Source organism: Cherax quadricarinatus, chromosome 7 (assembly GCF_038502225.1).
Source record: "Cherax quadricarinatus isolate ZL_2023a chromosome 7, ASM3850222v1, whole genome shotgun sequence".
In the NCBI taxonomy this organism is placed as follows: Eukaryota; Metazoa; Arthropoda; class Malacostraca; order Decapoda; family Parastacidae; genus Cherax; species Cherax quadricarinatus.
The window spans coordinates 52,133,591-52,205,679 of record NC_091298.1 but is presented as its reverse complement, the minus strand read 5'-3'; the positions used below and the strand labels follow the sequence as shown (position 1 = coordinate 52,205,679).

Sequence of the window (72,089 nt, the reverse complement as noted above, 5' to 3'; positions counted from 1 at the left end):
CGTAACAGGCGCCCACTGTGATACCTCTTCACGTACCATGACTTGTTGCTGCCTCCCTGTCAGGTATTCCCTTATCCATTGCAGTGCCCTCCCTTTTACATGTGCCTGATCCTCCAGCTTCTGCACTAATCTCTTGTGGGGAACTGTGTCAAAAGCCTTCCTGCAGTCTAGGAAAACGCAATCTACCCACCCCTCTCGTGTCTTACTTCTGTTACCTTGTCATAAAACTCCAGGAGGTTTGTGATACAAGATTTGCCTTCCATGAACCCATGCTGGTTTTCATTTATAATCTTGTTCCTTTCCAGGTGTTCGACCACTCTCCTCCTGATAATCTCCATGACTTTGCACACAATACATGTCAGAGACACAGGTCTGTAGTTTAGTGCCTCGTTTCTGTTTCCTTTCTTAAATATGGGGACTACATTAGCTGTCTTCCATTTCTCAGGTAGTTGCCCAGTTTCAAGGGATGTGTTGAAGATTGTGGTTAGAGGCACACACAGCATCTCTGCTCCTTCTCTAAGGACCCATGGGGAGATGTTGTCTGGTTCCATCGCCTTTGAGGTGTCAAGGTCACTTAAGAGCTTCTTCACCTCCTCACTTGTTCATATGTCATCCAACACTTGTTGGTATATTCCCTCTTGATGTTCCCTTCTGTGCTGTCTTCTCACAGCCCTTCCTGTCTCTACTGTAAAAATTTCCTTAAATCTCCTGTTCAGCTCCGCACCTTTCAAGGCAGGTGAAATTGCCGACCTAGAAAATGTACAGAGAACTTTCACGGCGCGCATAACGGAGATAAAACACCTCAATTATTGGGAGCGCTTGAGGTTCCTAAACCTGTATTCCCTGGAACGCAGGAGGGAGAGATACATGATTATGTACACCTGGAAAATCCTAGAGGGACTAGTACCGAACTTGCACACGAAAATCACTCACTACGAAAGCAAAAGACTTGGCAGACGATGCACCATCCCCCCAATGAAAAGCAGGGGTGTCACTAGCACGTTAAGAGACCATACAGTAAGTGTCAGGGGCCCGAGACTGTTCAACTGCCTCCCAGCACACATAAGGGGGATTACCAACAGACCCCTGGCAGTCTTCAAGCTGGCACTGGACAAGCACCTAAAGTCAGTTCCGGATCAGCCGGGCTGTGGCTCGTACGTTGGTTTGCGTGCAGCCAGCAGCAACAGCCTGGTTGATCAGGCTCTGATCCACCAGGAGGCCTGGTCACAGACCGGGCCGCGGGGGCGTTGATCCCCGGAACTCTCTCCAGGTAAACTCCAGGTAAACATACCTCCTGATCATTTCTTGTGAGTTCTCCACCTTCTGTCCTTAATCTGATCACCTGGTCTTTGACTGTTGTCTTCCTCCTGATGTGGCTATACAACAGTTTTGGGTCAGTCTTGATTCTCGATGCTATGTCATTTTCATACTGTCGCTGGGCCTCCCTCCTTACCTGTGCATACTCATTCCTGGCTCTGCGACTGATCTCCCTATTTTCGTGTGTTCTGTGCCTTCTGTACTTTTTCCATTCTCTATTGCACTTTGTTTTTGCCTCCTTACACCGTCGGGTAAACCAGGGGCTCGTTCTGGTCTTCCCGTTGTTACTCTTGCCCTTGGGAATAAACCTTTCCACTGCCTCCTTGCATTTTGTTGTTACATATTCCATCATTTCATTTACTGGCTTTCCTGCCAGTTCTCTGTCCCACTGGACCTCCCGCAGGAAGTTCTTCAACCCTATGTAGTCCCCTCTTTTATAGTCAGGCTTTTCCCATTCAACTCCTGTTACTCTCTCCACTTGCAGCTCTACTATGTATTCAAAGCACAGAACCACGTGGTCGCTAGCTCCTAGGGGACTCTCATACTTGATGTCCTCAATGTCTGAGCTGCCCAGGGTGAACACAAAGTCCAATCTTGCTGGTTCATCCTCCCCTCTCACTCTGGTAGTGTCCTTAACATGTTGGTGCATGAGGTTTTCCAGCACATCCAACATCTTGGCTCTCCATGTTTCGGGACCCCCATGTGGCTCCAAGTTTTCCCAGTCTATCTCCCTGTGGTTGAAATCCCCCATAACCAGCAACTTTGCTCTGCTGGAGTGAGCTCTTCTTGCCACCTCAGCAAGTGTGTCCACCATTGCTCTGTTGCTCTTCATATTCTTCTCTTGGCCTCCTGCAGTTCTGTGGTGGATTATACATCACTGCAATGACCACCTTGTGCTCCCCAGACTGAAGTGTACCTACTATGTAGTCTCTTTCTCCTGTCTCGTCTATGCCTCCCATTATCTCGAATTTCCATCAGTTTTTTACGAGCAGAGCAACCCCACCATCTCCCCTGCCCCTTCTATCATTCCTCATGATCTGGTATCCTGGTGGGAAGATTGCATCTGTTATTGTCTCTTTGAGTTTTGTTTCTGTAACTGATATGATGTCTGGGGACTTCTCATTGATTCTTTCTTGGCATTCCTCATATTTATTCGTTAATCCATCCGCATTTGTGTACCAAACCTTCAACTTCTGTTCTAATACTGTAACTGTGGTCCTGGGGATATACTGGGGTTGGGAGAGCAGGAGCCCTGGTGGGGGCCTGTGGGGGGTTGCAGTGGAGGTGGAGGAAGAGCTCCCATTAGGGGGTTGCTGTAGGGGTAGGGTTTGTGGTGCAGGGGGTGGGAACAGAGGGATCGGTGTGTGATGGTTGGTTTGGATTGTTCAGTTGCCTTGGGGGTGTCGTGGCTGGAGTCCTTCTGCAGGTGTTTCTGGTGGGTGTGCTTGTCCTTCCACCGGTTCCTGGGTTACTCTGCTCTCCTTTTTCATTTCCTTCCATTCCTCCTTTCGTTTTTGCACTCTCTCTTTCAGTATCATCCTTTCCTCCTGTGTTCTGTCTCGATCGAGGTACACACTCATGAACTCCTGTTTGCCTCTCAGCCTTGCTTTCTCCTGCAGGATCATGGTTCGAGTGTGTGTGTGTACTCGCCTAATTGTAGTTGCAGGGGTCGAGATTCTGCTCCTGGCCCCGCCTCTTCACTGATCGCTACTAGGTCCTCTCTCTCTCTCTCGTGTGTGTGTACTCACCTAGTTGAGGTTGCGGGGGTCGAGTCCAAGCTCCTGGCCCCGCCTCTTCACTGATCGCTACTAGGTCACTCTCCCTGAGCCGTGAGCTTTATCATACCTCTGCTTAAAGCTATGTATGGATCCTGCCTCCACTACATCGCTTCCCAAACTATTCCACTTACTGACTACTCTGTGGCTGAAGAAATACTTCCTAACATCCCTGTGATTCATCTGTGTCTTCAGCTTCCAACTGTGTCCCCTTGTTACTGTGTCCAATCTCTGGAACATCCTGTCTTTGTCCACCTTGTCAATTCCTCTCAGTATTTTGTATGTCGTTATCATGTCCTCCCTATCTCTCCTGTCCTCCAGTGTCGTCAGGTTGATTTCCCTTAACCTCTCCTCGTAGGACATACCTCTTAGCTCTGGGACTAGTCTTGTTGCAAACCTTTGCACTTTCTCTAGTTTCTTCACGTGCTTGGCTAGGTGTGGGTTCCAAACTGGTGCCGCATTATCCAATATGGGCCTAACGTACATGGTGTACAGGGTCCTGAATGATTCCTTATTAAGATGTCGGAATGCTGTTCTGAGGTTTGCTAGGCGCCCATATGCTGCAGCAGTTATTTGGTTGATGTGCGCTTCAGGAGATGTGCCTGGTGTTATACTCACCCCAAGATCTTTTTCCTTGAGTGAGGTTTGTAGTCTCTGACCCCCTAGACTGTACTCCGTCTGCGGCCTTCTTTGCCCTTCCCCAATCTTCATGACTTTGCACTTGGTGGGATTGAACTCCAGGAGCCAATTGCTGGACCAGGTCTGCAACCTGTCCAGATCCCTTTGTAGTTCTGCCTGGTCTTCGATCGAGTGAATTCTTCTCATCAACTTCACGTCATCTGCAAACAGGGACACCTCAGAGTCTATTCCTTCCGTCATGTCGTTCACAAATACCAGAAACAGCACTGGTCCTAGGACTGACCCCTGCGGGACCCCGCTGGTCACAGGTGCCCACTCTGACACCTCGCCACATACCGTGACTCGCTGCTGTCTTCCTGACAAGTATTCCCTGATCCATTGTAGTGCCTTCCCTGTTATCCCTGCTTGGTCCTCCAGTTTTTGCACCAATCTCTTGTGTGGAACTGTGTCAAACGCCTTCTTGCAGTCCAAGAAAATGCAATCCACCCACCCCTCTCTCTCGTCTTACTGCTGTCACCATGTCATAGAACTCCAGTAGGTTTGTGACACAGGATTTCCTGTCCCTGAAACCATGTTGGCTGCTGTTGATGAGATCATTCCTTTCTAGGTGTTCCACCACTCTTCTCCTGATAATCTTCTCCATGATTTTGCATACTATACATGTCAGTGACACTGGTCTGTAGTTTAATGCTTCATGTCTGTCTCCTTTTTTAAAGATTGGGACTACATTTGCTGTCTTCCATGCCTCAGGCAATCTCCCTGTTTCGATAGATGTATTGAATATTGTTGTTAGGGGTACACATAGTGCCTCTGCTCCCTCTCTCAATACCCATGGGGAGATGTTATCTGGCCCCATTGCCTTTGAGGTATCTAGCTCACTCAGAAGCCTCTTCACTTCTTCCTCGGTTGTGTGCACTGTGTCCAGCACTTGGTGGTGTGCCCCACCTCTCCGTCTTTCTGGAGTCCCTTCTGTCTCCTCTGTGAACACTTCTTTGAATCTCGTTGAGTTCTTCACATACTTCACGGTCATTTCTTGTTGTCTCTCCTCCTTCCTTCCTTAGCCTGATTACCTGGTCCTTGACTGTTGTTTTCCTCCTGATGTGGCTGTACAACAGTTTCGGGTCAGATTTGGCTTTCGCTGCTATGTCATTTTTATATTTCTTTGGGCCTCCCTTCTTATCTGTGCATATTCGTTTCTGGCTCTACGACTGTTCTCCTTATTCTCCTGGGTCCTTTGCCTTCTATATTTCTTCCATTCCCTAGCACACTTGGTTTTTGCCTCCCTGCACCTTTGGGTAAACCATGGGCTCATCCTGGCTTTTTCATTAATCCTGTTACCCTTGGGTACAAACCTCTCCTCAGCCTCCTTGCATTTTGTTGCTACATATTCCATCATCTCATTAACTGGCTTCCCTGCCAGTTCTCTGTCCCACTGAACCCCGTTCAGGTAGTTCTTTCCTGTGTAGTCCCCTTTCTTGTAGTTTGGCTTCATTCATCCTGGCCTTCCTGCTTCTCCCTCCACTTGTAGCTCTACTGTGTATTCGAAGCTTAAAACCACATGGTCACTGGCCCCAAGGGGTCTTTCATATGTGATGTCCTCGATATCTGCACTACTCAAGGTGAATACTAAGTCCAGCCTTGCTGGTTCATCCTCTCCTCTCTCTCTTGTAGTGTCCCTTACGTGTTGGCACATGAAGTTTTCCAGTACCACCTCCATCATCTTAGCCCTCCATGTATCTTGGCCCCCATGTGGGTCCAAGTTCTCCCAATCGATCTCCTTGTGGTTAAAGTCACCCATGATCAGGAGCTTTGCCCTGCATGCATGAGCTCTTCTGGCCACTCTAGCCAGTGTGTCAACCATCGCTCTATTGCTTTCGTCGTACTCTTGCCTTGGCCTCCTGCTGTTCTGTGGTGGGTTATACATCACTGCTATTACCACCTTGGGACCTCCAGAGTGAAGTGTTCCCACTATGTAATCACTTTCTTCTCCGCTGTCTCCTCTCTCCAGCTCATCAAAATTCCAGCGATTTTTGATCAGCAACGCCACTCCTCCACCCCCCCCTGTTCCCTCTGTCTTTCCTCAGGATTTGGTATCCCGTTGGAAAGATGGCATCTGTTATCATACCTGTAAGTTTGGTTTCTGTGAGAGCTATGATGTCTGGTGATGCTTCTTTGACTCTTTCATGCCACTCCTCCCACTTATTTGTTATTCCATCAGCGTTTGTGTACCATACCTTCAGTTTCCTTTCCAACACTGTGGTTTGGGGGGCCTGTGAGGGTGGGAGACCTGGTGGCATACTGTGGGATTCTATAGCTCGGTGTTGGGTGGAGGCTGTGGGTATGGATTGTAGTGTGTGTTGGGATGGTGTGATAGGTTGTATGGTTCTGAGAACAGTTGTGTGTGTGCTTGCCCTTGCTGTTCTGTTCTGCTCTGACTGACCTCTGCTGGTTCCCTCCTTGTCTCTTTTCCTAGCTCCTTTCGCTTTTTTGTCCTCTCCCTCAGCTGCTGTTGTTCTGATTTTGTTCTGTCTCTGTCTAGGAACACCCTCTTGTACTCTTCCGAGTATTTCAATCGTGGTTTCTCTTGGAGGATCCTGTTCCGCACTGTTTCCGTCCTGAGAATCAGCTTGATTGGTCGGTTTCTCCCCTTCGAGTACCCCCTATTCTCTGAAAATTTACAATCTCGTCCATCTCTTCACCTATTTCCGTGATGATTTTCTCAATCTCCTTTCTTTCTTCCTGCTGCCTTTCAGTGTGTGTCCTTTCCTCTCTCTCCTGAAGCCCATGGATAAACACTGATTTTGCCCTTTCTTCCTCCCATTGCCTCACCCTCTGTGACTCTGGATCCTGCCTGTATGTGGTCAGTTTCTCCCTTGATTTTTCCAGTGGCTCTTGATAGCCTGGTTGTGCCTCAGCATTCGACCTATCACCCTCTCCATCTGCAACCAGCTGATCTTCCCTTTCACTCCTTGGTCCTCCTTGGCAGACTGATATGACCTTAGCATAATTCATAATTCCTTCCTTCCTGTTCGACCTCGCAGCTTCATATGCTGTGTCTTCTCTGGTCACTGCCCCTGTAACTCGCTTCAGCCTATTTATCTCAACTTCTAGGACCCTTATCTTGGCTACTGCAGTTTCGACTTGTGCCTCCCAATTCTTTGTCTCCTTCTCCAACCTCTTTTCCAATTTCACAGAGAGCTCTTTCTCCATTTTTTCAGAAAGCTCTCCTAATTTTCTCTCCCACTCTTGTTCCATCCTTTTCCACTGCTCCTCCATCCACTCCTCCCTACCAGAACCATTCTCATCTGATCCTTGGTTCCTGCAAGTCCCCACCATTTTTTTTTTTTTGTGAGAGAAGAGAGAAGGGAAAGGTAGAGGGGGAGAGAGAGTGAAGGGAAGAGTAGGAGAGGGGAGAGTTAGAAGGGAAAATGGGGACGAGAGAGCAAGAGAGAGAGAGCAAGAGAGAGAGAGAGAGAGAGAGAGAGAGAGAGAGAGAGAGAGAGAGAGAGAGAGAGAGAGAGAGAGAGAGAGAGAGAGGGAGAGGGAGAGAGGGAGAGAGAGAGAAGGCAAAGAGGGGGAGAGAGAGGGGGCAGAGAGGGGGAGAAGGGGGAAAGAGGGGGGAGATGGAAGAGCAAGAGGGGAGAGAGGCTAGAGGGAGAGGGAGGGGAGGATGGGAGAGAGATGAGGAAAGGGAGAGGGGAGAGATAATGGGAGGGGACAGATGTTAGAGGGGGAGAGATGGGAGAGGGAAGAGAGAGAGAGAGATAGGTAGAGAGTGATAGGTAGAGAGAGAGATATAGGTAAAGAGTGAGAAAGGTAGAGATAGGTCTACTTAGGGTAGAAAGAGGGGGGGGAGAGGAGAAAGGTTCAGATGGTCAGTTCACAGGACGGTGTGTGTGTGTGTGTATATATATACATATATATATATATAGGATAAATATATAGGATAAATATGTAGGATAAATAAATATACAAGGTATGATGTAGCATGTAATGAAAGTAGTTTATTAGATTATGTATTGGTGGATAAAAGGTTGATGGGTAGGCTCCAGGATGTACATGTTTATTGAGGGGCAACTGATATATCGGATCATTATTTAGTTGTAGCTACAGTTAGAGTAAGAGGTAGATGGGAAAAGAGGAAGGTGGCAACAACAAGTAAGAGGGAGGTGAAAGTGTATAAGCTAAGGGAGGAGGAAGTTCGGGTGAGATATAAGCGACTATTGGCAGAAAGGTGGGCTAGTGCAAAGATGAGTAGTGGGGGGGTTGAAGAGGGTTGGAATAGTTTTAAAAATGCAGTATTAGAATGTGGGGCAGAAGTTTGTGGTTATAGGAGGGTGGGGGCAGGAGGACAGAGGAGTGATTGGTGGAATGATGAAGTAAAGGGTGTGATAAAAGAGAAAAAGGTAGCTTATGAGAGGTTTTTACAAAGCAGAAGTGTTATAAGAAGAGCAGAGTATATGGAGAGTAAAAGAAAGGTAAAGAGAGTGGTGAGAGAGTGCAAAAGGAGAGCAGATGATAGAGTGGGAGAGGCACTGTCAAGAAATTTTAATGAAAATAAGAAAAAATTTTGGAGTGAGTTAAACAAGTTAAGAAAGCCTAGGGAAAGTATGGATTTGTCAGTTAAAAACAGAGTAGGGGAGTTAGTAGATGGGGAGATGGAGGTATTAGGTAGATGGCGAGAATATTTTGAGGAACTTTTAAATGTTAAGGAAGAAAGAGAGGCAGTAATTTCATGCACTGGTCAGGGAGGTATACCATCTTTTAGGAGTGAAGAAGAGCAGAATGTAAGTGTGGGGGAGGTACGTGAGGCATTACGTAAAATGAAAGGGGGTAAAGCAGCTGGAACTGATGGGATCATGACAGAAATGTTAAAAGCAGGGGGGGATATAGTGTTGGAGTGGTTGGTACTTTTGTTTAATAAATGTATGAAAGAGGGGAAGGTACCTAGGGATTGGCGGAGAGCATGTATAGTCCCTTTATATAAAGGGAAAGGGGACAAAAGAGACTGTAAAAATTATAGAGGAATAAGTTTACTGAGTATACCAGGAAAAGTGTACGGTAGGGTTATAATTGAAAGAATTAGAGGTAAGACAGAATGTAGGATTGCGGATGAGCAAGGAGGTTTCAGAGTGGGTAGCGGATGTGTAGATCAAGTGTTTACATTGAAGCATATATGTGAACAGTATTTAGATAAAGGTAGAGAAGTTTTTATTGCATTTATGGATTTAGAAAAGGCATATGATAGAGTGGATAGAGGAGCAATGTGGCAGATGTTGCAAGTATATGGAATAGGTGGTAAGTTATTAAATGCTGTAAAGAGTTTTTATGAGGATAGTGAGGCTCAGGTTAGGGTGTGTAGAAGAGAGGGAGACTACTTCCCGGTAAAAGTAGGTCTTAGACAGGGATGTGTAATGTCACCATGGTTGTTTAATATATTTATAGATGGGGTTATAAAGGAAGTAAATGCTAGGGTGTTCGGGAGAGGGGTGGATTAAATTTTGGGGAATCAAATTCAAAATGGGAATTGACAGTTACTTTTTGCTGATGATACTGTGCTTATGGGAGATTCTAAAGAAAAATTGCAAAGGTTAGTGGATGAGTTTGGGAATGTGTGTAAAGGTAGAAAGTTGAAAGTGAACATAGAAAAGAGTAAGGTGATGAGGGTGTCAAATGACTTAGATAAAGAAAAATTGGATATCAAATTGGGGAGGAGGAGTATGGAAGAAGTGAATGTTTTCAGATACTTGGGAGTTGACGTGTCGGCAGATGGATTTATGAAGGATGAGGTTAATCATAGAATTGATGAGGGAAAAAAGGTGAGTGGTGCGTTGAGGTATATGTGGAGTCAAAAAACGTTATCTATGGAGGCAAAGAAGGGAATGTATGAAAGTATAGTAGTACCAACACTCTTATATGGGTGTGAAGCTTGGGTGGTAAATGCAGCAGCAAGGAGAAGGCTGGAGGCAGTGGAGATGTCATGTCTGAGGGCAATGTGTGGTGTGAATATAATGCAGAGAATTCGTAGTTTGGAAGTTAGGAGGAGGTGCGGGATTACCAAAACTGTTGTCCAGAGGGCTGAGGAAGGGTTGTTGAGGTGGTTCGGATATGTAGAGAGAATGGAGCGAAACAGAAGGACTTCAAGAGTGTATCAGTCTGTAGTGGATGGAAGGTGGGGTAGGGGTCGGCCTAGGAAAGGTTGGAGGGAGGAGGTAAAGGAGGTTTTGTGTGCGAGGGGCTTGGACTTCCAGCTGGCATGCGTGAGCGTGTTTGATAGGAGTGAATGGAGACAAATGGTTTTTAATACTTGACGTGCTGTTGGAGTGTGAGCAAAGTAACATTTATGAAGGGATTCAGGGAAACCGGCAGGCCGGACTTGAGTCCTGAAGATGGGAAGTACGTACAGTGCCTGCACTCTGAAGGAGGGGGGTGTTAATGTTGCAGTTTAACTGTAGTGTATAGCACCCTTCTGGCAAGACAGTGATGGAGTGAATGATGGTTAAAGTTTTTCTTTTTTGGGCCACCCTGCCTTGGTGGGAATCGGCCCGTGTGTTAATAATAATAATTTATGGGGAAAATTAATTCGGCTAACGATAATTTCGTCTAACGATGAGCTCTCAGGAACGAATTAATATTGTTATGCGAGTGTCCACTGTAATTTCAATGAGGAAAATTGATCTGATATATGTACAAGCAAATTGAGTTATGAGTTGGGTCACGGAACGAATTAAACTCGTAAGTCAAGGTACCACTGTAATCACAACTAATTATGAATCCATACATGTGAAAATAAGACTGTTTTAATGCCCACATGCATGTATACATTCTGACATGTTGTATAACTGCACCATTTCTGTTTTAACACTTAGTAGAAGTATAAAAAAAAATCAGGATGGGAAAGCAAGCCTTAAATTCACAATTTGCATTTATTGTGCTGTTAGGTTTTCCAGTCATCAAAGCCTCATTTGGATTCATTAGTCTATGGTTATTTGAGTTCCTTTGACATTTTTTAAGGTTTATGAACAGATTTTTGTTAACTAGCCCCACAATATATTTAATAATAATAATAGAAAAAGGTAGCTTATGAGAGGTTTTTACAAAGCAGAAGTGTTATAAGAAGAGCAGAGTATATGGAGAGTAAAAGAAAGGTAAAGAGAGTGGTGAGAGTGCAAAAGGAGAGCAGATGAAAGAGTGGGAGAGGCACTGTCAAGAAATTTTAATGAAAATAAGAAAAAATTTTGGAGTGAGTTAAACAAGTTAAAAAAGCCTAGGGAAAGTATGGATTTGTCAGTTAAAAACAGAGTAGGGGAGTTAGTAGATGGGGAGATGGAGGTATTAGGTAGATGGCAAGAATATTTTGAGGACCTTTTAAATGTTAAGGAAGAAAGAGAGGCAGTAATTTCATGCACTGGTCAGGGAGGTATACCATCTTTTAGGAGTGAAGAAGAGCAGAATGTATGTGTGGGGGAGGTACGTGAGGCATTACGTAAAATGAAAGGGGGTAAAGCAGCTGGAACTGATGGGATCATGACAGAAATGTTAAAAGCAGGGGGGGATATAGTGTTGGAGTGGTTGGTACTTTTGTTTAATAAATGTATGAAAGAGGGGAAGGTACCTAGGGATTGGCGGAGAGCATGTATAGTCCCTTTATATAAAGGGAAAGGGGACAAAAGAGACTGTAAAATTTTTTTTTTTTTTTTTTTTTAAACAAGTCGGCCGTCTCCCACCGAGGCAGGGTGACCCAAAAAAGAAAGAAAATCCCCAAAAAGAAAATATTTTCATCATTCAACACTTTCACCACACTCGCACATTATCACTGTTTTTGCAGAGGTGCTCAGAATACAACAGTCTAGAAGCATACACATATAAAGATACACAACATATCCCTCCAAACTGCCAATATCCCAAACCCCTCCTTTAAAGTGCAGGCATTGTACTTCCCATTTCCAGGACTCAAGTCCGACTATATGAAAATAACCGGTTTCCCTGAATCCCTTCACTAAATATTACCCTGCTCACACTCCAACAGATCATCAGGTCCCAAGTACCATTCGTCTCCATTCACTCCTATCTAACACGCTCACGCACGCTTGCTGGAAGTCCAAGCCCCTTACCCACAAAACCTCCTTTACCCCTCTCTCCAACCCTTTCGAGGACGACCCCTACCCCGCCTTCCTTCCCCTATAGATTTATATGCTTTCCATGTCATTCTACTTTGATCCATTCTCTCTAAATGACCAAACCACCTCAACAACCCCTCTTCTGCCCTCTGACTAATACTTTTATTAACTCCACACCTTCTCCTAATTTCCACACTCCGAATTTTCTGCATAATATTTACACCACACATTGCCCTTAAACAGGACATCTCCACTGCCTCCAACTGTCTCCTCGCTGCTGCATTTACCACCCAAGCTTCACACCCATATAAGAGTGTTGGTACTACTATACTTCCATACATTCCCTTCTTTGCCTCCATAGATAACGTTTTTTGACTCCACATATACCTCAACGCACCACTCACCTTTTTTCCCTCATCAATTCTATGATTAACCTCATCCTTCATAAATCCATCCGCCGACACGTCAACTCCCAAGTATCTGAAAACATTCACTTCTTCCATACTCCTCCCCAATTTGATATCCAATTTTTCTTTATCTAAATCATTTGACACCCTCATCACCTTACTCTTTTCTATGTTCACTTTCAACTTTCTACCTTTACACACATTCCCAAACTCATCCACTAACCTTTGCAATTTTTCTTTAGAATCTCCCATAAGCACAGTATCATCAGCAAAAAGTAACTGTGTCAATTCCCATTTTGAATTTGATTCCCCATAATTTAATCCCACCCCTCTCCCAAACACCCTAGCATTTACTTCCTTTACAACCCCATCCATAAATATATTAAACAACCATGGTGACATTACACATCCCTGTCTAAGACCTACTTTTACCGGGAAGTACGGTAGGGTTATAATTGAAAGAATTAGAGGAAAGACAGAATGTAGGATTGCAGATGAGCAAGGTTTCAGAGTGGGTAGGGGATGTGTAGATCAAGTGTTTACATTGAAGCATATATGTGAACAGTATTTAGATAAAGGTAGGGAAGTTTTTATTGCATTTATGGATTTAGAAAAGGCATATGACAGAGTGGATAGAGGAGCAATGTGGCAGATGTTGCAAGTATATGGAATAGGTGGTAAGTTATTAAATGCTGTAAAGAGTTTTTATGAGGATAGTGAGGCTCAGGTTAGGGTGTGTAGAAGAGAGGGAGACTACTTCCCGGTAAAAGTAGGTCTTAGACAGGGATGTGTAATGTCACCATGGTTGTTTAATATATTTATAGATGGGGTTGTAAAGGAAGTAAATGCTAGGGTGTTTGGGAGAGGGGTGGGATTAAATTATGGGGAATCAAATTCAAAATGGGAATTGACACAGTTACTTTTTGCTGATGATACTGTGCTTATGGGAGATTCTAAAGAAAAATTGCAAAGGTTAGTGGATGAGTTTGGGAATGTGTGTAAAGGTAGAAAGTTGAAAGTGAACATAGAAAAGAGTAAGGTGATGAGGGTGTCAAATGACTTAGATAAAGAAAAATTGGATATCAAATTGGGGAGGAGGAGTATGGAAGAAGTGAATGTTTTCAGATACTTGGGAGTTGACGTGTCGGCGGATGGATTTATGAAGGATGAGGTTAATCATAGAATTGATGAGGGAAAAAAGGTGAGTGGTGCGTTGAGGTATATGTGGAGTCAAAAAACGTTATCTATGGAGGCAAAGAAGGGAATGTATGAAAGTATAGTAGTACCAACACTCTTATATGGGTGTGAAGCTTGGGTGGTAAATGCAGCAGCGAGGAGACGGTTGGAGGCAGTGGAGATGTCCTGTTTAAGGGCAATGTGTGGTGTAAATATTATGCAGAAAATTCGGAGTGTGGAAATTAGGAAAAGGTGTGGAGTTAATAAAAGTATTAGTCAGAGGGCAGAAGAGGGGTTGTTGAGGTGGTTTGGTCATTTAGAGAAAATGAATCAAAGTAGAATGACATGGAAAGCATATAAATCTATAGGGGAAGGAAGGTGGGGTAGGGGTCGTCCTCAAAAGGGTTGGAGAGAGGGGGTAAAGGAGGTTTTGTGGGCAAGGGGCTTGGACTTCCAGCAAGCGTGCATGAGCGTGTTAGATAGGAGTGAATGGAGACGAATGGTACTTGGGACCTGACGATCTGTTGGAATGTGAGCAGCGTAATATTTAGTGAAGGGATTCAGGGAAACCGGTTATTTTCATATAGTCGGACTTGAGTCCTGGAAATGGGAAGTACAATGCCTGCGCTTTAAAGGAGGGGTTTGGTATATTGGCAGTTTGGAGGGATATGTTGTGTATCTTTATATGTGTATGCTTCTAAACTGTTGTATTCTGAGCACCTCTGCAAAAACAGTGATAATGTGCGAGTGTGGTGAAAGTGTTGAATGATGATGAAAGTATTTTCTTTTTGGGGATTTTCTTTGTTTTTTGGGTCACCCTGCCTCGGTGGGAGACGGCCGACTTGTTGAAAAAAAAAAAAAAAAAAAAAATATATATATATATATACTCACCCAGTTGTGGTTGCAGGGTAATGCCACAGCTCCTGGCCCCACCTCTTCATTAGATGCTACTAGGTCACTCTTCCTGCTCCATGAGCTTTATATCATACCTCTTCTTAAAGTTATGTATGGATCCTGCCTCCACTACATCACTTTCCAGACTATTCCACTTCCTGATAACTTGTGACTGAAGAAATACTTCCTAACATCCCTGTGATTCATTTAACCCTTAAACTGTCCAAACGTAGATCTATGTTTTTCAACATTTGAAAGTATGTAAAAAAAGTAGATTTTTTTTTTTTTTTTACATTTGAAAACGTGAAAAAAAAACTTTGATCTATGTTTCTTTTTTTGTTATATTTGAAAATATGTAAAAAAAAGTAGATCTACTTTTGGAGCACTACGCATGTGAACATATATCTGCTTGGACAGTTTAAGGGTTAAGTCTTCAACTTCCAACCCTGCCTCCCTACTACACTCCCTCCCTCCATATTATAGGAAAATGTTTGAATGAATGAGCAGAAGCTTCCTCACTCGCCCAGAGACAAAGCCAGACTGATGCACGAGCAGCTGGCGGCAGGGGGTTGATGCATCTCATACGGCCGATTAGCAAAATAACGGCAGATAACCGAGATGGCCGATAAGTGGAACAGCCGATAACCGAGGGTCCACTGTATGTATTTTTTTAAGCGTCAGCCATCTCCCATCAAGGCAGTGTGACCCCAAAAAGAAATACTCTCACTATCATTTACACACAATCACAGTCTTTGCAGAGGTGCTCAGATACGACAGTTTAGATGTCATTCTAAGCAGCCAATTTCCCAAACCTCTCCTTTAAAGTGCAGGCATTGTACTTCCCACCTCCAGGACTCAAGTCCATCTAACTGGTTTCCCTGAATCTCTTCACAAAATATTACCCTGCTCACACTCCAACAGCTCGTCAGGTCCCAAAAACCATTTGTCTCCATTCACTCCTACCTAACACACTCACACATGCCTGCTGTACATCCAAGCCCCTTGAACACAAAACCTCTTTTACCCCCTCCCTCCATCCTTTCCCAGGATGGAGGGAGGGGGATAACATTTAACACACACACCTATTTGGGACATAAGTACAATACAGTGTACAAATTATTACAATTATGAGGAGCACTAAACCTGTGTCATGCATTGCATAGATTAAAGAAAGGCATTCGGGTATGACCCACAGAAGGGAAATATATGTATGTCCAGTTCCTTAGATAAAGAACCCTTCATTGGCATCAAAGAACCTCTTTTGAGGGGACAATTTGTACTTTATAACTCAGTCCCCATGAAAACCAGTGCACCCAAACTTGATCACAGGCTTCCTTATACCCTGGAGTAGGTATTAGGCTACAAGGCATTCCAAAATTATCATTTGGGTGGAGGCATTCTTTGTTGTTGCATTGTTGAACGGCACATTGTTTTAACTTTTTAAAAATACTTTCAAAAACATGTATTGTACAATACTCCAAAATTTTAAATGGAGACACTTTTTGGTTGGACTATTTTGAACAGTAATTTTTTTAATACTGATTTTAACATGAATACATATTCCCAACCTAACCTAATCAAACTTTGATAAAAAATGAGCTCAAGCTCAACTGAAATAGAGACAATTTTGTCTTAGACCCAAATGTTAAAATGCATACAACCACCTCCTGACCTGTTGGGTGGTGGGGGAGGAGGTCTGAGTTCTCACCAGGTCTTTGGGAGGGGTCTGAGTTCTCCATAGGTGTGAGGGCGAGTCCTCCACACCCATGCCCTGACAAGGCAAATGTGGGAGCAGGAGTCCTCCACACCCACCCACTGACAAGGCTAGTGTGTAGAAGACATTAGAAACCCTTGAAAGAACTACCAAAGAAAATTTCTCATTAAGTTTTACAGTTACTTATCTTGCAAGAAATGAAGCATGTCTGGATAACACAAGGTTATTTTGCTAGTAATGTATACAGCAGACAGAAGTCAGGTGAATTAGGCAAGGTAAGGTCAGATACCAGTGTGCAAGTCACTTGTTCTTGTAGCATATAAGTAGATTTAGTTTTAGCAAAGACACTTGCACTAAAATTTCTGGAGTTCTGGGCAGCCTTGTTGGATATTGCTATTAGGGCTGCCTCGAGCCTGTCACATGCACAAATTAATTTCCTTTAAAACCAATCAGGCTCCTCATTCCATTTCATTTTGTGTCTTGTGTATTATAGTGTATCACTCATGTGTTATTAAAGTTGTCTCTACTGTGCGTATTCTCGTGCTCCTGCTCATCAAAACTTCTAAGCATCTTGCCCACATACACCGTATTGTACTCCCTGCACAAGATGATATACATTTGTGCTGGTTAACATCATCTTGGCTGATCTTTTCTTTACTGGGTCCTTGATGGTGGATGACAAGCTGGTGGCCAAAAATCATTTTGTGATCTGCAAGTGCCTTCATGACAGTGGCCACCTTCCCAACTGGAAGCAATAACATACCTGGTTGGTAACCATTCTTGAGGAACCCTATTAAGAGCACACTTAAAGTGTGGATGAAACAAGTTGTGTGAATATTGGTAGAATTACCGGCATTAGTCACATTAGTTGCACTTATGTCCTAATGTGACATTTTACTGTGGCAACGTTTCGCTCTCCAGGAGCTCTGTTAAGCTGTTACAAACAATACATGGACACAGAGGGTATATATAGGCTTTGAGTGAGGTGTAGTACTAGTGGAGGTAGTAGTAATAGTGATGCATGTGGTGGTTGTAAAAACTATGGCTTGGGCAGCATAAAAATAGGTTAGGCAAATGTACAGTGGAACCTCAAATTTCGAACTTAATCCGTTCCAGGAGCTAGTTCTAAATTCGAAAAATCTGAAATTCGAAGCAATATTTCCCATAAGAAATAATGGAAATACAATTAATCTGTTCCAGAAACCCAAAAATATTCACACAAAAAAATACATTTTATAGAGATTAATTACAGTTTTACATACACACAACAAATGCTATAGTCTTTAATTATGTATAGTAATATAAAATAACATTTTTACTTACCTATATTGAAGATTGGTGATGGCATCTGGAAGATAGGGAGCAGGAGTTATTGTTTGGAAGGAGAATCCCCCTCCGTGAGGACTTCTGGTATCAAAGCCCTCTCTGGGGTTGCTTCCCTTCTCTATTTTAATGCCACTAGGACCAGCTTGAGAGTCATTGGACCCCAGTATCACAAAATAACTGTCTACAGTCCTCTGTTTCTGTCTCACAAAATAACTATCCACAGTCGTCTGTTTCTGTCTCACAAAATAACTGTCCACAATCGTCTGTCTCACAAAATAACTCCACAGTCGTCTGTTTCTGTCTCACAAAATAACTGTCCACAGTCGTCTGTTTCTGTCTCACAAAATAACTGTCCACAATCGTCTGTCTCGCAAAATAACTCCACAGTTGTCTGTTTCAGTCTCACAAAATAACTCCACAGTCGTCTGTTTCTGTCTCACAAAATAACTGTTCATAATCGTCTGTGTCTCACAAAATAACTCCACAGTCGTCTGTTTCTGTCTCACAAAATAACTGTCCACAGTTGTCTGTCTCACAAAATAACTCCACAGTCGTCTGTTTCTGTCTCACAAAATAACTGTCCACAATTGTCTGTCTCACAAAATAACTCCACAGTCATCTGTTTCTGTCTCACAAAATAACTGTCCACAGTCATCTGTTTCTGTCTCACAAAATAACTGTCCACAGTCCTCTGTACATCCTGGCAAGCTCAACAAGCCTCACACCACTCTCATACTTCTGTATTATTTCCTTCTTCACATCTATGGTGTTTCTCACTTTCTTTACCACAGGGGTACCACTAGCAAGTTTCTTTGGGCCCATGGCAGCTTATTTCACAGCCCCACAAGCACTAAACACAATTAAATAATCGTAAAATGTGTGAATGAGATCGCAGGTTAGTGTTCACTCAAGCATAAACAAAGCTAGACTGCTCACGGCGCCTACACGGGGATGCGGACAGAGCGGGCCAGCGGACAGGTCCCGTACCCGGCAGTCCGAAAATAGGGGCGCGTTTGATAATAGGGACACAGTTTGTCCGAAAAAATTGTCTTATTTTCGAAACGTTCGATATGTGATACGTTTGATTTTTGAGGTTCCACTGTATATGGGTTTGAGAAGGTCTGTTTCAGTGTCCCTCTGTTACATAAGAACATAAAAAAGGAGGAACACTGCAGCAGACCTGTTGACCCAAACTGGGCATGTCCTTGTATGCAGTATCAGCAGCAACTATGTGATTGCAGGATTTACTGTTTTGAGTAGGACTCTTGCTAAGACTTCAGAGATGAAGAAGCAGCCTTTGTTTTGTTTGTGTTAGAAACAGCGATTAATGATGATTCAAGGCATTTACATCTGTGGGAATTAGGTTCCTGAATTTCATGAGATTGGCAGAATTCCGGTATTGTAAGCAGGCGTTGTTCAAGTTATCGTTCCTACATACATTAACGTGTTCAATGAGGCGTGTTAAAACTGGAAAATGTCTACTGTGAGTTTTGTTGTCAAAATAAGAAATAATTTCTATTCAAAACCAAGTCTCTATAATGAACTTGTCAGGACTGAGGGCAGTCTGCAATAACTAAACTTTAAATATTTCCCTGATACATAGCCCTGATACATTTCCCCGATACATAGCCTTCTATTTTACAGTTCACTCTATAAATTTAAAAGGATAAAAATAACAGTGGTAACCCATTTCCAACTTTATTAAATAATTGTTCAACAAAGAAAATTATATTTTCTATCAACCACCCTCCTTGAAAAAAAAGCAAATTAAAATAATTATTCTGTAATGTACAATCCTTTTCAAAGTTGTAAAAAGTGGCTATGTTCAACCATCTGTCCATCATTCATTCATAATTTTTTATGGTTATTTACTGTATAAATTGTTTAGACTTTTGTTAAACCAGTTATTCAGAAAATATTAGGTACATATACCATCCTTAACTTGAAGACCAATAAGTCAAATAGAAATAATCATAACCTCTCTCCAGGGCCTTTACATTCCTGTATATTTATACAGTACATTATGGTTTTCTAAGAAAAAACGGGATAACCAAGCTCTGCATGGGTTCCTTTCTAGCAATTACATGTTTAAGCCCTAGAATATAAGAAAACTGATCTGTAAAATCCTTAATCGTGCAACTGGCTAACCTGGTTGTAGATGCCGAAAACTAACTGCCAGGACTTAGATGAACAAGCAATTTGTTCACAATTCACAACTAACTTAAAAATCAGAGATAAATCTTTAAAGGACATTTCAGTCCATCTTGGACCAAAACATCAAGAACTATTTCTAATTTGTGGGTTAGTCGAGAATTCGTATAGCCACATTATAGCAGCTTTTATGCTGTAAGGAATTTATTTATGCAAGCTATGTTGTTAAATATGGCTCAAAAGCATGCTGTAATATGACCCAGGGCCTCTGTTTATCACATTTGGACAATATTAACCCAACTCACGCATCTAAATCTGACACAAAGAGCATACTCCGGGGTGGCAGACGAAACTCTTCGAATGTTGGCGGCAGAGGATTTGATGTTGTTGGTTCACATGGCACAACTTGTCTTGGGAAGTTTGTTGTCACCTGGAATCTATAACAATATATCTCTAATACTGGACAGACTTTAATAAAAGAATTTAAAATTTTGTATTAAAACTAAACCCCTTCATAAATGTTACCTTGATTACACTAACAGCATATCCATTTAAAACTACTACTCCATTCATCTGGATCTAACATAAGCCTACTGGATACTCAAGCCCTTAAAGCTCAAGGCCTCTTATTACCCCCCACTTCCCTCCAACCTTCCACTCCAGATTTACACACCCCTCATCATCATCCTATCCCTCCCTCTCTATCCTCTCTACATACCCAAACCATCTCTACCACCCCTCCTCAAACCTCTGAATAATAGATACCCTTGGTGACCCCACATTGCCTTTTAATTTCTACACATGATATTCAAATCACACATTACTTTTTAACATGACATCTCCACTACCTCTAACAGTGGAGACATCTTGTTTAAGCATTCAAAATCCATGCTTCACACCCATATAAAAATGTGGTTATCACTATACTCTGGTACATTTCCCCTCCCCCTTTTCACAGACCCATCTGCTGACATGTACACTCCCAATATCTAAATACATCCACTTCATCCATACTCCCTCCCTCCAACCTGATATTCAATCTAGCACCACCTAATTTCTTTGTTTCCCTTATCACCTTGCTCTTTTCTATGTTCACCTAACTTCCTTTCATATATCTTCCTAAATTTGTCCACCAATTTGTCTTCACAATTCCTCAAAAGAACTGTGTCAAGGGCAAAGAGCAACTGTGGAAACTCCCACTTGTACAGTGGACCCCCGAGTTTCGTGATTAATCCGTTCCAGAGAGTCTGCCGAAGGATGAAATTGCTGAATGGCAAAATCATTTTCCCCATAAGAAATAATGGAAATAAAATTAATCCATTCCAGACACCCAAAAATATTAAAAAAAAATTTTTTTTCTTCAAATTAAATAAAGATTTACATATAGAAAACAATGAGAAATCAAGTACATACATATATAAAATAATAACAACTTTACACTTACTTTTCCTCAAGACTTTTGGGTGGATGGAAGACAGGAGAGGAGACGATGAAGGTGCACTAGTGTTTGGAAGGGGAATCCCCTTCCATAAAGACTTCAGGTACCAAGTCCTTATCTGGGGTTACTTCCCTTCTTTGTTTTTTAATGCCACTGGAAACAACTTGAGAGTCACTGGACCCCTGTCGCACAAAATATCTGTCCAGAGAGCTCTGTTTCTGGCGTTTCTTTAAGATTTGTCTGAAGTGGGACACAACACTGTCATTGTACATGTTGCCAACACGGCCTAAACAGCTTTGTCTGGGTGAAGTTTACTCATAAATGTTTGCACTTCAGTCCACTTTGCACAAATGTCCTTAATCTTTGAAGAACGCCCCTTCCTCCATCTCTCTTCCTCCTCCTCTGAAGCAATTTCCTGAACTGTGGTCTGTTACTGTTGCAGGTGAAGGTCTTGCAGCTCTGTAGTGGTTAGCTCTTCATCATGGTACTCCAACTCTTCTACATCCTCCAAACACATATCCAACCCCATGGAATTCCCCAGTGACAATACTTTCCACAACTGGCATAGGCTCCTCAGGGTCAGCCCCAAACCCTAAGAGGCCCTCTCTTGTACACATTCTGGCCACAATTTTCTCCAAGCAGAGTTCAAAGTCCTGCAAGTCACTCCCTTCCAAGTCTTACCTATAAGGTTTATGCAATGGAGGATACTGAAGTGATCTTTCCAGAACTCTCTTAGGGTTAATTCAGTGTCTGAGGTCACTTCAAAGCACTTTTGAAACACTGCTTCGGTGTACAGTTTTTTGAAGTTTGAAATCACCTGCTGGTCCATGGGCTGGAGGAGAGGAGTTATATTAGGGGGCAAGAAGTTCACTGTGATGAAACAAAACTCCTCCACCATTAGCTCTTCCAAGTGTGGAGGATGAGCAGGAGCACTGTCCATTACCAGGAGGCACTCGAGTTCCAATTTATTATCCAGGAGGTATTTCTTCACACTGAGGCCAAACACTTCATTAAACCAATCAAGGAAAATTTCCCTTGTGACCCATGCCTTACTATTTACCTTCCACATCACACACAATTTACTCTTGGTGACACTGTTTTTCTTGAACACTCTGGGATTTTCAGTGTGATAGACCAGTAAAGGCTTCACTTTGCAATCCCCACTAGCATTACTACAAAACATGAGAGTTAGCCTGTCTTTCATAGGCTTGTATCCTGGGAGTGCCGTTTCCTCCTGCGTGATGTAGGTCCTGTTTGGCATTTTCTTCCAAAACAGGCCTGTTTCGTCACAAATGAACACTCGTTGGGGTTTGAATTTTTCGGTGTCTACATACCCCTTACACTCCTGTACAAACTTCTCAGCCGCCCTTTTGTCCGAACTAGCAGCCTCGCCATGCCTTACCACACTGTCTATGCCACTACGCTTCTTAAATCTCTCAAACCAGCCTTTGCTGGCCTAAAAAATCACAATCACCACCACTCGTTGCAGGCATTTTCTTTACGAGGTCATCATGCAACTGCCTTGCCTTTTCACATGATATTGACTGCATAAAACAGTGGACTCTTGACTAATGATATTAACTGGTACCTGAGAACGAATATCGTTAGTCGAATTTTTTTTTAGTGTTAGCCGAGGCAAAATGTTAGCTTTAAAATGCATCGCTAGTCGGATTTAACGTTATATGATGCCATCGTTGGTCAAGGGTCCACTGTACTATCTCTTGCTAACTGTTTTTGGGTAATCCACACCAAAAATAACCTCTCCACTCCTTCGAGGGTTTGCAATCTCTTTTTTGTCAGCATATCTACCCCTTTTGCACCAACAGCACACTTTATTTCCTTTCCCTTCACCACGATCAAAGTGATGGCTGAATGGGGTTTGCCATACATCCTGGCAAGCTCTGTAACAGGCACTCCACTCTCACTTTTTTCAATGATTTATTTCTTGAATTCGATCATGTTCCTCACTTTCTTTACCATAGGGCTGGCACTAGCTTTCTTCGGGCCCATGGAGACTTATTAAGCAGTTGCAAGCACAAAAAAACTGTGGATTATTATGAAATGTATGAACCCGTGGGTTGATGGTCACTCGCTGGTAAACAATGGCACACCAAGTGTGAATGGTGCTGGAGACTGGCTTTGTGAGCGCGCTGACGGTGGACGCATACTGGACGGTTGCCGAATCACGAGGCCAATCACGAACCACAAGGCTATATTTTGGCGAAAAAAATTGCCGAGTCGGATTTCACGAAGGTTGCGGCAGCCGAACGGTGGGGTTTCACTGTAACAGATACACCATCTTTTAATCCCACACCCCTTTCCAACACCCTACCTTACCTATGATGTACCTTTAAACAGTTTCGAGTTTCGCTACTCTCAAAGCCTGGCTCGTCTGGTGCTTGCCTGGTCAACCAGGCTGTTTCTGCCTGAGGCCTGCTACCCCACATATCCATTACAGCCTGGTTGATCTGGCACCTGGTGAAAATACTTGTCTGGTTTCCTCTTGAAGGCTTCTACACTTGTTCCAGCCATATTTCTGACACCTTCTGGTAAGATGTTGAATAGTCTGTGACCCCAGATGTTGATACAGTGTTCCTCACTGCACCCCTGCTCCTCACTGGATTTATTTTGCACTTCCTCCCATATCTCTCACTCCAATCTGTTATTATGGCAGTGTGCAGATTTGGGACCCTAGCATTCACTTATACAAACCCATCTATAAATATGTTAAAAGTAGGAAAGGGCTATATAAAATACACTAGTCAGGATCATTGAAGCTCACCTGTCTGGAGAGTCCGGGTGACAGAAAATGTAGTAGTACAAACATGAGAGACTTTCGGTTTTGAGGAATCGTCTCTCTAAGCGAGTTCCCTGAGGCAGTTTCACCACAATGTGTACCACTCCGTCCACACCCTCCTCTGGCTCCTGAAGGGGTACGAAAGTCAATGCATAAATTAAGTGATTTATCTAAATCTTTAGCAAGAAAACTGTTGAAAGTTTACACACTTTTTTTAACACATTGACCGTCTCCCACTGAGGTAGGGGTGACACGAAAAAGAAGAAAGAATTTCACCATCATTCACTATTATTGTCTTTCAGAGGCACACCAATACTACAATTCAGATGTCCCTCCAAACTGCAAATATCTCCACCCCTCCTTCAGGGTGTAGGCAGTACTTTTCACCTCCAGGACTAGAGTCCTGGAGGTGAGAATCCCTTCATAAATGTTACCTTGCTTACACTTACAGCTTATCAAGTAAAAAAAAAAAGCCTACTCGTGCCTATCGAATACACACACACACATGCCTGCTAGATGTCCAAGCCCCTTGCACACAAAACCTCCTTTAACCTCTCCCTCAAACCTTTCCCAAGGGAACCCCTACCCTGCTTGCCTTCCACTACAGATTTATATATATCCTGCAAGTCATCATATATTGCTCCAGCCTCTCTAAATGTCCAAACCACCTCAACAACCCTTCCTTAATCCTCTGGATAATACTTTTAGCAACCCTGCACCTTCTCCTAATCTCCAAGCTGCAAATTTTCTGCATAATATTTGCACCACACACTGCTCTTAGACATGACATCTCCACTGCCTTCAGCTTCCTCCTTGATGTAACATTCAAAAACCATGCTTCACACCATGTAAGTGTTGGTACCACAATACTCGCATACATCCTCCTTTTTGCCACCATGGATAACCTTCTTTGTCTCTACAGATGCCTCAATGCACCACAGACTTTTTTACCCTCATCAGTTTTACTAAATATCTTAACACGTCCACTTCCTCCATACTCCCTCATTCCAATCTGATATTCGGTCTTTCATTATCTAAATCATTCTTTACCTTCATCATCTTGCTTTTTCTTATATTCGCTTTTAATATCCTTCTATTACATACCCTCCCAAATTCATCCACCAACCTTTGCAACTTCTCTTCAGCATTTCCCAAAAGCATCTCTGACAACTCCCATTTTGTATTAGCTTCTGCACATTTTAATTCCATACCTGTCCCAAACACTCTTAGCATTCACTTCTTTTACAAGGCCCTCTATAAATATGTTAACCCTTTCAGTGTCGAGACCCCTGATCCTTAGATATAGAATCTTTTCCCGACGGTAATGACAAAAAAGTACAAAATTTGATGGAAAACTTACAAAATTATGCTCTGGCAGAGTTAGCGACCTCGATGGTATTTAACCCTTAACCCTTTGACTGTTTTGGTCGTATATATATGTCTTACGAGCCAGTGTTTCAGACGTATATATACTCAATAATTCTAGCGGCTTCAAATCAAGCGGAAGAAAGCTGGTAGGCCCACATGTGAGAGAATGGGTCTGTGTGGTCAGTGTGCACCACATAAAAAAATCCTGCAGCACACAGTGCGTAATGAGAAAAAAAAAATGATCGTTTTTTTGGATTAAAACACCGACTTTGAGGTGTATTTTCGTATAGTATTTCTCGAAGTATTTGCGTTTTCATGGTCTTAGGTGATAAAATGGAAAACATATTACAGAAATAGAGATGATTTTCATTACTTTGACGATGAAAACGACCTTGAAACTGAGCTCAAAGTAGCGGAAATGTTCGATTTTTACCAATGTTCAGGAGTAAACAAATCACACCACACGTCCAATACACGTCAACTGGGGAGTTTAATATTCTTTCACTAGTGCACTCATATTATTTATACCATTTTTACAATAATGCAGTAGTCTGCATAACAGTAAATTTTGTATTTTTTGTATGAATAAAAAATCAAAATAGAAAGCAATAATAATATAAGAGGGGCCTAGAGATGTGACTAATGAACAGAGGATATGTTATTTTAGTGCCAAGAATGTCTACCTTGTTTATTCTGGACCCTATTTTGAAATTGGCATCTTTTTTAGTTTGCGTGAAATTGGCCAAATTGCCATTTTCTGACCACAATATTGGGTAGTCCAAATTGGTAAATGGGAGGTTTCTTGTACTCAGCTGATAGATAAAATGGAGTTCTAAAGAAATAGCTATGAGTTTGGTCAACTGGAACAACGGAATTGGCTGAAAATAGGGCTCAAAGTCGGCGAAATCGCCGATACGCATATGTCGCCGAGACCGCTAACTTCTTTTTTTTCAAAAATTTAGCGACATAGAATGACAGTTTCAGAAAGGGGCCTGAAACAGTCAAAGGGTTAAACTGTCCAAACAGATCTACGCTCACATGCGTAGTGCTCCAAAAGCAGATCTGCGTTTTTTACATATTTTTAACCCTTTCAGGGTCCATCCCGTAGATCTACGGCTTTACGTTCAGGGTCCAAACCGTAGATCTACGCCATGAGCTCAGCTCACTCTGATAAACTGTGAGTGGTACATTTGGGCCTAGATATGAGAGAATACATCTATGTGGTATATGTGCACCACATAAAACAGATCCTGCAGCACACTGTGTATAATGAGAGAGAAAAAATGAAATCATGATTTTTCGATTAAAACAGCAACTTTGCAGTGTTTTTTCGTATGTTTTTTATAGTTGTATTTGCGATTTCTTGGTCTCATTTGATAGAATGGAAGACATATTACAGAAATAGAGATGATTTTGATTGGTTTTAGCATTGGAAATGGCTTGAAACTGAGCTCAAAGTAGCGGAAATGTTAAATTTTTGCCGATATTCAAGAGTAAACAAGCGACCTCACACATCTAATACACGTCAGCTGGTGGGTCTAATATACATTCACAAATATGGTGATGATATTTATACAATTATTACAGTATTGCATAACAGTAAATCTTCTATTTTTTGGTGTGAATAAAAATTCATTATGTGAATAAAAAATCAAAATGGAATTTGTTTGTAAAGCCTCAAAACATAACTAATGAACAGAGGAAATGTTAGTTTAGTGCCAGGAATGCCTACATTGTTCATTCTGGACCCTATTTTGAAATTGGAATATTTTGAACTTTGTGTTAAATTGGCCAAATTAACAATTTCCGATCAGTTTATTTTGTAGTTGAAACAGTTGAATTGGCGATTTCTTGTGCTCAATCGATAGAATAGAAGTAATACTAGTGAAATAGCTATGAATTTGGTTGATTGGAATAATGTAATTGGCCTAAAATGGGAATCAAAGTCGGCAAAATCGCCGATTCGTAAATATCGCTGACACATCAAAATTCGCGAGAGCATAATTTCGTCAATTTTCCACCAAATTTCGTACTTTTTGTTTTATTACCTTCACAAAAATATTCTCTACGATTTCATAAGAAAAAATAACAATTTTTTTTTGGGAAAATTCTTGGACACTGGTGTGTGACTCCAGATTTGGGCCTTGGACCCTGAAAGGGTTAAATATAACAAAAAAAAAAAAATGTAGATCAAAGTTTTTTTTACACATTTTCAAATGCAAAAAAAGAAAAAGAAGCTCTATGTTTTTTTACATACTTTCAAATGTTGAAAAAACGTAGATCTACGTTTGGACAGTTTAAGGGTTAAGCATCAGAGATTTTGCCCACTTTGAGCCCTATTTTTGGCCAATTCCATTGTTCAAGTCAACTACTTTCAACGACCCAATAGTGGTCAGAAATTGGCAATTTGGCAAATTTCACACAAATTTCAAAAGATACCAATTTCAAAACAGGGTCCAGAATAAACAAGGCAGACATTCCTTGCTCTAAAATAACATTTTCTCTGTTCATTAGTCACGTCTCCAGTCCCCTCTTACATTACTCTTGCTTTCCATTTTGAATTTTTATTCTCACAAAAAATAGATTTACTGTTATGCAGACTACTGCATTATTATAATAATTGTATAAATAATGTCAACACATTTGTGACTGTGTATTAGACTGGCCAGTTGGACACATACTGGACAGTGACGTTATTTGTTTACTTTTGAACATTGGCAAAAACTTAACATTTCCGCTACTTTAAGCTCAATTTCAAGGTACTTTTCATCATGAAACCAATCAAAATCATCTCTATTTCTGTAATATATCTTCCATTCTATCAACCGAGGCCAAGAAAATGAGAATACAACCATAAATACCATATGAAAATACATTGCAAAGTCGCTGTTTCAAACCAAAAACATGATCGGAGCTTTTTTTTTCTCATTATGCACTGCGTGCTGCAGGATTTTTTTTTATACTGCGCACACTGACCATGCAGACCCATTCTTTCATATGTAGGCCTACCAGCTTTCTTCCACCAGATTTGAAGGAACTAGAATTTTGGTGTATTATTAAGGGACCAGCACTGGCTCTCAAGCCGTAATATTACGGGACCGACCCTGAAAGGGTTAAACAACTATGATGACATCATGCATCCCTGTCTAAGGCATACTTTTACTGGAAAATAATTTCTCTCTCTCTTACATACCCTAACCTGAACCTCACTATCCTCATACAAACTCTCAGCTGCCTTCCATAACCTACCACAAATTCCATACATTTGCAACAACTGCCATATTACTCCCCTATCCACCCTACCACATGTCCTTTCTAAAGCCATGAATGCAACAAAAATGTCCCTGCCTTTATCTAAATATTGTTCAGTTATATGTTGCAGTTTTATAACTGTAGTGTAAGCATGCCTCTGGCAAGACAGTGATGGAGTGAATGATGATGAAAGTTTTTCTTTTTTGGGCCACCCTGCCTTGGTGGGAAACGGCCGATGTGTTAATAAAAAAAAAAATAATTATGTACTTCAATGTAAACACTTGGTCTATATATCCCCTATCCTTCCTAAAAAAAACTCCTTGTTCATCTGTGATCCTGCTCTTCATCATCCCATTAATTCTTTCAATGATAACTACCAAACACTTTACCTGGTATGCTCGACAGGCTTATTCCCCTATAATTTTTACACTCTTTTGTCCCCCTTTCTTTTATACAAAGGAACTATGCACATACTGCCACTCCCTAGGTACCTTCCCCTCTTTCGTACATACATACACACTGAACAAAAGTACCAACCACTCCAAAACTATTCCCCACCTGCTTTTAACATTTCTGTCATGGTCCCATCAATCCTAGCTGCTTTACCCCTTTCATTTTACCCACTGACTCACACACCTCCCCCACTCTCACAACTGGCTCTTCCTCACTCCTAAAGGATGTTACACTTCCTTGGCCAATGCATGAAATCAGTGTCAACATTTAACAGTTCCTGAAAATATTACCTCCATATTCCCAATACCTCCAACACTCCATCTAGTAACTCCCCTTTTCTGTTTTTAACTGTTCAATCCATTCATTCCCTAGGCTTTCTCACATACTATTAATCTCCAAAACTTTTATTATTCTTGGCAATATTTGTTAGAGCCTCACTCACTCATTTGTTCTTCTTTGACATTCCCTTGCTACTCTCTTAAACTCTCTTTATTCACTATATACTTCACTCTCCTTATATCACTTCTGCTTTGTAGAAACCTCTCATTTGCTAACCTATTTTCCCTTACCACTCAGTTTATTCCATCATTCCACTAATCATTTTTTTTTACTAACCCATCGGCCATTTTCCACCAATGTAGAGTGACCCGAAAAAGAAAAACTTTCACCACCATTAACTCCATTACTGTCTTGCCAGAGGCATGCTTACACTCTGGTTATAAAACTGCAACATTAACATTCCTCCTTCAGAGTGCAGGCACTGTACTTCCCATCTCCAGACTTGAGTCTGGCCTGTCGGTTTCCCTAAATCCCTTCATAAATATCACTCTGCTCACACTCCAACAGCACGTCAAGTCCTAAAAACATTTGTCTCCATTCATTCCTATCTAATACCCTCACGTATACTTGCTGGAAGTCCAAGCCCCCTTGAACACAAAACCTCCTTTACCCCCCTCCCTCCAACCTTTCCTAGGCCAACCTCTACCCAGCCTTCCCTCCACTATAGATTTATACACTCTCAAAGTCATTGTATTTTGTTCTATCCTCTCTACATGTCCAAACCACTTCAACAACCCCACCTCATCCCTCTGGATAATAATTTTGGTAATCCCGCACCTCCTAATTTCCAAATTACGAATTCTCTGCATTACAGTATATTCACACCACACTTTGTACTCAGACACGACATCTCCACTGTCTCCAGTCTTCTCCTTGTCGCAACATTCACTACTCATACTTCACACCCATATAAGAGCACGTTGGTATAACTATACTCTCATACATTCCCCTCTTTGTTTCCATGGACTAAGTTCTTTGTTTCCACAGATTCCTCAATGCACCACTCACCTTTTTCCCCCTCGTCAATTCTATGATTCACCTCATCTTTCGTAGACCCACCTGTTGACACGTCCACTCCTAAATATCTGAATACATTCACCTCCTCATACTCTCTCCCTCTAATCTGATAATAAATCTTTCATTACCTAATTTTTTTGTTATCCTCATCACCTTACTCTTTCCTATATTCACTTCAAATTTTCTTCTTTTACATTTTTTTTTTTTATTATTATCACACTGGCCTATTCCCACCAAGGCAGGGTGGCCCGAAAAAGAAAAACTTTCACCATCATTCACTCCATCACTGTCTTGCCAGAAGGGTGCTTTACACTACAGTTTTTAAACTGCAACATTAACACCCCTCCTTCAGAGTGCAGGCACTGTACTTCCCATCTCCAGGACTCAAGTCCGGCCTGCCGGTTTCCCTGAACCCCTTCATAAATGTTACTTTGCTCACACTCCAACAGCACGTCAAGTATTAAAAACCATTTGTCTCCATTCACTCCTATCAAACACGCTCACGCATGCCTGCTGGAAGTCCAAGCCCCTCGCACACAAAACCTCCTTTACCCCCTCCCTCCAAACTTTCCTAGGCCGACCCCTACCCCACCTTCCTTCCACTACAGACTGATACACTCTTGAAGTTATTCTGTTTCGCTCCATTCTCTCTACATGTCCAAACCACCTCAACAACCCTTCCTCAGCCCTCTGGACAACAGTTTTGGTAATCCCGCACCTCCTTCTAACTTCCAAAACTACGAATTCTCTGCATTATATTCACACCACACATTGCTCTCAGACATGACATCTTCACTGCCTTCAGCCTTCTCCTCGCTGCAACATTCACCACCCATGCTTCACACCCATATAAGAGCGTTGGTAAAACTATACTCTCATACATTTCCCTCTTTGCCTCCAAGGACAAAGTTCTTTGTCTCCACAACCTCCGCAATTTCTCTTCAGAATCTCCCAAAAGCACAGTGTCATCAGCAAAGAGCAACTGAGACAACTCCCACTTTGTGTTAGATTCATCTTTTAACCCCACACCTCTTGCCAACCCCCGAGCATTCGCTTCTCTTAAAATCCCATCTATAAATATATTGAATAAACATGGTGACATCACACATCCTGGTCTAAGGCCTACTTTTACTGGGAAATAATCTCCCTCTCTATTACATATTCTAACCTGAGCCTCACTATCCTCGTTAAAACTCTTCTGCTTTCAATAACCTACGTCCTATTCCATACATTTGCAACATCTGCCACATTGCCCTCCTATTCACCCTGTCATATGCCTTTTCCAAATCCATAAATGCCACAAAAACCTCTTTACTCTTATCTAAATACTGTTCATCTATAGGCTTCACTGTAAACACTGTCTACACACCCCCTACCTTTCCTAAAACCTTGTTCATCTGCTATCCTACTCTCCATCTTACTCTTAATTCTTTCAATAATAACTCTACACTTTACCAAGTATACTCAACAGATTTTTTTTTTTTTCAGCAAGTCGGCCGTCTCCCACCGAGGCAGGGTGACCCAAAAAAGAAAATCCCCAAAAAGAAAATACTTTCATCATCATTCAACACTTTCACCTCACTCACACATAATCACTGTTTTTCCAGAGGTGCTCAGAATACAACAGTTTAGAAGCATATACGTATAAAGATGTGCAACTCTTGGGTATCTTTATGTGACACCACCTATGACTGCTGCACCTCTCCTGCCATACGGTTTATAAGCTGCTTCTCCGCTCATCTGCCGTATTCTACTCAAGATTGATGGACTGAACACATCGACTCAAGGTTGAGGGACTGATTACCTCATTCTCCTCCTGTTCTTCAAGTTTCTCCTATGTATGGACTGATGAAGCCACTGTGTGGCGAAATGTTTCCGCAATAAAGATACCCAAGAGCTGCACATGTGTCAAATTTATCAACATGTCGGTTCTCTGAACTATTCATCTACAAACCTGTCAGACACTGCAATTTCTTGGGATCTTAATACTTAGGAATTCTTCGCTTGCCTAATTCTTGGGCACAACCTACTTCCACTTTGAACAAATGTGACACCACCTATGACTGCTGCACCTCTCCTGCCATACGGTTTATAAGCTGCTTCTCCGCTCATCTGCCGTATTCTACTCAAGAGTGATGGACTGAACACATCGACTCAAGGTTGAGGGACTGATTACCTCATTCTCCTCCTGTTCTTCAAGTTTCTCCTATGTATGGACTGATGAAGCCACTGTGTGGCGAAACGTTTCCGCAATAAAGATACCCAAGAGTTGCACATGTGTCTAATTTATCAACATGTTGGTTCTCTGAACCATTCATCTACAAACGTATAAAGATACACAACATATCCTTCCAAACTGCCAATATCCCAAACCCCTCCTTTAAAGCGCAGGCATTGTACTTCCCATTTCTAGGACTCAAGTCCGACTATATAAAAATAACCGGTTTCCCTGAAACCCTTCACTAAATATTACCCTGCTCACACTCCAACAGCTCGTCAGGTCCCAAACACCAAGGAACTATGCATGCTCTCTGCCAATCCCGAGGTACCTTATCCTCTTCCATACATTAGCACCAACCACTCCAAAACTATATCCCCACCTGCTTCTAACATTTCTATCTTTATCCCACCAATCCCAGCTGCCTTACCCCCTTTCATTCTATCCACTGCCTCACGAACTTTCCCCACACTCACAACTGGCTCTTCTTCACTCCTACAAGATGTTATAACCTCCTTGCCCTACACACACACATTCACAGCTTCCCATCTTCATCAACATTTAACAATTCCTCAAAACATTCCCTCCATCTTCCTGATACCTCTAACTCTCCATTTAATAACTCTCCTCTTCTATTTTTAACTGACAAATCCATTCATTATCTAGGCTTCCTCAACTTGTTAACCTCACTTCAAAACTTTTTCTTATTTTAAACAAAATTTGTTGATAAGATCTCACCCACTCTCATTTGCTCTCTTTTTCTGCCAATCATACAAAAAAAAAAAAATGTTGATTTATCTAGTCACTGGATTTTTCAAATTACTTTGAAAGCAGCAGCAAATGAACTTAATGCTTCATTCTGCCTATGAAAAACCCACAATCTTTTGGTTATAAGCTAAGCACACTTGCACCTTCCTTTCTTCAGTGTCTTACTTTTTATTTTCCAACTGTTTATATGCTCTCAAAGAGCTCCTACATATTAAGGCAGCTGAAAATATTTTAACAATGCATGTGAGGACTTCCCTCAAGGAGAAAAACGTAAACCATCCTTCAAGGAAAAAATCTAAACCATCCCTAAGAGAAATAATCTAACCCATTCCTCAAGAATATCAAAGTCATCCCTCAAGAGGGTAAAAAAAAAAAATTCTAAATGAAAGAAAGCCTGAGACATGCTGAGAAAATACTGCATAATCAATGTAGCTTTCTCTTGATCTACACCCTGTACACTCTCTCTCACTACAGAGTAGAATAACAACAACCTGTATACAATAAGCATACCTAATCTTATACATCACCTTTTCTATCAAATCTTCCTCACTTATTTCCTATCAGACTGTGCTGCATCTGTGGCCATTCTCTTATCACAAATCCCCCATCAAGCTTGCACATGTGCAATGACTGACATTTCTCTTCATAGTTCCTCATTTTATACACTACGTATACCAAATTTTCTGGAATTCTGTGTGTTTTGTTTACCATTACAATGTAGTATTATTTGCAGACAGCAACCGCCCAGGGAGGTACTAAGTTCCTGCTGAGTGAGTGTAAAACGAAAGCCTGTAATTGTTTTACATGATGGTACGATTGCTGGTGTCTTTTTTCTGTCTCATAAACATGCAAGATTTCAAGTATGTCTTGCTACTTCTACTTACACTTAGGCCACACTACACATGCATGTACAAGCATATATATATATAGTATATACATACCCCTCTGGGATTTCTTCTATTTTCTTACTAGCTCTTGTTCTTGTTTATTTCCTCTTATCTCCATGGGGAAGTGGAAAAGAATTCTTCCTGAGTAAGCCATGCATGGCGTAAGAGGCAACTAAAATGCCTTGAGCAAGGGGGCTAGTAACCCCTTCTCCTGTACATATTCCTAAATTTAAAAGGATAAACTTTCATTTTTCCTTTTGGGCCACCCTGCCTTGGTAGGATACTGCCAGTTTGTTGAAAGAAGAAAGAATATTCAATATTTCTACTTTTATAACCATATTTATTTTTCTTCTTTCTTTCAACAAACCGGCAGTATCCCACCGAGGCAGGATGGCCCAAAGAGAAAAACAAAAGTTTCTCTTTTAAAATTTAGTAATTTATACAGGAGGAGGGGTTACTAGCCCCTCGCTCTCAGCATTTTAGTCACCTCTCATGACACGCATGGCTTATGGAGGAAGAATTCTGTTCCACTTCCCTATAGAGATAAGAGGAAATAAACAAGTTCTAGTAAGAAAATAGAAGAAAACCCAGAGGGATGTATACACATATGCTTGTACATGTATGCATAGTGTGACCAAAGTGTATGTAGAAGTAGCAAGACGTACATACTTGAAATCTTCCATGTTTATGAGACAGAAAAGATACCAGCAATCCTACCATCAGGAAACAATTACAGGCTTATGTTTTACACTCACTAGGCAGGACGGTAGTACCTCCCTGGGCAGCTGCTGTCTATCAACCTACTACCTAGGATATTTATTTTTACTTCTATAAGTATATCATATGGTATTTCTAAACTACCATGTTATTTTTTAATTCCTTACAAATTTCTTAAACACAAACTCCAGCAAAAAACTAATTTTGTACTATTTCCCAATAGCTCAGTTATGTACATTATAACAGCACTTGCAGTGTCTGCTCTTTCAACTATTCCACTTCCTATTCTTCTAGCAACAATGCATACTAAAAAGTCATCCACTTATCAAACAACATGGGTGAAAAATAAATTTCTGTATTGCTTGCCTCATCCCCATGCCACATCACCCATTTATTCAAGAGCAATAAAATGGAAACTGGACAGTATATTGTGGAAGGTGAAACTGAAGTCCTCTTCCCTCAACTCTTCATAGCCATCTGTCACTTCTCAAACCACAACTGGTCTCTGCATGAACTTCTTACTTACATACAGCTCATTTTTTAATATTTTATATACCAATTTTTTTTTAACACTGCCTGTTTCCCACAGAAGCAGGGTGGCCTAAAAAAAGAAGAAACACTTTCACCATTACTCACTCCATCACTATCTTTCAGAGGGGTGCGGGCACTGTACTTCCCATCTCCAGGACTCAAGTCTGGCTAAGCCATTTTTCATGTACAGTATATGGGGATCATCGCCTCCACCCCAGAACCTCTCTCTATCACATGAAACTATCTACAGCAGCAATCATCTTTTAACTCGAGTAGTGAATGTGCTTCTCCCAAATTCCTGACTCACCTGTGGAACATTATCTACCATCTCCACCTTAAGCCGTCTAATGTTGTCTTTCTGTCGCTGCTGATCCTCCTCTTTTTCTCTCTCTTCAAGCTCAATACGCTCTGCTTGTTCTCTTTCCTGCTGCTTTTTACGTTCCTTTTCTTGGTCTGCCCTCAAGCTCTCCTGGTAATCTTCATCTTGCTGCAGCCTTAGGGCAGCTGTTAGCTCTCGTTCTTGCCTAAAGTGCAGGAGGAAAAAAAGCAACATACTGAATAAATTAGGGCAACTGAGTGGGGTATCCTTAATCTCACATGCCAATGTATGTATAGTTAAATTATATTAAGCAAATTACTACCTCCCTCATTCATCCTCCCTTCATCTGCTATTCTTCTTTCTTTCTTTCAACAAACCGGCCGTATCCCACCAAGGCAGGGTGGCCCAAAAAGAAAAACGAAAGTTTCTCTTTTAAATTTAGTAATTTATACGGGAGAAGGGGTTACTAGCCCCTTGCTCCCGGCATTTTAGTCGCCTCTTACAACACGCATGGCTTACGGAGGAAGAATTCTGTTCCACTTCTCCATGGAGGTAAGAGGAAATAAACAAGAACAAGAACTAGAAAGAAAATAGAAAAAAACCCAGAGGGGTGTGTATATATTTGCTTGTACATGTATGTGTAGTGTGACCTAAATGCAAGTAGAAGTAGCAAGACGTACCTGAAATCTTCCATGTTTCTTTCTTTCAACACACTGGCCGTATCCCACCGAGGCAGGGTGGCCCAAAAGGAAAAACAAAAGTTTCTCCTGTTACATTTAGTAATATATACAGGAGAAGGGGTTACTAGCCCCTTGCTCCCGGCATTTTAATCGCCTCTTACAACACGCATGGCTTAAGGAGGAAGAATTCTGTTCCACTTCCCCATGGAGGTAAGAGGAAATAAACAAGAACAAGAACTAGAAAGAAAATAGAAGAAAACCCAGAGGGGTGCGTGTATACATATGCTTGTACATGTATGTGTATTTTTTTTTTATTATTATCACACTGGCCGATTCCCACCAAGGCAGGGTGGCCCGAAAAAGAAAAACTTTCACCATCATTCACTCCATCACTGTCTTGCCAGAAGGGTGCTTTACACTACAGTTTTTAAACTGCAACATTAACACCCCTATTATTCTTCTTTCAACACACCGGCCGTATCCCACCGAGGCGGGGTGGCCCAAAAGGAAAAACGAAAGTTTCTCCTTTTACATTTAGTAATATATACAGGAGAAGAGGTTACTAGCCCCTTGCTCCCGGCATTTTAGTTGCCTCTTACAACACGCATGGCTTACGGAGGAAGAATTCTGTTCCACTTCCCCATGGAGATAAGAGGAAATAAACAAGAATAAGAACTAGAAAGAAAATAGAAGAAAACCCAGAGGGGTGTGTATATATGTGCTTGTACATGTATGTGTAGTGTGACCTAAGTGTAAGTAGAAGTAGCAAGACGTACCTGAAATCTTGCATGTTCATGAGACAGAAAAAAGGACACCAGCAATCCTACCATCATGTAAAACAATTACAGGCTTTCGTTTTACACTCACTTGGCAGGACGGTAGTACCTCCCTGGGCGGTTGCTGTCTACCAACCTACTACCTATCACCCCTATTATTATTATTATTATTATAGATGTGGAGAAGTGAAGTCTAAAGTGTTTGGTCATAGCAATGGTCAACAGCCAGATTTGAAGATAAAAAAAAAAATTAATGTTATAGTCAATCTTGCAACATTCAGCCACCACCGGAGCCCAACAAGGGTAACAGTACTTTGCAGTAGATTATAAGTGAAACATTACAATTTCAGCCAATAAGAGAAGATTTCCGTATTTCTCTAAATACTACATTAATGAGAAACCTAAATGATAGAAAAAATTATTCTGAGCCAGGGTATCCACTGAGAACACCCGTGAAGAAAATCTATAATTATTTTTAGATCTGAGAGTTATGCTCCATGCCTCAAGGCACTGCATGTAGTAACTTTGGTGTGATACCACTCAATCACTATCGTTTCAATGCGCAAATAACTCCTCTACATGTGATACACACAAATCTGGCTACAATTACACTACATTACTAAGTTTCAATTGAAAACTTGTGTTAAAGGTTTCAAAATCAGCATGAAGAGGTATTCCTAAGATACTGCCCAGAAGAGTAGTGGAAAAATTAACTGGAAGAAACTTGTGTTTTTTTGTTTTTACCTCAACAGTCATCCCTATCCTTCATTCAACTGCAACACTTAAAAAAAAAAAAAAAGGACTAAAGTAATATGGGATACCTAAATACCAAGTTTTTTTCAAATACCCATAGCACTAGTACACTTCTTAATCTTGCAATTTTGTTGCACTTTCTCTTCCCTACCCTGCCTATCCTCCTATAACTGACCACCTCTACTGCTCGAGATCTTAATTTCTTATGTCTGAGCTTCAAATTCATGCAGCATCAATGGTACAGTAACTTCTTAAGTAGTTCTCACCCCTAACTTTTGACTCATAGCCATGTTATTTCTGAACCTCTCTATTCACAATTTCACCATAAATTCCTCTTTTGTCATTTATACATCACTTGTACTTGAATTCTTTAATTAAAAAGTTTCAATTCTCTATTCATACTCATTTTCCCTACATTTCATTCTCTCTACAATGATATTAAATTGTACAAAAATTTTATAATCTATACAAAGAAATACATTTACTTATTCTTAGTTGTGTCCCCTTGCATCATAATTTTAAAGCCTCATATACATAAATTTATTTTCACACAATCACTGACAATGCATTTAATGAACTACTTAATGTGAAAAAAATTGCATCTTTCTTGTGTGTTTTAGAATCTGCATCCTTTTCTTAAGTGAACAATGGAACTACCTCTCAGCTCTGGCCACCACAAGATGAGCTTCATTGTCTCGAACAAAGGCTTGAAGTTGTGTAGTTAGTTGGGAGGGTGAACTAGGCCCCTCTAACCTTCCAATGACTGTCATGCGGCCATCACGCAAAACAATCAGAGCCAGGAAAGGGTAAGCGTTCTCTCTCAAGGCCTGGGAAACCCTGTAGCCTTCTGCAGTGGTGACGGAGCAGCCCCAAAACACCATGGTGTTGTTAACATATTCCACAAGATTGGGATCTGACAGTGTGGTTCTGTTAAAATGAAGGCAAGTTAAAATGGTATGAAATATTTACATTCCCACTCCATTAAAATGGTATGCAGTATTTATATTTCCACTCAGGTATATATTTTTCTACTTGACTCTCTCCAGACTTGAGGAGTAGCAAAACAAAAACTACTGTCTAATATATTTAAGATGACAAACACCTGAAACATTTGCCATCCAAAACAACAGTTTTCTGTCAGATAAATAAATATTTAATAGACAAAATAAATAAAATATGCATTTATAATTACAATACCTAAAGGTAAAATTTTTTTATTTTTATTAACACACTGGCCGATTCCCACCAAGGCAGGGTGGCCCGAAAAAGGAAAACTTTCACCATCATTCACTCCATCACTGTCTTGCCAGAAGGGTGCTTTACACTACAGTTTTTAAACTGCAACATTAACACCCCTCCTTCAGAGTGCAGGCACTGTACTTCCCATCTCCAGGACTCAAGCCCGGCCTGCCGGTTTCCCTGAATCCCTTCGTAAATGTTACTTTGCTCACACTTCAACAGCACGTCAAGTATTAAAAACCATTCGTCTCCATTCACTCCTATCAAACACGCTCACGCATGCCTGCTGGAAGTCAAAGCCCCTCGCACACAAAACCTCCTTTACCCCCTCCCTCCAACCTTTCCCAGGCCGACCCCTACCCCGCCTTCCTTCCACTACAGACTGATACACTCTTGAAGTCACTCTGTTTCGCTCCATTCTCTCTACATGTCCGAACCACCTCAACAACCCTTCCTCAGCCCTCTGGACAACAGTTTTGGTAATCCCGCACCTCCTCCTAACTTCCAAACTACGAATTCTCTGCATTATATTCACACCACACATTGCCCTCAGACATGACACCTCCACTGCCTCCAGCCTTCTCCTCGCTGCAACATTCATCACCCATGCTTCACACCCATATAAGAGCGTTGGTAAAACTATACTCTCATACATTCCCCTCTTTGCCTCCAAGGACAAAGTTCTTTGTCTCCACAGACTCTTAAGTGTACCACTCACCCTTTTCCCCTCATCAATTCTATGATTCACCTCATCTTTCATAGACCCATCCGCTGACACGTCCACTCCCAAATATCTGAATACATTCACGTCCTCCATACTCTCTCCCTCCAATCTGATATCCAATCTTTCATCACCTAATCTTTTTATCCTCATAACCTTACTCTTTCCTGTATTCACTTTTAATTTTCTTCTTTTGCATACCCTACCAAATTCATCCACCAACCTCTGCAACTTCTCTTCAGAATCTCCCAAGAGCACAGTGTCATCAGCAAAGAGCAACTGTGACAACTCCCACTTTATGAGTGATTCTTTATCTTTTAACTCCACGCCTCTTGCCAAGACCTTCGCATTTACTTCTCTTACAACCCCATCTATAAATATATTAAACAACCACGGTGACATCACACATCCTTGTCTAAGGCCTACTTTTACTGGGAAATAATCTCCCTCTTTCCTACATACTCTAACTTGAGCCTCACTATCCTCGTAAAAACTCTTCACTGCTTTCAGTAACCTACCTCCTACAACATCTGCCACATTGCCCCTCCTATCCACCCTGTCATATGCCTTTTCCAAATCCATAAATGTCACAAAAACCTCTTTAGCCTTATCTAAATACTGTTCAATTATATGTTTCACTGTAAACACCTGGTCCACACACCCCCTTCCTTTCCTAAAGCCTCCTTGTTCATCTGCTATCCTATTCTCTGTCTTACTCTTAATTCTTTCAATAATAACTCTACCATACACTCTACCAGGTATACTCAACAGACTTATCCCCCTATAATTTTTGCACTCTCTTTTGTCCCCTTTGCCTTTATACAAAGGAACTATGCATGCTCTCTGCCAATCCCTAGGTACCTTACCCTCTTCCATACATTTATTAAATAATTGCACCAACCACTCCAAAACTATATCCCCACCTGCTTTTAACATTTCTATCTTTATCCCATCAATCCCGGCTGCTTTACCCCCCTTTCATTTTACCTATTGCCTCAAGAACTTCCCCCACACTCACAACTGGCTCTTCCTCACTCCTACAAGATGTTATTCCTCCTTGCCCTATACACGAAATCACAGCTTCCCTATCTTCATCAACATTTAGCAATTTCTCAAAATATTCCTTCTATCTTCCCAATACTCTCCATTTAATAACTCTCCTCTCCTATTTTTAACTTACAAATCCATTTGTTCTCTAGGCTTCCTTAACTTGTTAATCTCCCTCCAAAACTTTTTCTTATTTTCAACAAAATTTGTTGATAATATCTCACCCACTCTCTCATTTGCTCTCTTTTTACATTGCTTCACCACTCTCTTAACCTCTCTCTTTTTCTCTACATACTCTTCCCTCCTTGCATCACTTCTACTTTGTAAAAACTTTGTAAAGGTAAAAATAATTAAAATTTTTTTTAAAACAAACTGGCCTTCTCCCACAGAGTGACCTTAACAGAAAAATTAAAATTTTTATTTTTACACTTAGTAATTTATACAGAAAAGGTTATTAGCCCTTGCTACCGGCATTTTAGTCACCTCAAACTTTATGTTTTCACAAAAAATATATGTACTGTATGCACAGTACATAAAACTACATTCCAAATTTCGGCACATGCACATGTCTACACTAAATACTAAATTGCACACCTCAAACATTATGACACTTTTTTCATCACTGATACTTTAACATATAAAGCAAGACAGAGCAACAGTATTAAGCAGCCTAAAAACACTCACCTGCAGAAGACTGGTGTGTCCTGATGATCAGCACAGTGCAAATAAACTAACATGAATTTCAGTTCTGACTTAGCATGGCTCAAAGCTTGAGAGTATGAACCTTGAAAGAATGCCGGGTGCTGCTGCCCATACTCATTCTCATATTCTCCAATAAACCGCAGCACATCCCCAAGAGGATCAGTTACTGTCAGAGTGAAGGCTGGGTTACAATTACAAGTTTACTTTCATTTGGATTAATTCAGAAGAAAAATATTTACTCTTCCCTGATTAAAAGACTTAACTCCATATTCTTGTTATGCAAAATTAAAATTTTCCAATAGATAAGCCCCTTTTGAAAAGTGGGTAACTGTATTACTGTGTTAAGCAGAATGAAATATTAATGTTTAGTAAAAAAATTTCTAAACACTAGTATTTTGAGATTACAGCTTAAAAAGCTCAGTAAAAACCAGCCACACAGACAAAACATTCAAGGAATGCAATCATTCATATTAAGTTATAAAATCAACTAAAATATTTGCCTATAAGCTCAAAGTCCTCAGCAGTCATCTCAATGATGATAAAATATGCCAAATTCTAAAACAACAAAGCTTAAGACACACTTAAAATGTTCAACAGGCTTACTGGCCATAACTGGGCAGGTCCTACTCACACCCAACCATTGCCACTCATATACTTGTTCAACTTATTTTTAAAGCTATCCAAAGTTCAGTTCAATAAAATTACTTGGTAGTTAGTTCCACTCATCTATAACTCCAATACCAAACCAGTGCTTTCTCTTATCATCTATTCTAAATCTACTTTAATTCATTGCTGTGACTCCTCTCTTGGTTAGATATTTTCAGCACAATTTTTTTTTTATTTTTAAAATATTAGCCATCTACTACTGAGGAAGACTGACAAAAAAAAATAATCATTCACTCCACCAATGTCTTCCCAGAAGTATGTTGACTTCAGAGTTCAGGTGACTCTCCAAGCTTCAACATTCTCACCCCTCCTTTAGAGTGTAGGTACTATACTTCCCATTTCCAGGACTCGAGTCCAGCTTACCAGTTCCCTTGAATTCCTTCATAAATGTTACCTTGCTCAAACTCCAACAACACAGTCATAAAAAAAGCCACCAATTGTCTCTATTCTCTCCGATTTAACAAGTTCACACATACCCGTTGGATGTTCAAGCCCAAGCACTCAAAACCTCCTTTACTACCACCACCTAACCATTTCTGAGATAACTCCTACCTTTCCCTCATCTCACTCCAGATTTCAATACCCTCTTAATCATCCAATTCTGCTCCAGCCTCTCTAAATCCCAAACCAACTCAACAACCCCTTTATTTGTACCCTATTTATATCCACTTCATTCATTCTGATTTTTCAGTCATAAGCTTCAGCCATTTTCCTCCCTAGTTCTATGCCTTTCCGGAGCCTCTGACTTATCTTTGTAGGGAAAGTTTTAATATAGGGGATGAACTCTGTCATCCTTCCAATGCATTTTTGTCCATTTGTAGTATGGCATTCAAAACTTAGCTGCTTAATTTAAACAAAGCCTTACCAATGATATATAATTGGGAATTCTGTTTTTTTTTTTTTTTTATAATTCTTGACATGAAGCCAAGAAGTCTATTTGCCTGATTGTAAACACCTATAAACCGTAAGTGAGATGAACGTGCCTACCCCATCCTCAAGCAGCACAGAATTATTCTGCAGTGGTGATTGCTGTTAAAAGATGAGGGCCTCACTCATCCTGCCAAACCTGTACTCATAACATGTTACTTGTCTGTAGGACCCACTGGGTCTACTACTTCCCAAGGACATATGAATGAACATAGCCCAGTTGGTCACTGAAGCAGGAGGGTGCTTTAGCACTTGAAAGATACAGAAGACTGCCTCATCATCTGCCAACTCATTACTTAGGACCCCAACATGGTTTAAGCACCAGTCCCTCTGACTGACATGGAGAATGGCAAGCCATTCCTAGATCTTTTGAACTTGAGGATATACAATCATGAGTTCATAATACTATTATCCTTTACTTATGCCATTTTTGGTGAAACTTCCACCAAATCTTTCACCCTGGCCATCCCACATCCTTCATACACAACCTTAATACTTACTCATCATTTCCTAACCCCTCCCCCCATGTATTTCTTCACTAAATCACTCACTGCTGAGTTATAGATTTATCTGTCTCATTGCACATACTGTATGACCCACTGGGCTTATATAATACCAGGGAACTAGGGGGTAATCTAATCTGATTTACAGAGCAGGTAGCTCAAATTCCTAGGATGAAGAGCCCTTCATCATGATCAGAGCACCTTACTCGAAGGTTACTGTATAATAACTTGTCAAAATTACAGGCAGTGAGCAATTAAATCACATCAGTTGTGTTCTGCTTTGAAAGGGATAACTAAGAGAAAACACTTCCTTCATCCTTGACACAAGAGATACTATATACTGTAGTACTGTACTTACATCTTCGTGGATATGGGTAGACAATCCGGTACACGAAGAAGAAGAGCGAAGAGAGGGAGGAGAGCGTGAGACGGAATGGTAGTGTGATCAAATAGTAGCCCCAGCTGAGCAGGCTACTCCGTGGCCTAGCAGGAAACAAGCTACCTCTATCTGTGTTGCCAAACCCTTGCGGACTGTCCATCCCTTCATCACTGTCATCTCTGCTGACATCACCACTACCTTCCCCGCCTCCTCCTCTATCTACCATTTCCTGGCAATTGTCATGCATGTTAAATGAGTTCTATTACGTTCATAACACATTTATCTATTTGCTAATGAGTATTATTTGCCAAGTTGACTATTATTCTTACAGCAACACATGACTTCCACATGAACAATGATGTATGAATGTAGAAACCCACTTGGAGACAGAAACAAAACAGGTGGCTGCTTACTTAAGCCTTTAGTTGAGGCCATCAACTGCAATCTACCTCAGAGGTTAAAATATACAGGCCCCCTCATTTTCACCTTTTTAATATCTCTAAATGGGTTTCTTCATTTCCACTACACTCCTGTAATATCACTGTGTTGATGTTAAGACATGTGCAACACTTAGATATCTTTATTGTGGAGAGGTTTTGCCAGCCACTACTGTGACTAACTGATAAAGCCACTGGCTAGTTAAAAGCCTCCATAATAAAGGTAATCAAGTGTTGTAAATAGTATCTCCTTTTCATACATTTGTCTGCTGTGCATACCATTAGCAAATAAGTCTAAGGTGCTGGGAAGTGGAGGGTCTGAGCATGTCACTTGTGAATGACAATGATATTTAGGGATCCAGCAAGAATTTGGAAGCGTGTTAAAAACTGATCATGAATTCGGTATCGCCAAATAGAAATTGTATGCAAAATTAGGGTGAGAGCAAAGGTGAGAGAATATAAAGTATGTATAAACAGAGTAGATGATCTATTATCAGCCAGACTATTGGATGATCTAAAAATCGACCAAAATTTTTCAAATCTGAATATAATAACTTGTTCATCCGGAACCTAACTTTGGAAAAATGTGAGAACTATGCAGTTATTTGCTAGGTTGACTATTGCAGAAATATTATAAAAAAAAATTACAGAAAATAAACACTTATAAAAAAAAATATATACGTTAGTTATTTACGTATTAAAACAATAATTGACAAATATATAGCTCATCTCAACTGTAAGTTTGAAACACAGTTTTCCCCAAACTTGTGCAGTACTGTACAGCAAAGCATTATCCTCTTGCTACAGGTTTTGTTTTTAAAAATCCCATGTTTATATAAAGAAATCTGGATTAATTTACAATAAAATAAATTTTGTGTTCAGCTATGATGAACCCTAAAGGAACAGATTCTTGTCAGTAGACCTTTTTTTTTTTTTGTGCAGACAACCATCCCTTTTCTATTTTTTTCCATACGTGCACCAATGTAATTGTCTGAGAGGGCTCTAAGCACCAGCTGGCTGCTTTTGTCAGTCTAGGAAAGACATCGCACTAATATGGAACACCACTACTCAAATCTGTTTTCAGTTTACCGTTTCCTCCAGGCTGGAGTAAATGAAGGACATGTTATTGCATTATCCATGCAAAACTAAGTACACAAACACTGAAAATCTCTTAAGAGAAGTAGAGGAACAGCACAGCTAACCTGTGGTGAGGCTCGAGGTGTTGGGGGTGGGCTCTCTCTCAGAGCAAGGTGGTCCTGAACTGCAGCTTCCAAATCCCAAGAGTGGTTCTCCAACTGTGATCGTGCCTCGGCCAAGTCCTCTGTCCCTGTTACCTCCTGAAACATTGAATTTAGTTCATCACCCCAGAAATAATTTTTTTTTTTATCAAGCCATACATTTAATTGTTCAATATAATAGTCTGATAGCTAGACTGTATTGGTACAGTACATATGTAATAGCTAGAAGGGTAGACTTCTGGATACACTACATGTTTTTAGAGGAGCAACTAATATGCCAAATCATTATTTAGCGATAGCTACATTAACACTTTCAGGGTCGAGACCCCCAATCCTGAACTCTCTCTCAAGGTCTAAAAATTAAAAAAATTTTTATGAAATGATATAGAATCTTTTCCTGATGGTAATGACACCAAAAGTACAAAATTTGATGGAAAACTTAGGAAATTACGCTCTCACAAAGTTAGCGATATCGGCGATATTTACACATCGGTGATTTCGCCCACTTTGAGCCCTATTTTCAGCCAATTTCATTGTTCTGGTCGACTAAAATAATAGCTATTTCACTAGAACTCCATTTGTTCTATTGATTGAGTACAAGAAACCATCCATTTACCGATTTCAACTACCCAATAAAGTGGTCAGAAATTGGCAATTTGCCTAATTTCACACAAATTTCAAAAGATGCCAATATCAAAATAGGGTCCAGAATAAACAAGACAGACATTCCTGGCACTAAAATAACATTTTCTCTGTTTATTAGTCATGTCTTCTTGCTTTCCATTTTGAATTTTTATTCTCACAAAAAATAGAAGATTTACTGTTATGAAGACTACTGCATTATTGTAAAAAGATATAAATAGTATCAGCGCACTTGCAAAAGAATATCAGACTCGCCAGTTGATGTGTATTGGACGCATGGCATGATTTGTTTACTCTTGAACGTTGGCAAAAATCGAATATTTCTACTACTTTGAGCTCAATTTCAAGAACTTTTCATTGTGAAACCAATCAAAATTATCTCTATTTCTGTAATACAGTGGTCCCTCGATAATCGTAGGGCTCGAGAGTCGTAGATTTCGAAAATCATAGCGATATTTTCGTATAAATATGGGCTCGCTAATCGTAGATTGACTCACGAATAGTAGTTCGTCCGGGACGCGTATGCACGCTGTGAGTCGGGGCGGCCTCCCTTCCCAGCCAGTGTGGCATTGTTTACCAGTGAGCGACGGTCCCCTCACTTGCTCCTACGAAATATTTCATAATATTCCATTCATTTTAGTGCTTGCAAGTACAGTGGACCCCCGCATAACGATTTTAATCCGTGCAAGAGGGGTAATTGTTATGCGAAATAATCGGTATGCGAATGAATTTTCCCCATAAGAAATAATGGAAATCAAATTAATCCGTGCAAGACACCCAAAAGTATGAAAAAAAAAATTTTACCACATGAAATATACATTTTCCCACACACAAAGAGAAGGATACATGCACAATAGTAGAGTAGTACATGCACAGTATATATTGTGCATGTACTAGTCTACTAAATGAAGAATAAATGACACTTACCTTTACTGAAGATGCAGCAATGACTGATGAGACACTGTGTCCTGGGAGTGCCTTTTCCTCCTGAGTACTGTAGGTCCTGTTTGGCATTTTCTTCCAGAACAGGCCTTATCACACTGTGTATGCCACTACGATTCTTAAATCTCTCAAACCAACCTTTGCTGGCTTTAAATTCACCAATATGAGCACTAGTTCCAGGCATTTTTCCCTGTTCACCTGGGTGTTAGTCGACTTGTGTGGGTTGCATCCTGGGAGACAAGATTAAGGACCCCAATGGAAATAAGTTAGACAGTCTTCGATGACACTGACTTTTTTGGGTTATCCTGGGTGGCAAATCCTCTGGGGTTAATTGTTTCTTGGTATTCTCAATAAGCCACACCAACAACGGTGCTACAGCAGCAGCAGCAGCTGACGGTGGTACAGCAGCAACAGACGATGCTACAGCAGCAGCAGACGATGCTACAGCAGCAGCAGCAGCTGACGGTGGTACAGCAGCAACAGACGATGCTACAGCAGCAGCAGACGATGCTACAGCAGCAGCAGACGATGCTACAGCAGCAGCAGACGATGCTACAGCAGCAGCTGACGGTGGTACAGCAGCAACAGACGATGCTACAGCAGCAGCAGACGATGCTACAGCAGCAGCAGCAGCTGACGGTGGTACAGCAGCAACAGACGATGCTACAGCAGCAGCAGCAGCTGCTGACAGTGCAGCAGCAGCTGACAGTGCAGCAGCAGCAGCAGCTGTACCACCAATAGTAGCGATGGTTGATTGGGGTTTATTATACAACCTGGCCAGCTCAGAGACACGCACTCCACTTTCATACTTATCAATGATCTTTTTCTTCATCTCTATTGTAATTCTCACCCTTATTGCTGTAGGGTTGGCACTAGAAGCTTTCTTGGGGCCCATGGTCACTTATTTTCCAGAAAAAGCACCGAAAACACTGTAATAATACGAAATATTCCAATTGTATGCTTGGATGTTACCGCGGAGGCTGGCTGGTAAACAATGCCACCGGCGGAACATGTGAGCGTGGCTCAGGCCGCACATTGGACGCGTCTCGGACGAAAATCGGTGAGCGGGTTTTTAAGCGGTATGTGAGGCAAAATTTTTGCGATTAAAGCAAGCGGTATGCGGATTAATCGCTATGTGATGCCATCGTTATGTGGGGGTCCACTGTACTAAATAAGCTACCATGGCTCCAAAGAAAGCTCCTAGTGCCAAGCCTTTGGTAAAGAAGGTGAGAAATACGATTGAATTTAAGAAAAACATCATTGAACAATATGAAAATGGCCTAAGTGCAGCTGAACTGGCCAGGATGTATAACAAACCCTATACTGTACAACCATATGTTCCATCGTTGCAAAGGGGTAAATATGCTGACAAAAATGAGATCACCAGTACTCGAAGAGGTTGAGAAGTTATTATTGGTGTGGATAAATGAGAAACAATTAGCAGGATAGTATTATGACGTCGATTACATATTTGTGAAAAGGCTAGGCAGTTGCACGACGATCTGGTAAAGAAATTGCGTGCAACTAGTAGTGATGTGAGTGAATTCAAGGCCAGCAAAGGTTGGTTTGAGAGATTTAAGAATCGTAGTGGCATACACAGTGTGGTAAGGCATGGTGAGGCTGCCAGTTAGGACCACAAAGCAGCTGAAAAGTATGTGCATGAATTCAAGGAGTACATAGAGGCTGAAGGACTGAAACCTGAACAAGTGTTCAATTGTGACGAAACAGGCCTCTTTTGGAAGAAAATGCCAAAGAGGACCTACATTACACAGGAGGAAAAGGCACTGCCAGGACACAAGCCTATGAAAGACAGGCTGACGCTCATGTTACTGTGCTAATGCTAGTGGGGATTTCTAAGTGAAGCCATTACTAGTGTACCATTCTGAAAATCCCAGAGTGTTCAGGAAACACAATGTTATGAAAAGTAAATTGTGTGTGTTTTGGAAATCTAATAGTAAGGCATGGGTCATGAGGGAAATTTTCGTCGAGTGGTTCAATGAAGTGTTTGGCCCTAGTGTGAAGAATTACCTCCTGGAAAAGAAATTAGATCTCAAGTGCCTCCTGCTAATGGACAATGCACCTGCTCATCCTCCAAACTTGGATGACCTAATTTTTGAGGAGTCTGGGTTCATCACAGTAAAGTTCTTGCCCCTGAATACCACTCCTCTCCTCCAGCCCATGGACCAGCAGGTCATTGCAAACTTTAAAAAACTCTACGCCAAAGCAATGTTTGTAAGGTGCTTGAATGTGACCTCAGACACTCACTTGACCCTAAGAGATTTTTGGAGAGAACACTTCAGCATCCTCCATTGCATAACCCTTATAGGTATGGCTTGGGAGGAAGTGACTACCAGGACTTTGAACTCTGCTTGGAGAAAATTGTGGCCAGATTGTGTCAACAAGAGGGATTTTGAAGGGTTTGGGGCTAACCCTGATGAACCTATGTCTGTTGTTAAATCTATTGTCGCACTGGGGAGTTCCATGGGGTTGGATGTGAGTTTGGAGGATGTGGAAGAGTTGGTGGAAGACCATAACGAAGAGCTCACCACTGAGGAGCTGCAAGAGCTTCAGCAGGAAGAGTAACAGATCGCAGCTCAAAATCTTGCTGCAGAGGAGGAGGAAGAGAGATGGAAGAAGGTGCCTTCTTCAGAAATTAAGGAGATTTTTGAAATGTGGGGTAAGATGGAAAGATTTATGGAGAAACATCACCGTGACAAGGCTGTTGCAAGCCATGTTGACAACATGTACATTGACAAAGTCTTGGCCCATTTTAGGGAAGTGTTAAAGAGACGCCAGAAGCAGAGCTCTCTGGACAGTTATTTTGCGAGACAGGACTCCAGTGACTCTCAAGCTGGTCCTAGTGGCATTAAGAAACAGAGAAGAGAAGTAACCCCAGAAAAGCAATTGGTACCTGAGGTGTTGATGGAAGGGGATTCCCCTTCCAAACTGTAAATAATCCAATCTCTCTCCTCCTCCAGTCTCCCATACACTAAGAAGAATCGCCAATAAAGGTAAGTGTTATGCTGTTAATGTTTCATTCATCATGTCCCATTGTATTGTTTATGTACTACATCTACATTTCATGTAAAATTTTTTTTTGTTTTAATACTTCTGGGTGTCAGAAACGGATTAATTGTATTTACATTATTTCTTATGGGGAAAATTGATTCGAAAATCGTAGATTTCGATAATAGTAGCACCTCCAGGAACGGATTAAATACAATAAACGAGGGACCACTGTATATCTTCCATTCTATCAAATGAGACCAAGAAAACGAGAATACAACCATAAATACCATATGAACATACACTGCAAAGTTGCTGTTTTAAACCAAAAACACGGTCAGAGTTTTTTTTCTCATTATGCACTGCGTGCTGCAGGATTTTTTCTTACTGCCCACACTCACCACACAGACCCATTCTCTCACATGTAGGCCTACCATCTTTCTCCTGCTTAATTTGAAGCCACTAGAATTATTGAGTACACATACGTCCAAAACACTGGCTCGTAGGACGTATATATACGGCCAAAACAGTCAAAGGGTTAAATGTTGCAGAGAGGAGGCAGCTGGAGGCAGTGAAGATGTCATGTTTGAGAACAATGTATGGTGTGAATATTATGCAAAAACTCATGAATGTAGAAATTAGAAGATGGTGTAAGGTTATGAGAGAGATAAATCAGAGGGAGGAGGAGGGATTGTTGAGGTAGTTTTGGTACAGGTCAGCCATCACTAATCCGGCAATCAGTTATCCAGTTCCATCAGTATTCTGGCACTAATTTCGGCTAGCATAATTTCAAATTTAATCATTATACTGACTCAATTTCATTATTATTTTTTTTTTTTTTAACAAGTCGGCCGTCTCCCACCGAGGCAGGGTGACCCAAAAAAGAAAGAAAATCCCCAAAAAGAAAATGCTTTCATCATCATTCAACACTTTCACCACACTCACACATAATCACTGTTTTTGCAGAGGTGCTCAGAATACAAGAGTTTAGAAGCATATACATATAAAGATACACAACATATCCCTCCAAACTGCCAATATCCCAAACCCCTCCTTTAAAGTGCAGGCATTGTACTTCCCATTTCCAGGACTCAAGTCCGACTATATGAAAATAACCGGTTTCCCTGAATCCCTTCACTAAATATTACCCTGCTCACACTCCAACAGATCGTCAGGTCCCAAGTACCATTTGTCTCCATTCACTCCTATCTAACACGCTCACGCACGCTTGCTGGAAGTCCAAGCCCCTTGCCCACAAAACCTCCTTTACCCCCTCTCTCCAACCCTTTCGAGGACAACCCCTACCTCCCCTTCCTTCCCCTATAGATTTATATGCTTTCCATGTCATTCTACTTTGATCCATTCTCTCTAAATGACCAAACCACCTCAACAACCCCTCTTCTGCCCTCTGACTAATACTTTTTTTAACTCCACACCTTTTCCTAATTTCCACACTCCGAATTTTCTGCATAATATTTACACCACACATTGCCCTTAAACAGGACATCTCCACTGCCTCCAACCGTCTCCTTGCTGCTGCATTTACCACCCAAGCTTCACACCCATATAAGAGTGTTGGTACTACTATACTTTCATACATTCCCTTCTTTGCCTCCATAGATAACGTTTTTTGACTCCACATATACCTCAATGCACCACTCACCTTTTTTCCCTCATCAATTCTATGATTAACCTCATCCTTCATAAATCCATCCGCCGACACGTCAACTCCCAAGTATCTGAAAACATTCACTTCTTCCATACTACTCCTCCCCAATTTGATATCTAATTTTTCTTTATCTAAATCATTTGATACCCTCATCACCTTACTCTTTTCTATGTTCACTTTCAACTTTCTACCTTTACACACATTCACAAACTCATCCACTAACCTTTGCAATTTTTCTTTAGAATCTCCCATAAGCACAGTATCATCAGCAAAAAGTAACTGTGTTAATTCCCATTTTGAATTTGATTCCCCATAATTTAATCCCACCCCTCTCCCGAACACCCTAGCATTTACTTCTTTTACAACCCTATCTATAAATATATTAAACAACCATGGTGGCATTACACATCCCTGTCTAAGACCTACTTTTACCGGGAAGTAGTCTCCCTCTCTTCTACACACCCTAACCTGAGCCTCACTATCCTCATAAAAACTCTTTACAGCATTTAGTAACTTACCACCTATTCCATATACTTGCAACATCTGCCACATTGCTCCCCTATCCACTATCTTATGCCTTTTCTAAATCCATAAATGCAATAAAAACTTCCCTACCTTTATCTAAATACTGTTCATATATATGCTTCAATGTAAACACTTGATCTACACATCCCCTACCCACTCTGAAACCTCCTTGCTCATCCGCAATCCTACATTCTGTCTTACCTCTAATTCTTTCAATTATAACCCTACCGTACACTTTTCCTGGTATATTCAATAAACTTATTCCTCTATAATTTTTACAATCTCTTTTGTCCCCTTTCCCTTTATATAAAGGGACTATACATGCTCTCCGCCAATCCCTAGGTACCTTCCCCTCTTTCATACATTTATTAAACAAAAGTACCAACCACTCCAACACTATATCCCCCCTGCTTTTAACATTTCTGTCATGATCCCATCAGTTCCAGCTGCTTTACCCCCTTTCATTCTACGTAATGCCTCACGTACCTCCCCCACACTTACATTCTGCTCTTCTTCACTCCTAAAAGATGGTATACCTCCCTGACCAGTGCATGAAATTATCACCTCCCTTTCTTCCTCAACATTTAAAAGTTCCTCAAAATATTCTCGCCATCTACCTAGTACCTCCCTCTCCCCATCTACTAACTCCCATACTCTGTTTTTAACTGACAAATCCATACTTTCCCTAGGCCTTCTTAACCTGTTTAACTCACTCCAAAATTTTTTCTTATTTTCTTTAAAATTTCTTGACAGTGCCTCTCCCACTCTATCATCTGCTCTCCTTTTGCACTCTCTCACCACTCTCTTCACCTTTCGTTTACTGTCCATATACTCTGCTTTTCTTATAACACTTCTGCTTTGTAAAAACCTCTCATAAGCTAACTTTTTCTCTTTTATCACACCCTTTACTTCATCATTCCACCAATCACTCCTCTTTCCACCTGCCCCCACCCTCCTATAACCACAAACTTCTGCCCCACATTCTAATACTGCATTTTTAAAACTATTCCAATCCTCTTCAACCCCCCCACTACTCATCTTTGCACTAGCCCACCTTTCTGCCAACAGTCGCTTATATCTCCCCCGAACTTCCTCCTCCCTTAGTTTATACACTTTCACCTCCCTCTTACTTGTTGTTGCCACCTTCCTCTTTTCCCATCTACCTCTTACTCTAACTGTAGCTACAACTAAATAATGATCCGATATATCAGTTGCCCCTCTATAAACATGTACATCCTGGAGCCTACCCATCAACCTTTTATCCACCAATACATAATCTAACAAACTACTTTCATTACGTGCTACATCATACCTTGTATATTTATTTATCCTCTTTTTCATAAAATATGTATTACTTACCAAATCTCTTTCTACACATAGCTCAATTAAAGGCTCCCCATTTACATTTACCCCTGGCACCCCAAATTTACCTACTACTTCCTCCATAACATTTTTACCCACTTTAGCATTGAAATCCCCAACCAAAATTGTGTAGATGGTTGTAAATCTACAGCAGCAAGCCAGTGGAGGAGAAAACAGTGATGAAAACAAGGAAGATGTAGCAGAAAGTCTCTCTACTGATAGGTTAACTAAGTGTATTCTAACCTAACTACTCCGTAATCCGGAAAACTCTAATCCAGCACACTACAGGTCCCAATGATGCCGGATTAGTGACGGCCGACCTGTATTTAGAGGATGGAGCAGAAGAGGATGATCAAGAGGGTGTATAAATCCAGGGTGGAAGGAAGGAGGGGAAGAAGTCATCCCATTCAGGGTTGGAGACAAGATGTGACAACTAGTGATATGGGCTTGAACATCTAACAAGCATGTGTGAATAGGATGGGTAGGGGAGAGTGAAGACAAGCAGTTTTAAGGAACTGACATGCTATTGAGGGTGAGCAAGGTAACATTTATGAAGGGATTCAGGGCAACCTGTTAGCCAAACTTGAGTCCTGGATGTAGAAAGTACAATGCCTGCACTCTGATGGATGGGTGGGGACATTACAATATAAAAGGTCATTTGAACTGTGATATCTGTGCACTTCTGGCAAAAGAGCTTTTGAATGATTGATGGGTCACTACCATGGTAGGAAAATTGCCAATGTGACAAAAAAATAAATAATAACTATAGTAAAGATTTAAAAGAAATTATTTTTATCTTGTTACCTGATAAATTAAATTAATATGTAATACATTGTACAGAGATGAGTACAAGGGATATTTAAAAAAATTGTCACTCTCAAAATGTGCATGAATCATGAGACCAAATCATGCTTCAAACACAATACAGTAATGTCTTGGTAAGTACTTTAGCCAGCTCCCAGGCACTGTCATATCTGTATTAAATATTCATTCTATTGGCATATAAAGATATGGCTAATATATAACTAATGTTAAATCGTGTATGGTACATTTTGCCAATACTAAATTATTAATGAAATTTTTAATAGATATGAAAACAACCTAAATATAACAAAAGTAAAGCAAAAACAATGATCATAGGAAAAACACAACTTTCATTCTTAGATGCTAGATTTCTCAGAAATGTGAAAGGTTAAATGATCTGACTGAATCTAAAGAGTGCAGAGTTTACATAATTCAAGGCTTGAAGGCAAAATAAATATAAATTTAATATAAGCTTAAAGTACAACTCCAGGCATGTTTAAGTGTGTCACTGGATAGATATAAGCTGTGGCATAACTATTGTAAGTTTCTAAAATGTCAGGATTTAACATATCAAGCAAACAAGGAATATGCTTTTCAGATAACATTTTAGTTATAAAGATCTTTTTTTGCACATTCTGATCCATCTGTGGTTTGGTCACCTCAATTTCTTCACTTTCTCACTCCTAGCAGAAGACTGCACAAGGCATCATGGAGTGCAATATTCTTCAAAGCAAATAACAACTACAGTAGAAAAAGAATATACAGTACTGTAATTGTAACCAGAATATTTTGAAATAATTTTGTTGATAGATTTTACAATTACTCTGAGGACAGTGAACACCTGACTCCAGTTCTTATACAAGATTGGTATCACAGTGAATATTTATGACTGGTAGTTTAAAAAGATACATATAGCAAAGGGAGACCTCTAGTAATATGTTTCATCAGATACACAAAATATCAAAACAAGCAGCAAGTATGGTAATACTATAGCAATAAGAAGTGGCATACGTAGTCAAGCTCTGGGTGAGGCCGAGGTAAAAGGAAGGTGGTCTATTACATATGGTGTAGGTGATGTGACTTGCCAGTCACAGGTGAGGCAGGTAAGATCTATGACAATGATCAGGGCAGGTAAGATCTAAGACAATGGAGGTCAGACAATACTGGGTGGATTCTGGATTCCAAGGCTGGGTCCAGTTAGTTTTGTTTTGTTCTGGAAGTATTACATACATTTAACTAAAATGTATTTGTCTGTTCTGTTTCATGGTGTTAGAGATGTGTATTGCCACTGAATGAATACATAACTGCCTATCTCTGTTGCTTTCCTGACACAAGAGAACCACTTGTTGGAAGTTCATAAGACGTGTGCTTGTGTCTTTGTTTCTGTGTACCCCATATGCATTCTGTGTCATTCATCCTACTAGAGTATGCATTAATGTATCCAAGTCCCAAGATATATTTCTGATGTACATGTGATTTCAACTGCCCAAAGACACTGTATACTCTAGCACAAATTACCAGGACCTGACCTCAGGATCTAAAATATACCCAGCATGACCCGACCTCCACTGCTAGAGAACTTACCTGCACCCAACCAAATGCTCCCCATTCCCCTCCTCGCCTTTCCTATGCCTGACACGTCACCTCACCTACACCAAATGCAACATTTCACATTCTTCTGATCTCAACCTTGCCCAGCACCTGACCTCACCACTTCTCAGCATTGTATATACAGTGTGTCACTTCTTTTGGTATTTTGTTATACTTGATATAGTCTCATTATAGTGAAACTTATTTTGCTGTATGCATCTTTTTACAATCCTTGCTGGCTACACAATTCTTCACCTTAATGCGCAGCTGAACCCCATAATTTATAGGGGTTAGGTTCCCGAAATGTATCCTGAAAATATCCCATGATATATGTAGTATTCAAATCTCTTCGGCTATACAGTATCTAAATACACATCTCTTTAATCTGCTTAATACTGACATAATGAAAAAGCATAATTCGAATTAAATCCTATTTCTCATTTTCAACTTAAGGGACTTGTACCCAGCAATAACACAATTGGCATGAAAGAAAAAAAGTCAATAACTGAAGCTATCAGCTATCAACAAAATGATCTTGAGCAAAAACATTGTATAACTGAATTACATGGATTATCAAGCACACGAATTCCAGGAACCTACTATACATTTATCCCTACACATTCACAGCCTTCCAATTGCAGATTTTGATTACCCAACCATTTACTAACTGGTACAGCAAACAGATTAAATTATCCCAAGTTATTTAGCTCATTTTCTGATTATTAGTTCTTTTTAATGTCAATATTAACCAAACAAGGGTGATAAAGCAATATAAATATGGTCTCTGAAACACAAAATGAACCCAAATCTGAAATAAACTTTCTTCTGCAGACTTAATTTTGCATTATTTATGGTTTCGAGTATCAAGGGACCTCTAGGAACAAACTCTTGTGAATTTTTAAAAATGCGATATACTTTTTTTTTTTTACAGTATTTCACAGGTAATGCACCTAAAATTATCAGCCTGAATGCAACACCTATACTACACAACAGTAATTCTCAACTGGTGAGCTGCGAGATGCTAATGAATGGGCCAGGGAAAGGTCACGTGAAAATTATTTGTTAACAGATCTTCGACCCATTTTACACCAGTAGATTTTTCATTACCTTGTATTAAATTAGAGGTAGTTACAGTTAAGGAATAATTTATTGTGTGGTGACTATAGTCTACAATTAAGATATATACTATAGGAGTTAATCTAAAATCACATGCCATTAATGAAATGTAAAATTAAAAGAAATAAAAATTTATCTACTGCTACATAAATGGTGACCAAAAATATTTTATGTCAATGGTGAAGATTGTGTGGTCCTACGTCAAGTTTAAAAAAAAAAACAATAAAACAAATACAGTGAACCCCCGCATAACGATTACCTCCAAATGCGACCAATTATGTAAGTGTAATTATGTAAGTGCGTTTGTACGTGTATGTTTGGGGGTCTGAAATGGACTAATCTACTTCACAATATTCCTTATGGGAACAAATTCAGTCAGTACTGGCACCTGAACATACTTCTGGAGTGAAAAAATATCGTTAACCGGGGGTCCACTGTATAGTTCACATCTTTCAGAAATTAAAAATTATAAAGCAAGAAGCAAATTTACATATCTGCTTTTGACAACAGTTAAGGAACCAGTTTACAAAGTATGTACTGTATGCACACTCATTTGTATGAAGTATCTGCTTGGTGGAAAAGAACACGAGAATACTATCTTGCAGTATCGATGTGATGTATCTATGTGAATTTGTAACCAGCAGCAACTAACTCTTATATCAATGTGATATTGATAAAAAAAATGCCCATTTAAACTGTATTGTATTTACTAGCTTTTGGTTCTTTTCATACAAGAAATATTACAAATTTATAACTACATGCTTACCAAGCATGATCTTGAATTAAAAACTATGGACATTTTCCTTGACAACTCGCTCACTCTCTCCTAACCTTATGACTTTATACAATGAGAATAATTATTACATAATCACAGAAGAGCACTTAACTCGCAGGGGCCACCATCATCAAAGTAGCCCTCATGAAAGAGGCCTGCCTTGATGGTGAGGGAGGGCCCCACATATTCAGCACCCTCTTTTTGGTGTTCCATGTTTTTGGTGGTTTTCAAATGAGGCCCTGTTCATCATGTTTGGTGTTTTTTCCACTTTTCTTCTGTTTTTGCAGAACAGCTGTGTAAAGGAAGGGTGACTGGTACCAGATTTTTAAGGTAAGTATTGAATGTACTGCTTTTATTTTACTTTCCTATTTTTTTATGCCTAGCTGTATTGAGAACTTAATATGTGACTATGTAAACACGTCATCAGGCATTTTAGACGAATTCAATGTTGAAAAAAATCTTTTCCACCCATTGGTGATTTTTGCTTATTGTTGGGGAGGCAGGACATAACAGCTGTTGAAACAGGGCCCTTCTATACTGATACTGCTCAAAAAACCTAGGCCTACAGAAAAACATTTATCTTATTGATCACTAGGAAAATTCAGTCAAACATTTTTCAACCCTCCCATTTATTGTAACTTATCTGACCTGACCCAACCCAGCAACTGCAAATATTGTACAAAAACCAATCTATATATGTAATGTGTACCAAGTATGGAAGTACATGCATATGTGCGCACCCCATTCCCACATGCTGTACCTCAAACCAATCATGAACAATCTTACTAAAATTATTACTGTGCCACATTTCTTTAATCATTGTAATGTCTCATTCATAGATCTATGTCACTGATGCCAGTGTCATTCATGTAGATCTATGTATTAAGTACAGCTCCTTTAGCCCTTGAACTGTCCAAATGTAGAGCTACGTTCACGTGCACAGCACTCCGACCTTGATTTTCCCCATTTGAAAGCATGTAAAAAAAAAAGTAGATCTACGTTCGGAGCCTGATGCACGTCAACGTATATCTACGTTTGGACAGTTTAAGGGTTGAGTAAGCTGTGAGCAGTAAATTTTGGCCTAGCCCTGAAGACTGGGTCTGTGCAGCAAATGTGTACAGTACAAGAAAAAATCCTACACCACGCAGTGCACAAAGAAAAAAACCTCTGACACTGATTTAATACAGCAGCTTCGCGGTGTTTTCTAGGATGGCTTTTATGGTTTTATTGGAAGTTTCTTGGCATTAATTGAAAAAATGGGAAGACATACTAATGAAGTAGAGATGATTTTGGTCAGTTTCAGACAAAGTATCTGGAAATAGTGCTTAAAATGGAAGAAATATTCAGTTTTTGGTCATTTTTCTGAGGAAGGTTAGGGCCCCCTTTCCCCATCCCCTCCTGGTTTGTTTTATGGGTTGTTATTCAGTCTGCTTCAATTTTTGGGACAGCCTAAACCATGACCATTCATTTTTGCTTATATTTTATCAAAAAATATGGTAACACTTCCATGTTCTATGTAATGACAGATTCAAAATGGAAAGCAAGTCTTATGAAAGAGGCCTGGGGATGTGATTAATGAACAGAGAAAAGGTTGCTTTAGTAGCTGGAAGGACAACAGTGTTTACTTTGGACTCTGTTTATAAAGTGAAATTTTTTTGAAATGCAAGTTACAGAGATCTCAGGAAATGCAAAGATTTCCCCAAAAATTTTAAGGTCTGGGGTAGAAGTATTAACCTTTCCACTGTTGCAGTCCCAGAAATTAAAAATGCTAACAGTGTTGCAATTATAAAAAAGAGGCAAAGAGGGGAATGTATGAGAGTATAGTTTTACCAACGCTCTTATATGGGTGTGAAGCATGGGTGATGAATGTTGCAGCGAGGAGAAGGCTGGAGGCAGTGGAGATGTCATGTCTGAGGGCAATGTGTGATGTGAATATAATGCAGAGAATTCGTAGTTTGGAAGTTAGGAGGAGGTGCAGGATTACCAAAACTGTTGTCCAGAGGGCTGAGGAAGGGTTGTTGAGGTGGTTCGGACATGTAGAGAGAATGGAGCGAAACAGTGTGACTTCAAGAGTGTATCAGTCCGTAGTGGAAGGAAGGTGGGGTAGGGGTCGGCCTAGGAAAGGTTGGAGGGAGGGGGTAAAGGAGGTTTTGTGTGCGAGGGGCTTGGACTTCCAGCAGGCATGCACGAGCGTGTTTGATATGAGTGAATGGAGACAAATGGTTTTTAATACTTGACGTGCTGTTGGAGTGTGAGCAAAGTAACATTTTTGAAGGGGTTCAGGGAAATCGGCAGGCCGGACTTGAGTCCTGGAGATGGGAAGTACAGTGCCTGCACTCTGAAGGAGGGGTGTTTATGTTGCAGTTTAAAAACTGTAGTGTAAAGCACCCTTCTGGCAAGACAATGATGGAGTGAATGATGGTGAAAGTTTTTCTTTTTCGGGCCACCCTGCCTTGGTGGGAATCGGCCAGTGTGATAATAAATAATAAAAAATATACATGTACAGTGGAACCTCAAAAATCGAACTGCTCCCAACACAACCAATTATGTAAGTGTATTTTTGTAAGTGCTTTTATAAGCATATTTTTGAGAGTCTGAAATGGACTTATCTAATTTACATTATTCCTGATGGGAATAAATTCATTTGGTAAAGGCACTCGAACAGCCTTCTGGACTGAAGAAAGTTCGATATTTGAGGTTCCACTGTATAATAATAAATTACTGTATAAATTATTAAATGTAAAAAGAAATTTTTTTTTCTCCTTTTTCAGGTCACCCTGCCTCGGTGGACGGCCAGTGTGTTAACTTTTTTTTTTTCAGCATGTTGGCGATCTCCCACTGGAGCAGGGTGACCCAAAAGACAAAACTATAGATTTGTTTCTTCTTTTTACATTTAGTAAGTAAAAAAGTGTAGGGTGATGGAACAAGAACATGAGAAATGTTGCAATTCAAAAACTAAACTATGGAGATATGAAAGACCATACACAAATAACCCCCACATATGAAAGAGAAGATTACAATGTTGATATTGTGCCTTTTGCTCTTAATGAAAGACCAGTTTACCTGGAGGAAGAAATCACCTGAACCACCTTGCTATAAACATACTTCACAAGATGCTACATTCACAGATTTTGTTAACATGCAGATACTACAAAAGTACACAAGTCCTGAAGACTAGTATACTTTTGTAATTTGATCATTTCTGTTAACCTTCATTAGACCAGATATTGAGTATAACAGTAGTCAAAATGCAAGACTAATTTAAGGTGGAAATAAGACTAAGGATGAATGATGTCACTTTAGAGGTTTAAAGATTTAAATATTAGAATAACACAGTGCAACAGTAAATTTAAAGAAGAATGGAAAGAAATTAAATAGGAAAATGCTGTAGCATACTGATAATACATTTCTGGTAGAGAATCATATTCTGAAGACAATGATGCCAAAAATGTGAAATCTGATGGAAAAACTTACAGAATTATGCAGGCACAAATTTGGCAGTCTGGGCACAATTCACACATCACCAATTTCACAAGCTTTGAGTTCTATTTTCAACCAATTCCAATGCTCAGTTAGACCCAATTCCTTGCTATTTCTCTAGTACATGTATGCCTTTTGTTTTATTGACTGAACACAAGAAATTGCCCATTCAGTATCAGTACCCTATAATGTGCACAGACATTGGTAATTTGAACACTTTTACACAAATTTCTAAGTTTTGCATTTGAATACAAGTTTTATGTATTGTATTAATGGTATAAAAGCCAAGAAAACAGAGCTGTCATTAAAACCCTAACAGATAAAAAAGCAGTTAAGGATTGCAAATGGTTGTTTAAGAAACTTGAAGTATTTCAATGTAATGTATCAACCAATTTTCCTTGACACTAGTTTTGAAACTGTTACTGTTATTTATTAAGGCTAATTAGTACAACAAACTTTTAGTAGAAATTTCCAAAATATAAAAGAAGCAATTTATGAACATACTGCATAGCTAGGAGTTCTGAAATAAGCCTGAAGACGAGAGGCATCATGGTTTTCCTTAGCTCTCATTAAAAAAGGGTAACCCAGCATCTTCTCACTGACAAAAGAACTAATGAGTTTGTCAAGTTTACAATATTGTTTCTTAATGACTCTACCTACTGATTAAAAAATCCATTAGACTACAGGTGCAATTTAAAGGCATGTTTATTAAAAACTCTTGAAGCCTGAGATAAGGTTAATCTAAAATTAACATTTAACATGTTATATTACAGAACCTGATTCAACTTCTGATTTTTCCCTGATTTTTCTCAGTTGTGACTGGATAATGGTCCAAAACAGACTGATACATTATCTGGAGTTTCTTTTCTAAAGTGTGGGTTAACTTTGAATTGATGAGCAAGTCATGTACAATGCCTTGGTATCTTCATTATTTAGACACTTTGCCAACCAGTGACTTTCAATTCACTAGATTGTGGATTCAGTGAAAGGTGAAGTACTTAATAGGTGTTCAGCCCCTTGGCCTAGATCAAGGTTAAGGTATTAAGGTACTGAACACCTACCAAGGCTGAGGGACTGATTACCTGATCTTCCACTGTCTCCATAATCATTGTACTGAATTGAAAAAGTCACTAGTTGGCAACAAGTCTTCATAATAAAGCTAGCAAGGTGTTGCACACGTATCTTATTCATTAACTTGTCAGTTCTGTATACTATGGATGTGCCAAAAATCAGTACTAATGGCATCAGCTAATTTTGATGGTATTAATGTCAGTGATCTGATCATTTTTAATGACATTAGTAATAGCCTAAAACAAAGTATTGGTAAAAATTTTGGTATGGTCCCATCCCTATAGTACATCATTAGTGTAATGATAGCCGTGAATTGTTCCAGACACGGTACTGTGACTTATTCTTTACCTATGTCCCTCTCATGACCTACTCCCTATATAGATAAATATCCATGTCACACTCATATCCAATGCCCTGTATATAAACACTTATATACTTATGCCTTATGCCTTAAAACCTCTATATAAGCACCTATGTTTCTCATGTCCAATGCCCTGCCTTTAAGCACCTGTATCTCTCTCATATCCTACTCCATGTATACAAGCACAAAAGTTTCTCTCATGCCCTATATCCTGTACATAAGGACCAATATCTCCTCACTGCCAATGCCCTATAGTAGTGCAACTCCTGCCTTGCATATTATTTTTCATCCAGCACAGTGTCTGCAGTTTTCTGCAGAGTATATAGACATATCTTGTTGTCTATAAATCAGTGACCTTACCTCCCAAAATGTGCAAAGCAAGTTCTTCTCAAGTGCACGGCACAATGTCAACTGCGTCACTGAGAGTCTGCTGTCATGTGGATCTCGAGACCCTTGCTATTTACTAAAATAAAACAAAAAATATACAAATAAAGAAATAAGCAAATAGATAAATTAAAGAATTTATTTCAATTTATAAGAAACATGAAAAGAGAGGAGGGCCCCCCTTTCTTTACAAAATATACATACAATGAACCTGTGAAGAAGGCTGCTTTTGTATATATACAGTAATTCACACTCTCTTTTATAATGCTAAATGTTCTGTAGCAAAAAAAAAAAAAAAATATATATATATATATAAAGCAAAATATAAAGATTTGTCAGGTAAGATTCAGGATTAATTAACAAAAGAATCTATGTATAGTAATAGTGCTGTACATTTTAAATTTGAAACTTAAAACACAGACAAGCAAAAAAAAATTATACAACATTTTTATTATAAAATATATAATTAGCTATATATACAGTACTGTAAAATACAGAATAACTACACAGAATGCTGTATAATCCATCACAGACTAGTGTGAGAAATTTCAACCAGAACCACCAGCACTCAAGTCTGTCACGTTAGCTTCCAAATTATAAACAAACAAGCACTACAACCATTCTTCATATTTATACAAAAGCTTGGGTTGTGACAAGCACTTTGGGAGAAGTCATTAGAGGAAAAGCAGACAAAATACTTAGAAAAAGAAAAAAAAAAAAAAACTTATGGAGAAACAGTTTAATTTACGATCAGCAAAGGCTTGTACTGCATAGCAAATCTAACTAACCACATGAAAAACAAGATATTAATCCTTGCATTTATGTCCTTGCATCCAGCTCAAATATGCATGGAACTCTCTGGGCTAATTGTAGAGAACCGGCAGGTAAATAAGGCACCCCAAGAACTTGTTTCCATAATTATAGCTACAGCCTCTTGCATTCTGCAAATTCAATTTTCCATACCATCCATACACAACAAATAGCACAGCCATTATAAACTATCTAAATCCACTTGAAAAAAGCAATCATAAAATATAATTTGGGAAGGAAAAAACAAAAAAGATAATACAGATATGAAAAACTATATTACAAGAAAAATTATGGTCTAAAGCAGCAATATTTCTAAGAAACATTTGTAATAAAACATTACATGAAACAGATACAAACAAATTATGCAAGGAGTGATGCACCATGTACGTACTGTATGCTGCATTTTCCCTACTGTTCTCCTGCAAGTGAAAACTCTCTAATACCTGGGAGCCAGGAGGAAGGGCTCAATACAACTTGCACCATGGTGGCCCTTTAAAAAATGTAACACTACTGTACGCTATTTAACCCGTAAACGGTCCAAATGTATATATACGTTTTTTCAACATTTGAAAGTACAGTGGACCCCCGCTTAACGATCACCTCCCAATGCGACCAATTATGTAAGTGTATTTATGTAAGTGCTTTTGTACGTGTATGTTTGGGGGTCTGAAATGGACTAATCTACTTCACAATATTCCTTATGGGAACAAATTCGGTCAGTACTGGCACCTGAACATACTTCTGGAATGAAAAAATATCGTTAATCGGGGGTCCACTGTATATAAAAAAAGTATATCTTCTTTTTGTTTTTCTACATATGAAAATGTGTAAAAAAAACTTTGATCTACTTTTTTTGTTGTTATATTTGAAAATATGTAAAAAAACTTAGATCTACTTTTGTAGCACTACACATGTGAACGTAGATCTGCTTGGACCGTTTACGGGTTAAAAAAAAATTGTTCCAAAAAGTTGGGAAAAAGACCCTACAATAATGACTGACTTAACAGATGCTCGAGTGCCAAAGAGAGAAAGAAAAAAAAAGAGAATTGAATCCAATATAAGAAACATACAAATCCAAGGAGTTATCAGAGATTCAAGTAAGATAAAAATGAATATACAAAAGTAAAGAGGAAAAACAAATGAAATAGCAGACAAGAGCATAACGAAACTAATCTATTAAAATTTATATAAAAAAAAAAGGTCAAATTTTCTGGTCTGAGAAGGAAATGTCTAATATGATAATATTGTGTGGTTACAATGTGTTAACACAAGAGGGCATTTAAAATATAGAAGCGTAAATCCCTAATCAACCAACTGGGCTATCTTTGATTAAATTCTACATAACATCCTACAGTATACATAAAACCATTGTAAAGTTTAAAATTATGCACAAGGCCTAAATAAGAACTAACACTGAAATATATCTGGTTTAAAAACTAAATGCTAGGATGTTGTTTTAATAGTTTATAAAACTGACAGTAGATGAATAAGATACTATATGCAACACTTGGGTATCTTTAATATGTTAAGTTTTGCCAACCAGTGGCTTTATCAATTTAATATAAAAAATAATCCTGGAGCTGGTGTAAGACATACATGTAGTAGTTTGAGGTCATCAATCCCCTTGCCTTGAATGGAAGTGTTTATTCCATCAGTTTGGCTGAATCTAAAATTGATGCCTGAGGATGCATCACAGGTGGGTAGAGTTCACTAGTGAAAGTAGATCATTTTAGTTTAATATGTTTATTATGCACTCCATACCCATCCTGTGAGCGGTAGTCAAAAGATTACAGAAGTACATAATTGGTCCGGGGACTGGACTCCAAAGTTTTGATAGCTGAGCAAGTTACAGAGGTAATGAACTCACAATTACAAAGGTAATGAACTCACAATTTACAAAGGTAATGAACTCACAATTTACAAAGGTAATGAACTCCAGGCAGGTCTGGTCACAATCATGACAAGTTACAAAGGTATTTACAGATTACAGAGGTACATAATGGGTCCAGGGACTGGGCCCCCAAAGTTTTGATAGCTGAACTAGGTACAAGGGTAATGAACTCACAAGTTACAAAGGTAATGAATCCTGTAAGAATGGTTACTTACGTTTATACATGGCTACAATCATGAACAAATTACATAGAGTAATGAGCAATTCACACTTCCACACCCGGTCACAACTGTAATGAGTTATTGGTGCAAATATTGATTGTTGAGTCTCACACACACACACACACACACACACACAAACACACACACAAACACACACACAAACACACACACAAACACACACACAAACACACACACAAACACACACACAAACACACACACAAACATAAGGTGATAATTGCAGTAATGTACAACCCACCACAGAACTGCAGGAGGCCAAGAGAAGAATACGATGAGAGCAATGTGGGCAATGATCGACACACTAGCCGAGGTGGCCAGGAGAGCACACATGGGGGGAGCAAAGTTACTAGTTATGGGTGATTTCAATCATGAGATTGACTGGGAAAACCTGGAGCCCCATGGGGGTCCCGAAACATGGAGAGCCAAGATGATGGATGTGGTACTGGAAAACCTCATGCATCAACATGTTAAGAGACACTACCAGAGAGAGAGGAGAGGATGAACCAGCAAGGCTGGACCTTGTATTCACCTTGAGTAGTTCAGACATCGAGGGTATCATGTATGAAAGGCCCCTGGGAGCTAGTGATTATGTGGTTCTGTGCTTCAACTACATAGTTGAGCTCCAAGTGGAGAGAGTAGCAGGAATAGGCTGGGAAAAACCAAACTACAAAAGGGGGAACTACTCAGGCATGAGGAACTTCCTTCAAGACATTCAGTTGGAGAGGGAACTGACAGGAAAACCAGTACAAGAAATGATGGACTATGTGGCAACAAAATGCAAGGAGGCAGAGGAGAGGTTTGTTCCCAAGGGAAACAGAAATAATGGGAAGAACAGAACGAGTCCTTGGTTCACCCAAACGTGTAGGGAGGCAAAAACTAGGTGTACTAGAGAATGGAAAAGGTACAGAAGACAGAGAACTCAGGAAAATAAAGAAATCAGCCGAAGAGCCAGAAACAAATATGCACAGATAAGAAGGGAGGCTCAGAGACAATATGAAAATGACATAGCATCAAAAGTAAAGACTGACCCGAAGCTGTTGTACAGCCACTTCAGGAGGAAAACAACAGTCAAGGACCAGGTAATCAGACTGAGGAAGGGTGATGGGGAATTCACAAGAAATGACCAAGAGGTATGTCAGGAGCTCAACACAAGATTTAAAGAGGTATTTACAGTGGAAACCAGTAGGACTCCAGGAAATCAGAACAGGGGGGCACACCAGTAAGTGCTGGATGAGGTACATATAACCAAGGAGGAGGTGAAGAAGCTGCTATGCGAACTTGACACCTCAAAGGCGGTGGGACCAGACATCTCTCCATGGGTCCTTAAAGAGGGAGCAGAGATATTGTGTGAGCCATTAACAAAGATCTTCAACACATCATTTGAAACTAGGCAACTCCCTGAGGTATGGAAAATGGCAAATGTAGTCCCAATTTTTAAAAAGGGAGACAGACATGAGGCACTAAACTAGAGACCTGTATCACTGACGTGTATAGTATGCAAGGTCATGGAGAAGATCATCAGGAGGAGAGTGGTGGGGCACCTGGAAAGAAATAAGTGTATAATTGACAACCAGCACAGTTTCAGGGAAGGAAAATCCTGTGTCACAAACCTACTAGAGTTTTATGACAAGGTGACAGAAGTAAGACAAGAGAGAGGGGGGTGGATCGACTGCATATTTTTGGACTGCAAGAAGGCCTTCGACACAATTCCTCACAAGAGGTTACTGCAAAAGCTAGAGGATTAGGCACACAAAACAGGAAAGGCACTGCAATGGATCATAGAATATCTGACAGGGAGGCAACAATGAGTCATGGTACGCGACGAGGTGTCAGAGTGGGCACCTGTGACAAGCGGGGTTCCACAGGGGTCAGTCCTAGGACCTGTGCTGTTCTTGGTGTATGTGAACGACATAACGGAAGGGATAGACTCAGAAGTGTCCTTGTTTGCAGATGATGCGAAGTTAGTGAGAAGAATCAAATCGGATGAGGATCAGGCAGGACTACAAAGAGACCTGGACAGGCTACAAGTCTGGTCCAGCAACTGGCTCCTTGAATTTAACCCTGCCAAATGCAAAGTCATGAAGATTGGGGAAGGGCAAAGAAGACCGCAGACACAATATAGTTTAGATGGCCAAAGACTGCAAACCTCACTCAAGGAAAAAGATCTGGGGGTGAGTATAACACCGGGCATATCTCCTGAGGCGCACATCAATCAGATAACTGCTGCAGCATACGGGCGCCTGGCAAACCTACGGATAGCGTTCCGATACCTCAGTAAGGATTCGTTTAAGACTCTGTATACCATTTACGTCAGGCCCATACCGGAGTATGCAGCACCAGTTTGGAATCCACACCTAGTCAAGCACGTCAAGAAATTAGAGAAAGTGCAAAGGTTTGCAACAAGACTAGTCCCAGAGCTACGGGGATTGTCCTACGAAGAAAGGTTGAGGGAAATCGGCCTGACGACACTGGAGGACAGGAGGGTCAGGGGAGACATGATAACGACATATAAAATACTGCGCGGAATAGACAAGGTGGACAAAGACGGGATGTTCCAGAGAAGGGACACAGACACAAGAGGTCACAATTGGAAGTTGAAGACTCAGATGAATCAAAGGGATGTTAGGAAGTATTTCTTCAGTCATAGAGTAGTCAGGCCGTGGAATAGCCTAGAAACTGACGTAGTGGAGGCGGGAACCATACATAGTTTTAAGGCGAGGTATGATAGAGCTCATGGGGCAGGGAGAGAGAGGACCTAGTAGCAATCAGCGAAGAGGTAGGGCCAGGAGCTGTGACTCGACCCCTGCAACCACAAATAGGTGAGTACAAATAGGCGAGTACACACAAACACACACACACACAAGTAGATCATACTAACAGATTAGGCAATAGTAGAGTAGCACAAGAATTCCGAGGATGGGCACAGTGAATTCTTATGCTACTCTACTGTTGCCTAATCCATTCCCATGATCTACTTACACAACTGGGCTCCCCCCACCTATGCTGGCTTCTAACTATATCACCTCTCTATCTCCTGTATATAAGCCAGCATCCTCGAGTAACTTGTGATTCGACCAGACTGTGGGTGCTCATACCTGGGTAACAGTGTCCTCAGTTCCCACACTGTGGGACTGGGAATCACTCAATGTCACAGGTAAAATTTTGGGCACATTTCCTTACATTTGCTGCCTCTGTTTTCCTAGGTACCTGGGTGTTAGTCAACTCCTGTGGTTACACCCTGAGTGAGAAGATTAAAGTAACCCAATGGAAATAAGACAGTCCCTGATGATGCACAAACTAAGCTACAATTATCACAAACTAAGTACAATTATCATAGTGTAAATTACTTAGGATAACCCAAAAAAAAAGTTAAAGTGACTATTGGGTTTTTCTGGGTGGCTAACCCTCTGGGTTAAAAATCCCCAAAACAATCTAATCTAATCTTATGGACTGAACAGTTTCAAGAAAGGCTGAAGGACTGCTTCATGTCTTGCACCATCTCCATAATTATTCTCTGTATTGGACTGATAAAGCCTCTGGTTGACAAAACATATTTTACACTGTTAGATGAAGTTTTTAAAAATAATATTTAACTGAATGAAGTTAATCACTCTGCAAAGTTTTAGGATTTCATTAAAAGATAAACTATGAACAACTGCAAAATAACACTAATATGAAAAAGAATAAGGAAAACCCTTCGAGCCAGTGACTTGCACTCTGAAAATAGAAGAAATATCCATGACAGAAATGCGAGCTATATTCAAAATAATTAGGAAATACAAGGACCCCAATGGAAATGACTCACTTTTGACTTTTTTCTTGGGTTATCCTGGGTAATTTACACTACGTATAATAAGTGTACTTATGTGTACCTGTACCTAAATAAACTTACTAGGATACATTAGCTGTGAGGGTCATCTGATTGAGGTGTTGTCAAGTGTTGTTTAAAACTGTGTACAACATTTTTCCTTGATGTCCAGTTCTGGTATAACTCCGGCACTTAACTAGCACATCTTAGGTCAACTGACATCAAGTGTCAGGCAGTGACAGTTAGGTATAGGATATCCACCTCTGATAATGACATATTACACCATGCCCGCCCGAGTCAACCATCATTCCTCACTAGTTAGTGCCACCAACCCACCTCTCGAGGTGCCACCCCCCTCCCCGTGGCACTCACCACCTCACTCCCCACACCACTCACAAAAGGACATAAAACAGTACCTGAAACTGGACAATCTTCTCGGTGTGTTCCTGTGTCAGGTGTTGAGTGTGGTCGGCCATGTTTGTGTACACTGAAGCAACACTCACCAGACACCACCACCATCACTACCCCTCCTCCAACACCCCTCCTCCAACACCCCTTCCTCCAACACCCCTTCCTTCAACACCCCTTCCTCCAACACCCCTTCCTTCAACACCTCCCCCAGCCTCCTCATGCTGCCATCTACCCATTGTAAGCACAAACTACCTACAACAGCCTCACCACCAGGGAACCTCTCAAGGGAGGTTCCTTGATGCTGGTGAGGGGCTCTTGATCTTGGGAATTGGCTCTGTGCTCCGGTTCCCTGAATTGAGTCTGAATACCTTCCATCCCCCCCACAGGCACTGTATAATCCTACGGGTTTAGTGCTCCCCCATAATTATAATAACCACCAAGGAAGATTTGTTGGGATTTTTTACCCGGGGGTAAAGTTAGTCATCCAAGATAACCCAGTGCGTCATCCAGGATAACGCAGTGCGTCATTCAGGATAACCCAGTGTGTCATCCAGGGTAACCCAGTGTCATCCAGGATAACCCAGCATGTCATCCATGATAACCCAGTGTGTCATCCAGGATAACCCAGTGCGTCATCCAGGATAACCCAGTGTGTCATCCATGATAACCCAGTGTGTCATCCAGGATAACCCAGTGCGTCATCCAGGATAACCCAGTGCGTCATCCAGAATAACCCAGTGCATCATCCAGGATAACCCAGTGCGTCATCCAGGATAACCCAGTGCGTCATCCAGGATAACCCAGTATGTCATCCATGATAACCCGGTGTCATCCAGGATAACCCAGTACGTCATCCATGATAACCCAGTGCGTCATCCAGGATAACCCAGTGCGTCATCCAGGATAAACCAGTGCGCCATCCAGGATAACCCAGTGTGTCATCCAGGATAACTCAGTGTGTCATCCAGGATAACACAGTGCGTCATCCATGATAACCCAGTGCGTCATCCAGGATAAACCAGTGCGCCATCCAGGATAACCCAGTGTGTCATCCAGGATAACACAGTGCGTCATCCATGATAACCCAGTGCGTCATCCAGGATAAACCAGTGCGTCATCCAGGGTAACCCAGTGTGTCATCCATGATAACCCAGTGTCATCCAGGATAACCCAGTGTGTCACCCAGGATAACCCAGTGCGTCATCCAAGATAACCCAGTGCGTCATCCATGATAACCCAGTGTGTCATCCAGGATAACCCAGTGTGTCACCCAGGATAACCCAGTGTGTCATCCAAGATAAACCAGTGTGCCATCCAGGATAACCCAGTGCATCATCCAGGATAACCCAGTGCATTATCCAAAATAAACCAGTGCATCATCCAGGATAATGCAGTGCGTCATCCAGGATAAACCAGTGCGTCATTCGGGATAACCCAGTTCGTCATCCAGGATAACCCAGTGTGTCATCCATAACCCAGTGTGTCATCCAGGATAACCCAGTGCGTCATCCA

At 40.5% G+C, this 72,089-nt stretch overlaps 1 protein-coding gene across 6 annotated transcripts; it reads right to left on the bottom strand.

Annotated features, from left to right (window-relative positions):
* Positions 1–19,050: 19,050 nt before the first annotated feature.
* Faf2 (Fas-associated factor 2) lies at positions 19,051–70,742 on the bottom strand. 6 transcript variants are annotated; one of them, XM_053777762.2, is made up of 9 exons: positions 70,583–70,739; positions 63,395–63,497; positions 45,656–45,790; positions 43,996–44,245; positions 41,524–41,707; positions 38,490–38,759; positions 35,612–35,828; positions 23,740–23,882; positions 19,051–19,956 (listed from the first exon to the last, which is right to left on the bottom strand). In XM_053777762.2, the coding sequence occupies exons 4-9, from the start codon at positions 44,240–44,242 to the stop codon at positions 19,821–19,823; spliced, it is 1,197 nt and encodes a 398-aa protein (XP_053633737.1). In that variant the 5' UTR covers positions 44,243–44,245; positions 45,656–45,790; positions 63,395–63,497; positions 70,583–70,739; the 3' UTR covers positions 19,051–19,820. The 6 variants fall into 6 exon arrangements, with proteins under 6 accessions (XP_053633737.1, XP_053633738.1, XP_053633735.1 ...); XM_053777763.2 differs by lacking the exon at positions 70,583–70,739 and adding an exon at positions 70,251–70,472; XM_053777760.1 differs by lacking the exon at positions 63,395–63,497 and having other exon boundaries at positions 70,583–70,741.
* Between the last annotated feature and the right edge of the window lie 1,347 nt (positions 70,743–72,089).

Coding starts and splice junctions, on each gene's coding strand:
- Faf2 (XM_053777759.1), bottom strand. CDS start 47,347: ATGCCAAACAGGACCTACAGTACTCAGGAGGAAAAGGCACTCCCAGGA. Junction 41,708..43,995: donor CTACCCATATCCACGAAGAT/GTAAGTACAGTA, acceptor TCACTCTGACAG/TAACTGATCCTCTTGGGGAT. Junction 35,829..38,489: donor GTGGTGGCCAGAGCTGAGAG/GTAGTTCCATTG, acceptor CCTGCACTTTAG/GCAAGAACGAGAGCTAACAG.